Genomic DNA, 62,743 nt, shown 5'->3' on the forward strand with positions numbered 1-62,743 from the left:
CTATTTTAGGTGACCTTGTTTTAGAAGAATGTAGCAATCCATTAGCAATCCAGTAATGAGCTGAGATGTTCATTATTTTAGATATGGTGTTCAATATATGACAAATTAATCATATACAAAAGTATAACTGTATAGCTGCATCTGGAGTCAGCAATGGACAATGAAGATTGTTATCAGACACACCACAACCTGAGAAAGCTGTTACCTGAGGAAGAGCATCAAATAATTAAAGAAGCGGCATCATTCTTAGGCTAGGAGTAGTTACATGACACCATGCGTGAGCACATGGAGTTTGTAACTTAAGACTTGACAGGTCAAAGACAAATGATTAAACTTCAAGCATTCACAATGAGAAGTGCAGCATAACACCGGACTTCCTGAAAAATATCTTAGAGGAGAGGAGTAGGACGAGCCATTAATGACAAAGGAGTCATACACTGGTAGGATGGCACAGTCAAACTGAGAATTTCCATCACTATAGTTCATGTTTTAAGCACTGAGATATGAATGCCATTAGACAATCAGTGTACCCCAATTTCTGACTCCTCTGACATTACAGACCCCACTTCTATCATCCTCCCTTGATGTGAGTTGTTCAGTTTACTTAAGCGCTATGAGACTTTGAACAAACTAATGATTGTATGGAATACATTGACAAAAACTTTCAAAAGTAAAAGCAAAACATACAAATGATACCTTACACAATTCACAGTTTTCATATTCCCTTTTGAACAATTAATGTATACATATAAAATAATTTTATATGACAATAGAAAATACTCTGTTTAAGTAATAATTTTAATCTATGGCTTTATATCATAAATGGAAGACATTGCTTAGTTATTTGGCAGTAGAGCATTAAAATTGTTCTATACATTAAGCCACACAAATAATGCAAAAGAAAATGTCATGTCCATTAGTTTAAATGAAATGGCAATTAAAAATTTGAGTTTTTGAGAGTCAAGTCACACTTTCACAATGGTGATGCAATGCAGTGGTGCAGTCTAGTTTGCTGTAGTGGGATTTGTAATTTAAAACAATTTCCTGCATTTCTACACCACCTAACCTCTTGGATCAAGTCAAGAAACACCATGGCCAAACTCTAAGCCCCTCCTATAGGCCTATGGGAAGCCACCACGTTCTGTGCTTCGTAACACAGACAGAGTGCACAGGGTGAATCTAACTATAAAGCAAGGAATCTCTGTCTGTCTGTCTGTCTGTCTGTCTGTCAGTGAGTGTGTGTGTCCTTCGCATATCTCGAGAACCGTTTTTGCACCGGATTTGGTGCAATTTGGACACGCAACATATTTAATATTAATAAACTTTGAATAAACAAGCGAACAGCGCTTTGTGCAGTAGCGGGGCGAATGGGCACTGCACTAGATTTATGAATGGAAGTGTGAATGGAGGAGATGCCTTCTCCTACAAAACTTATTTTATTGCTGTTATACTCTACCCGGTATTTGTGAAACAAAATCACTGAAGTGAAAGTTCTGTCACAAAACTATATTGGGTAACACTTTATAATAACCATCATTAATAAATGGTAAATTGATAGTTAATTCAACTTTAGTTAATAGTTATTTTACTGTTAACAAACAATGAAATGATCATTAATAATGTTTACTAATTATCATTTGTTTATAAATTATATATTGTATCATAGCTGATAAGAGAGGGTAAAAAGCTATGATACAATATATAATTTATAAACAAATGATTTTATATTACACAAACGAATGATAAAATAACATAAATTATAGCATTACTAATAATTAGTAAACATTATTAATGATCATTTCATTGTTTGTTAACAGTAAAATAACTATTAACTAAAGTTTAATTAACTATCAATTTACCATTTATTAATGATGGTTATTATAAAGTGTTACCCTATATTGTTACGTATCCTTGCGCATTTTTAAGTGGGTATACAGAAATCCTGGAGCTTTCTTATATATATACCTGCGTATCACGTAGACTACACCACTGATGCAATGTGGCTTTACAAATTCATATTCTTTAAATTGTTTATTTATTTATTTCTGTATAAAACATTTTAATACACTTCTTTTCTCTGCTGTCAATAATTTGTAATGGTCAAGCATAAACACAAAATATATGTAGTTTAATTGGAGCATGGGCTACCCAGCTTTACAATGTCTTGTTGCTAAACCCAAACAAAGTAAGCAATTTCATCGAGGTCCACAGGATAGTCTGTGAGGTGCAGCGGCTCCTTGATATCAAATCTCTCCCCCTTGTAGCTTCGCCACCGGCCGGCAGGTAGGTAGATATCACGCTCTTGCTTTCCAGGCTCTAAAACTGGTGCTACCATGAGGTCATCCCCAATCAGGAACTGGGAGTCGATTTTATAGGCTGTCTCATCACCTGTGGCAATCCACCAAAGGGGCCGTATGATGGGGTCTCCTGTGTCCAGCACCTCGCCAGCCAGCTCCAGGACCCTCGGTGCCACAATACTCTCATGGAGGGCCGTGTATTTCCGAGCAATCTCAACCACCTCATTGTCATATTCCCACGGGGGAATAGAAAACTGCATGGAGGGCATGAAAGCTGACAGCTCCAGCCAGCGGATGTAGAGCTCTCGATCAGGTAATGCACCATTTCCATCTGTACGGTTCTGATAGGCATTCCCTCCAATCATGTCAGGTAGAATGAATTGATAGCCAAGAATGCTGATGGTGAGCACTGTGGGGATAAGGGATTTGAGTCCCATCTCATAACCCCACACAGAGTCCCTGTCAATAGGTCTGAAGAAGCAGGATATGTTCTGGGATTGGTAGCCACTACGCAGTTCTGCTCGATCATTGTAGGGAATTGCCATCTCCGTGTAACGTCTTGTGAAAGTGCTTGGGTCCCGAATGGGAGTTCTGGTGCTAAATTTCCACGGCAGGTAATTGGTCTCACCAGCATCAAATTTGAAGGATGACACCCCATACTTGGAGCGTAATGAACGCAGGTGGGAGGCAAACCAATCACGGGCCTCTGGATTTGTGAAGTCCAGAATGCCACCAATGCCATTCCACCAGCGCACCAAGGCCGGCAACCGGCCTGTAGGCTCCCGAACAAACAGCCCTCTCTCCACACAGGTGTGGAAGTTGTCTGAGTCATAATTAACAAATGGATGAGTCCAGAGGGACACTAGAAATCCATCTGCTTTAAGTTTCTGGAACATGGCTGAAGCATTGGGGAACTTTATTGGGTCAAACTGGAATTCCCCATAGCGGCTGGTATAACGGTCGTCTAGTTCCAAGTGGCTACAGTTGAAGCCATTCTTGCGAATGTTGGCAGCGTATGTCAAGAGTTTCTCTTGGTCAATGTCAGTCTTATGTAGTGCCCACGTGGACCAAATAGGATGGCGAAACATGACTTTGGCAGGCACTTTGTTTGGTTTGTTGAAGTATCTGCGGACCATATACTTGTGAATGGATGTAACGTCCAGGCCCACACACACTCTGTAGCTAAGTTCAGCACACGGTGCCTCCCCGGGGTTTGGCTTGAAGGGACTGTCATGGTATCGTGCCTGGAAGTACATGGTCTTTTCTGTGTTGTTCCAGCCCAGGTGAAAGGGCACAGAATTATTGATCTTGATGGCTGTAGCATTAGATGAAAGCCAGTAACTCTCTAAAATTCCACCAAATTCATTGCGGTTTGAGTAGATGTCACTAGTGACAAAGGGTTTGGGAGCCTGTTGGCCAGAGATGGATATAGGCCAATGCTGAATTGCTGACACTGCACCACCATACCAGTGTGAGAATTTGTAGGTCATGGCATGCTCCACAGGAATGTCAGGAACCAGTTCCTCCCAACGCACGCGGTAGCACTGCACGGTGTCCTTGGGCCGCACCGTCTCAATGAAGAAGTTCAGTTTTCTATCAGTGGTTCGCCCACAACTCAGCATCTCCCCCTCTTTAGAGCAAGAATCTAAATCCAGAGTCCCTGACCTGCCAAAATTCAAGAGCCATTACATTATTAACTCACATTTCTGTGGTCATTGTAACAATTAATTGACAGAGGGTAGCCTACTCAAAACCTTGTTAAAATAAGCACTTCAGTTCAAAGTAATAATACTGTGTGTGTGGACTACTAGACAGTGAGTGGAACATTTATTAATAGTATGCTAAGCATTTGTAAACTATCCATAGAATGAAACTGTGAAACTGGAAATAGGAGTTGGACACAATACTGAAGCATATTCCATAATATAGTACATTTGGCTTCACATTGACCATATTGTCAGTGCAGCCGTCTTAATATTATAGCTGGTGCAGGAAAAAGATGGTCAGTTAAGATAGAGAATAAATCTCCCTCCTGGGTAATTTTGTACATTTGAAATATCACATTTCTGATGTGTCTGAATTATGTATCCACACATGAATCAAATTCCAATTCCCCTACCACTAGTGAATAATACCAACCTGAAATCCATTCTGAAGACGATTGACCCGCCCTGGTTGCGAATAATGTAGCCATCTTTATTCAGGTCCAGCAGTTGGGTCTTAAGCAGCTCAGCTTTGCGTAGAGAGGCAATGTAATAGCACCATGCAGTCACTGCTGCAATCACCAGTACCAACCCTATTACTCCCGCTCCAACTAAGGGTCGAGTGTCCTTGGTGCGTTTTTGCTTGGGGATAACATCTGTAATTGTGCCCCCCGCTCCTCCTGGTACCACCTGGTACATGACTTATGTTTGTTCAACAAGCAGTTCCTTCAGTTGATGTGCTGCAGATCATAGAGATGTTTCTTGCGAGCAAGGATGTTTGCCAGGCAAAGCCTTGAAGTCTGTAAAGGGAAAACAAAACTCTTGTGTGGGCTTCTCAGTTGGTGTTGCACTCTGTCCCGGTCGTTTTTGTCTGTTTGCCTGCCTGTCATAAGAGAGAGATAACAGACTTTCAAAAGCCAGGTCTCTAGGTCCTCATGCAGCCCTGCCCGCTCCTCACATCTAAAATCACTTTGGATTTAATGAAAACTGTGTTATAAATAAGATGGATTATTATTACTAAAAGATTGCTTGTTGCTGGAGCCTTTCTAAGTTCACCCAAGATCATTTACAAACTGTTGTTAGTCAGAAAATGCTGATGTTAAAATTATCTAAAACTATCAGAAACATCAAGGAAAACAGTCCCAGCCAAATTACCACACATTTAAGATGTGAATCTGCCTTTCAGTGCCATCTACATTTCTACATTTACATTTCTCTGTTCAAAGCCTCCATTATATTCTTACCATTGTATTGCATTCTCTGCATAGCTACATGATGAAATGCTGTCACAGCAGTTGGAGGTATTACACTAAGGTGCAAACTTTAAAGATTTGTTTGTGCTTTAAGAAACAAATCCACTGTCAATTACCCAAAAGAGAACAAAGTGGGAGTTCACAGCAGCAATTCTAATGTATCAGTCCAATTGAAAGAAGACTCATTTGTATGTAAGGAAGTAGAGTGTGGCAGCAAAAAGGATTTAGGCCTTAGAGCTCTGCCAGTGCCAAAAAGGAGAGAAATACATACAAAACTTCCTGCTCCATCAAGCTAGACCAATAGCCAAAAGTGGAAGAAACCTGGTCCAGTTTAGCCAAACACCAGACAGTTTAAAACCCTAGCAACAAAACAAAACGTACAATGTACAGAGATGTTTATGAACACAAACACACAGATACAGTACATGTGCACTTCAGTTGCACACAGACCTAGAGTACCTGGCCCTCCCAGCAGGCACACAGAAGAAACTTATGGGTAATTAAATGGCTGATGTTAGTTATTGTGGCTGTAGCGAATCAAAATAGATTAGATTAGGATGCAGAGGAGCAGACCAAAAGGAGTTCAGTCCTCTCTAGCTTCCCTGCTTGCTGACTAGTCCTAACTGCAATTGACCCTTGTGGTCTGCCCTGGCAGCAAGGGTCGATAATAAAGGATGCTTGCTATTAATTAGCAATCTAATGGACTAATTCTGTGTTCAACCAGCCTTGATATAGATTCTCCCCCCCCCCCCCCCCCCCCCCCCCCCACAACAGGAGTGATAACATAAACCCATCGTTAACAGAGAACTGCTGGTTTCCTTTGAGAATCTGTGGCTGCTTGGATCAGGTTAACTCAGTGTGAGAAATGTGACTGGGAAAGTCAGGAGAACATTTGTATCACAGGCATATTCTAAGAATTATGTCTTTAATTATGTCAAGTTTAGACATAATTAAATACTTTGTCAAGAACTGATTTAAAATAAACAGGATATTATTTTTACAAAGTAATAAAAAATCAGCCAAACAAATAGATCTAATGCTCAGTGAACAGTCTTTTAGACATTCTTTACTTCCTCAGATAAGGCTCAGCTTTACTTAAATGGAAGATTTCTTTTATTATTATTTTAATTATTTTTTTAATTGAAGTAAGGTGGCAAACCAGAGAATTCTCAACATTACAGTAAACTGAAGCAGGTTTGTTTATCTTATGGTCAATGGGTGTCTATCTGACTATCTGCCATTTCAGCCGTTTCACTATCTGACATGAAAAGTAAACACAGAAGTGCTGATACACTCAAAACAGAGGTCTGAGAACGTCTCACTAGCGCAAAAAGTGTGTGTGTGTGTGTGTGTGTGTGTGTGTGTGTGTGTGTGTGTGTGTGTGTGTGTGTGTGTGTGTGTTGCAGCAAGCAACTGGTTATGGTCATTTATTCGGCTAATAAACTAAAATATGACAGACATTGAGTAGGGCAGAACATTACAGAACAGCCACATACCAGTGAACAGTGACTGTTGATGTGGCTATTTCTGATACATTTTATATTCAAACTGGACTATCTACTTTACATAGAACAATTTAACTGAAGAAAAAAAACGGGTCATACATCAAATCATATCTACATGCAGGCACGAGGTAACAGTCGTATAGAAAAGTTTTTTTTTAATGTATCCACAACTTCTATTACTGTATGCGTGTCCATAACAAAGCCGTTATGCGCCTTGATGGGTGGTGCTCAGTTTGCAAGAATGCGAGGGGAAAAAAATCACACTAAATCGGTGTCAATAAAGTATAGTTATTGATTTTGATTGTCTCCTTTGCAGCTATTCTTTAAAACTAGTTTGTGCCTACCGATCAGCCGCAGCCCTCCGTCCCAGGCAGAAGTTGTTCGCCACAGTTCCCAAAAAAGGTCCAGGCATGTTGTTGCGCCTCCGTCTTGTCTACGCCCACCAGCTCAAACCACTGCTGCTTCAAGGTATGCACGGGAAATGTAGTCCAGTAGGTAGAGTAGCTACAGTATACTTTATTATCACATACCGAAGACATTACACTGTATGATAATTTAATCACAAATCACAAAGGGTCAGAGTATATTGAGGGGCACATAGGCTATGCCAATCAAATGTTTTAAAACGAAAAACAAGAAATAAAAATCATAGCAAGATTTTTTTTATTTTTTTTTTTACATTTTGCAATATCCTTACAAAACATCATAATATATATTATACTGTGTGTAAGGTGTGTAATAGTGGGTTTATTGTGACCTTATGTGCATTATAGTATTTATTTCTCTCCTATATCACCAGATATTTCCCATAATAATCATTGTAATAACCCTATAATATCCCTATGTGGGGTTTTTGCAGTGATATTTATAGAGTAACTCTCTAAAATTTAACATAGAATTACTATGGTTCTTTTTCATCAGGGTAGCTATATTACGAATAAAAATTATCTCTCTAATACATGGGTTCTAAAACACACATTAGGGCCACAGATTTTGTCCCCAGAACCCCCATATGGGAAGATTTTTGCTGGTGATTTAGTATTCAATTTTAAAACTGTCTACACTGTATGTGGGGAGATAATAGTGGTGAGAGTGCAGCCTACAGTTAGATTAGCCATTGTTACACATTCTCTCACTGGATTAATTTCTAGAGAATTAAACAATAGTGAAATCAAACTATTCCTCATTTTGCTGCTGACCCCCTGGAGCACCCACAAGGCCCCATGGGGGTCCCCCAGACCGCACTTTGAGAACCAATGCTCTAATGAGCCAGTTTTAACGAAGGCATTCAGACACAAACTCTGGGTGTATGATGTAGTGTCCAGCTTGGTAGGGCTTCACCACGTGGAAGCAGCTGTAGCCACCGCTGTGGAGAAAGCATGGGAGAAAAACATCATGCATCATGGTCTCATTGATCATTATTTATGGCACACAAAAAAAGAAGAGGAACAGTCTTATATAGTAATTTTCTTGTGTGTGTGTGTGTGCGCGCGCGCGTGTGATCAAGAAAAAATAGTCTCTATTAAATGCAGTTGAATATGCACCTAGAATCCAGTGTGCTGTTGGAACGAGACCTCCAGTGTTGTGTTTGTGGACGGTGGCGTTGTGCTGCAGGAGGGTTGCTGGTTTGGAGTCCCATCTGTGGATGAGTGGCTGAAAGTTGCCTGTCAGAAACAAGGTCAGTTTACAATGCATCATCAATATTAGCATGACTTGCAAAATCACTTGCACTTGCATTATTATTTTCATGGTAGTATTTATTTTATCTCTGTATTTGATTTACTCATACAATCAACCTGGTAGCAACAAGCATTTTCACTTGGTTCCAGTGAAGCCTTCTGTTCTGTGACATGATAACTGGAAACAATGTTCATCAGTGAGTCCAGTAAGGTCAGGGTGCAAAGCCCACAAAAAGAGGTCAGAAGTCATCTTCTCACCTTAGTCGCTGTGCTGAGTGGGGATGGGCGTTTCTCTGGTAATCCGGTTGAAAAGGCCTAAACACATCCATTCAATCCATACAATCAACAGCAAAAAGCATAGTCACAGACAAAATCCAAATTAGATTTTCACAATTCTCAGAGAGTCAGTAAAATGGGGGACCTTTACAGTGTATTCCCCCAACATCAGTACTCTCCAAAATCAATGTTGTAGTCCTCATTCCATCATTCCTTGGCCAATCGATGAGACATATCAGTTGCTACCTTGGTGGGTTCCTCAAAGCTGTTTGGAAGTGACCGTCTGTGCCAGCAGGAGGCTTAGTCAGCTGCAGTTGTTGCAGTCCGTCAGCAGAGGGCAGAGCATGCAGCGTGGATGGGTTGACAGAAGGCATATGGTGTGGTTTGCCTGTGTCTACAGCGTTCAGAGTGTTGTCAGGTTTATTTTCTGGTGGAGGAGCTAGAGCAGACACAGCAATACAGCATCATCATGTACACACTGACTTGCCATAATAATTGTTTAGATAAGTTCTGATTCAATTCTCTGCAGTCTTTAGTGACATTGCAGTGATATATCCGCATTGTAAAACCCCACACAGGTGGACAAGGTTGAGGGTTCATCAGTACCTGGACTATGGAAGGACAGGTGTCTGACGGGGGGGAAGAGAGGACGGCCGACGTCCACAGGAGGTGTGGGGTGTAACGCTGTCCGGGACGATCTGTGGCTGGTTTGAAGTCTCCGGGGAAACAGGAAGTCCTGGGAAGGAAGAAGAAGAAGAAGAAGAAACTGGACACCAATGTTAAATAATCTCTCCTCTACTCTATTCTACTAAAATTACACTGGAACATCCTCCGAATAGTTTACAATGCACCATTATACGATTATATGTATATGCCGCGTTATATGGAAAATGATAAATGTGATTTCTGTGTTGTTTTTTGTTTGTTATGCTTTTGTTACATGTAATTGTTTCCACTCAAAACAACTCGAAACAACACATTTGGAGAGAGAGAGAGAGAGAGGAAGGAAAGAGAAGGTTGAGAGCAAGAATACCTCATTTTCTCCATAGTTGCTACTAGCTTATTCCCTTGACTTTCTTCATACTCTTTTTAAAGACTTTGTTAAAGATTCTTCCATGGTCAACTTCTCTTTCAGTGCAATTTTACTGCACGTTAAGGGGGTGTAAGAGCCATAAGTGCGGGATAACCTGTAAATTGTGTATTTTGAGTTTGATGTACCTGGCCTAAATACATCATTGTCACCTCTCCTGTACAATCATTAGGCTTTGTTTTGCAGTAGTATATTTGCGGTATAGGCTCCTCTTGGCTCTGTTTACTCCATCTCTGGACAGATAGCTAAGCATGGAGGAAGTAGTGAATAATAGATGTGATGCAGCTTTCTCCCTGTACAGGCGTATGTAAACAACCAGCCACCAATTAGTATAAGAGAGCTTAGTCTGGCTTAATGAAGAACAACAATGATGAGAGAGATAATAATAAGTGACCCAAGAAGTACTGTCTGCCCTTACATGAACCATCTGGAAATGTGCCTGTCTCCTTCTCCCTGTATGTTTGATACATTAAAATGACCTAGACCACAAGTTACATTAATTATTTCTTTATAGAGGTTAATTCTCTCTAGAAGTTGCACATTTTTAGCATGTGAAGAACACTTTTGCATTACACAGTCATAAATAATTACTCTGTCCTTATCATACAATTCTGAAATCCATTTTTGTTGCATTTATGCAGGGGTTTGCTGCACTGCTTACCGGCCGGGGGTGGGGGTTGTTCTTGCGGTGAGCAGAGGAGGGTCGAGGCCGCACTGGTTTCCCTCTGCCGGGAGAGCCGAACTGCTCTGAGTACGTACTGATGTGGAGCATCGTCATTAATGTTGCAGTCCACTTAGTTTCCACTGCTGCCCTCCAGTCTGCCTGAATCTCATGAACATCCCTTCTCCTCCCCTGTAACCTCGTAGCTCCGCCCTTTCCTTCACACCCTATACCTCCTGCCCTTTGTTGTCCACTTGGGGTTCTGTCAGCATGATCCATTCAAAATTGTTGCTGGATTATGCATGCAACCTGTTGCATTCCAATTCCAACACTGTATTTCTCCTTCTCTATGTGAATGACTAAGTGAAAGTAAAGCCAATAATTAATAAATAGCTATAAAACCTGCGTGGACCCTACTGTAGTGCATTCAACAAACAAATGGATAGTCGAAACATATTGTGGTTAACCTCCAGCTACAGTATTGTGATGAATCTGGTATGTTAGTGGTAGAGCCAGGTTGACAGCATCCTTGTTGAAGCTGAACAGCTCTCTGTGCTACCTGAGCACTCGGCCACTAATCTCCCTGCCGTTCAGTAAGCCCAGGGCCCCCTGCAGAGATACCCATACCTGGGTTCACTATCCATTACATAGTTCCCTCCCGTCGGCCCTCACAAACTAGCACAGATCTCAAACACCAAGGCTTGGCTTCCAGCTGTTTAGCCGCCTTGTAGCTAAGACAAACTCAGTCTTGTCAGATCTGTGGAACTGGAATCAACAAGGGAAGGGATGGGATTTCTAAGAACCCCCCCACCACCACCACCACCACCGCAACCACCACTACCCAGGGTCACCTCTATTCACAGGCAGCATGGCTCATGACCATCAATAATTCACCAAGCACCGTAGGGTCCCTTTGTGTCTCCAGTCACTGTTCTCACTGAGTTATCTGTGACAGGATCTGGTTGTTCATCTCTCTGCAATAGTTGGGGCTTGTTTGACAGCCAAGTCAAGTCCAGTCAAGCCCAAGTCAACAGATGCACAGCAGAGGACATGGGGGAACCATAGTAATGATATGGCAGGGACGTCCTTCACGGGTGTTCAAATCAAATCTAAATCCAAGCTCTAAGTGCATTGTGTTGCCTGCTTCACTTCACTTTAACAAAAGACATATCCCACATTCATCCCTTATTTATTTTGTTTACTTTAAATCCTGTCTCCTCCCTAAGAGAGTATCACAACAAAGCTTGTTTTTTTCATAGAAGAAACAATTTGTAGTAAACTGGATTTCTGTTTAATGACAGGAGCAAGGAAATTCAATACAGTATAAATAAACAGACAACTCACAGGTTGTCTTACACGTGATGCATTTGAGTCATGACCATTCTGAAAAATTTTACAAGATTCATGTTGCATTGCTTTCATGTTCTGCTCAACCAGTGGAACAGAAGTCCAACAGGGGCAGCAGAGCGTCTCCTCAGACTTCAAAGCACTGGTCATCGGCTCAATATTCACTGGTCTAATTTACTGGGCCTTGGATTTCACTGTTACTTTGAGTTTTGTGTAGAGATAGCCAAAATTCTGTAAGAGAAAATCACATACATCAGTGTGCCTGGTTCATCAAGTGTCTATCTATCTAGCTCATTTGGCATCTGTCCATTGCTAGTATGTGACACATAGTATAACATGTAAGGTAATATGTTGTTTACAATTAATCAATCTAACTAGACAACATGAAAGAGTAAATGGACAAACCTGAATTGCATAGTAAACTATGCCCAAATAAGCTGCAATACAGCCTCCCAGGAAGAGATCGAAGGCTGCAGGCTTCACTCTGGTGAAGTAAACAAGCATCAAATTGTCAAAGTGTCATACTCAAATGACCACTTACACAAAAAGGCCTGTACAAAATGAACGTAAAACTTTACCTGTACATCATTATTGGCTGATTCATTTGATCAAAAAAGGTAATATCTGGGTCCCTGTAAGGAGAATGATGAATATAGTTAATCTGCTGACTAATGACTTTCGTAGCAATAACCTACAACATAACATACAGGTCCAGTACGGGTGAGTTGGGGGGTTGTATGACTGACTCCTGTATGTGGGTGTTTTTTGTGTTTGTGTGCATATGCGTGCCCATTTGTTTGTTTGTTTGCATGTAGGTGTCCATGCATACAGCGCACATATACAGCACATACTACTATATAAGCTACCTTTTGTCCTGTCGGAAGGTGTGCCTGTGGACTTGCAGGAGGTAGCGTCTGAACTCCTGCTCCAGTGAGCTGACCAGCAGGATGTGGCTGGGCTCCTTGTCCAGCAGCTGTGTGGCGCGGGGGACTGACGTCAGGAAGGACATCAGACTGAACACACGACTGTCCTGGAAGTCCTGCATCAGAGGGTTTATGCGCAGGTTCACAAAACACATCTGTGTTATGTCAATTAATGTTTCTAATGAGTCTGATTCTAATTATGATTCTAGTTGAGTTAAAGACCCAATCTGAGATTTACATCACTATTATAAGTGCTAGTGGAAAATAATCTCTTAACAACTTCCCAAGATCCCACTGTAACCCAAAATACAATTTAATTTAGCTCCAATACAAATCATTTTCACCCTCCAAATACATTCCAAATGAATGGTCGCTGTAACATTAAGAGCTCAGTCCATAGATTTGACAGATAAAATCTTCAACTGAATCAAATTAACAAGCTACAAGTGGAATGACTGACACTGGACTGGACCTTTGAAGACTAACACAAACACTTTGTAATGCCAATAAGGAAACACCAGAGGTCAGCACTTCTCCTTGCATAATGACCAAAATAATAAGAATCTTACCAATTGGCCCTTGAAGACCTGCATGTCTTTTGGAGAACCCTTGTGAAAGACAATGAAGATCAGTCATATAATTGCATGCTGAAGATTACATAGATATGATTGAGATTGTTAAAGGAAATACAACAAACTATTAAACCACAGTTGCTGAGGTTTTGTATTAATATACTGTATGTGCATGGATGTTTTCATGCATTTAATCATCACCTTGTCAGAGAGGTTGTACATGTACCGTGCCAGTGATTCTGCTATGATAATGCCATTACGCTTGAGTTTCCTGAAGTCCACTTGTGACCTGTGAGGGAGGATATCCACTTAAAATCAGGTACAATCAGGGAACTAAGACAACTGATATCTTCTTTCTCAAAGTAGACAAGCCAGAACAGTCACAAACAGAATTCAGCACCCACATGGTGTCCAGCATGGAGCCACGGAGCTCAGCTTTGGGGTCTTCCAAGTGAGACAGAGTGAACCCTGGGATCCTACGCAGGCCGTAGCGCTCATGCTCCCAGGCCACTGTGGACTCCACAAGATTGATCTTCTTATGGACCATTCCCAGCCTCACCCAAGGAAATCTGGAGGAAACCACCTTCAAACAGAGGGGTTAGCATAAGTGTAAGATGCATGAGGGCTGAGATTAGCCTTGTCCATATTTTGCACCTAGCCATATTGGTTGTTACCTCCTCCAGCTGTTGAATGAAAGAGTGCATGGGTGTTTCAGGTTTAGGAGGGCGGGACACATGCATGTAAAGCTCATCACCATTGGCCAGAGTATCCAAACACAAAACAAACGCCACATTGTCATGGAGCAGGCTGGACTCTGATTAGGTAGAAAAGGGTTAGCTAGAATTAGTCTTGATTGTATGTTTTAACCAGACAATTAATGTTTATTTGCATGTTATATTAGTATATATTTGACACAGCTTAGACATTTAATTTGTTATCACAATGCCAAAACCCATGGACAGAGCAAGTAGGGCAAAAATAAAACTCACCAGCATGGTCCAGATTCTCTTCAATCCATCTCTTGGTGCCCAGGAAGTTGTATTTGCCTCCTCCGGTTAGGGAGAACATTAAATGATATCTAAAACATCAATGACAAATCTGTATTATTGAACAGCTTTTTTACCCTTTAGGGTCCCATTACTAAAGCATTGTTTACATGATGACATGATAGGACCCATTATTTCAGATAATGGCATAATCAGGCAAATAATGCTTGCTTTGTTTATATTAATATCTATCAATATATACCAGGAAAGAGTGAGGTCTTGTATAGCTCAGTTTAGCATGGTACTAACACAACATGCTGTCATAGCATTGGATGCATACAGTACATTATTGGCATTAGTGGGTGCTTTGGACAAAAATGTACACCAAATGCCATATGCTTGTAGTTTTAACAGGTCACTGTAACTCACGGTGGCCTGGTGCTTGGGCTACTATAAAGCTTTTGGAAGAGACGTGCCAGCTCCAGCAGGATGGTGACCCCACTGCCATTAGAGTCTGCTCCAGGTGACAACCACTGTGGTACACACAAATATACTGTATATACCCAAACGTATCCATGCATGTATACACACCGGTGGGTACACAATAATACAAGTACCACCTGTTTCATAACCTAAGGAAAGAGGAATGGATTAAAAATGGATAGCATACAATGTGGATAACATACAATAGTTAAGCAGCAACCAGAGATTTAGGGTTTTGGTGTAGTCTTATACAAATGGATGGGGCAGGGTAAACAGATGGACATTCAGATCCTTCGACGGCTGCCATAGAAATCTCTTGGTGTATCTTTATAGCAGTGTGAACAATCTACTTCTCACAGTAATTACTGTTGGCTGTTGCATGACTGAAAGGACTCACCGGAGCCAGCCCATAGGAGTCATAGTGGGCTGTGATGACGATGGTGGGCGGATCCTCTCCTGCTCCAGGAAGCACTCCCTGAAAAACCCATCACCAGTTTAAGAAGTGCAACAGTGAGGACCAATCGGGTTTCACGAGACATCATTATGACTGAAATGTGAAGAGCCTTCAATCAAGGCTGTTTGGTCATCCTGCATAGAAAGTCTGGGTTCCACACTCACCTCCAGTGTGACTATTGTGTTGTCGGTGATGGCCTTAATAGGGCTGTTGTTGCTCACTAAGATCTGAAAGGCTGTGGCTGTGACCATACTACGGAGGACTGAAACAAAAAGAACATATATAAACATGCTGCATACTTCTTTTACTGCCATCATCTCAGTTTTCCATCGTCTTCCATCATCCATACCTTCTTCACACTATAAACATGCCCATTCTCTTGTAACATAACCTTAAATTCAGCTTCTTTAATTTCACCCAGCATACATAGTCCATCCATCCATCAGTCCATCCACATCTCTTCTCCTCTCACCTCGGACAAATATAGAGGAGGTGCGGGTGGCTGCAGCCTGCTTGACCTCTTCATACATGCAGAGGAGCTGCTCGTCCTCGGGCGCCACATACACAGGCATGAGGGTCTCCTTCAGCAAGGCCTGACTCTCACTCACCATGAAGGACTGGGGGAAGAAAAGGATTGTTTCCTACATGTCACTGATTTAATCTAACCATCTAAATCCAGCCCATCCTATGTCACGGATTAGGAACCATGTACCATCTTCCTGTCTATCTCCTCATATAACTGCTTCCACTAACAGATACTTGTAGTAAAATCACAAAAAGTCTAAGTAGAACAGTAGGGAAGATGTTTTATAATATTCCTGCAGCAAGCTATTACCTGATATCCTGCAGCACAAAAATATAATATTCATAAATTGCTTCTTGACTAGTGTCTGGTGAGACAGAAAATATGCTTTAATTTCTTCCTTGTTGCCTCACAGCATGTCCTGAGGCACAAAGATGTTCTACACTTCTGATGACTTGTTACCTGTACGGTATCATGGGGGATAGCGGAGTTGTTTTTGGGCAACAGGATCAGTATGGCAGCTGCGTTTTGTCTCTGGGCCTCAAGGTATTTCTCTGTGGTGAAGTCCGGCACCTTCATGATGACACAGCGCCGGGTCAGCACCGGCTCGTCGGCCGAGCGCGCCTCCGCCACCACGATGGCCCCGCGGCAACCTCAGCATACAAACAAAGAGGGCAGAGTTCAGCCTCTGGACTAGGACTCCAGCAAAGCACTATGTAAGAGTCACTCTAACTTAGCATATAAAGGAACGCAAATGTCAACTCACGCTTCATAACCAAAGTTGTTAATTCTGCGCTGACTACAACCCCTCCTCTTGGTTGAGCAGTAGCATTTTGCATGATGCTAATCAGATCACACAGGTCAAGTGAAAACAATCTCATTCAGTCTCATCAGTCAGGTAAAATTTACACAGACTGGATAGGCACATTATTCATCTTCAAGTGTACCATTTTTAATTTTTGGTCAGGTCACACGGCCATATTAAAACTTCACTATGACTAAAAGGAGTGTGTTTGGCATGTGGTGCCAAACACACTCCTTTTAGTTTACATGTAATATGGTGTAATATGAGTTAACACAGCAACTCCAACCCTTGTGCTATCATTAATGCCTTTGAAAGGCAACTGTGATAATACCCAGTTGCTCATGTTGATTGATCTATCCCAGGAGGTAGGAATGACATCTGAATTTTTGAATGATGGAACATTTCACTTTAAAACACCTTGAAAACACCAAATTACTATATCTGAGAAAATGCAATACTTAAACAATGAGGTGTCATCTTATAATTTGATAAAAAATGTTAAATTGTGTCATCGTACAGCTTGTGGGGAATGGCCTTCTCTTCGGTGTACTTACCATGTTTCTGTTGTGCCAAGTTGTATTGTTGCATCCTGTAGGCAGTGAACTCATAGGAGGATGCAGCTGGCAAGGCGGAGGCACGCAGAGACTGGACACAAAGCAGCAGTAGGACTGCAGCTAAGGCCAATTCTCTCCACAACATGATGCCACGTCCTGCTTGATTCTGTTCTCTTCTCAGTCTATGGAGGAAGGTTGGTGTTAGGGTCTACAAAGCCACACTGCTCACATTTAAGTGTACATACTATATATTGGATATATGTATCTCTTATTTGATTGTTTCAATACTTTGGAACACTGTTTTCAATAAGTCATGTTTATTTAAATAATATATAAATATATACGTATATATAAATATAATGTTAAGGTCTCCAAAATGGTACGGATAGAATAGGATAGAATAGGATAGATAGGATGATCTAGAGGGTGCCCAAATTCAGATGAATCCTCTTGCTGGGCTATTTGCCAAATTAGCTAATAATGTAATTAAACTATCTCTCATTTTTTGTGGACCATTACAGATGTCCTTGTACACATTGAGAAAAGGAATGGACCTACTATCACTTCTTGTCACAGATAGTCCCATAGTCTTAACCTGGCCTAAGAAGACTCCCACAGCCTACAGACACCACCACTGACCTATATTTCCTATCTGTAATGCTGAAGTTCAGCAGGTCCCACCAACAGCCTTTTGGGCATAGCAATGTTACTCACCTGTCTCCCTGGCTTCCTGTCTCATGGGCCTTCTCACTACGCGTTCCTCAACTCCAGTGCTACTCCTTGCAACGTGGAAACACAAACTGGCTCCTGGGACTCTAGGTGTCTAGGTAAGCCACCATTCACCATCTGCTCCCAAGGGATCAACTCAAGGCTAATCACCCCCACCCCCCACCCACCATCCCTCTATCCATCCATCCCTCCTCCCCCCTCTCTCTGGCCTGTCCTGCGATGTCACACTCATTCACTTCAGCAGATAATCACACATCCCCAACTGAGACATTGTGCGAGATGCTGACAATCTGTTTCATACGGGAGCAATTTCTTTCAGTTCCTACAGGGACAACACTTTGAACTGTTTGATTGGAGCACTTGAGAACTGACTGAGGCGACTGCAGGGACAGAGGAAGAGACTATAGACTGAAGGTGAAGGAAAAATGTGTGATGATTAAAAACAACTAGTAGAAGAAGGCTATTTTATACCTCCAAGCAATGTATATATATTTAGCTTTTTTCTAAAAAGGAAAGTTGGCAGTCCACTCAGCTTCAGTGTTATTATTCTTTATTTAGACAGTGGGAAAGCAGAGAGGGAGACAGAGTAGGAGAGACACAGGAGAGAAAGCTCTGGTGTGATTTCATCATAGGCCAGTGGAGGAACACATGAGGCTCCAGAGGCAGCAGACTTAACCACTCAACCATGTGTGAGCATGCAAAATATCATTTCAAATATAAAAAGACTATTTTATTACACCAAGCAAAAAAACGTTCAATTTGAATTCAAATCATAGAAGCACGTGACAATTTCAAACTTCAGATATCTGATATTTATTTTTTGATATGTTACACTACACAGAACATTAACACTGTTAAATTCTAAATGGAACCAGTTCACATTGTCTTAACAATCATAATAAGCATCTGACAAATAAAAAGCATCTCTTTGCCTATGTTAAAATGTATTATTTCCCATACTTAAAAATAAATTAAAACGTACAACTGCCGATAAATATCTTCTGTTACAATGCATTACTTAAGGCAGAATCTACTTTAGTAAACTTAGGCGAGTGAAGCTACATCCCAAATGACACCATATTGGCTGAAAGTAGTGCACTCAAATGACGAAGACTGTGACAACGCATCTGTGTGAATCTGTTAGAATGATGTTTAGGATAGAGAAAATGCAGGACCATTGTCAATCAAAGTCACAGTCAATCCCATAATGTCAAAGTTTACTGTATGCACCTACTGGTCCAAGGTCTGGTCTTGGGCACTTCACCTTACATGAGCTATTGTCTAGTATTGTCTTTTTTTCTAATGAATGCAATTCTTTTTCATTATTCACACAAGCACAGTTGGCACCTAATTTGCAAAAAAAATTTAATTATTTTTAATAAATGCTAGTGTACTTTTTTTAAACTCATGAATGCTGTTTTCTGTAGAAAGAAACATTGAGGCTACATCAGTCAGGTGATGAGAAAAAGGAGAGTAAAACAACAATTAAGCTATGGATGGTTGTGTGCCATTAAACTAATACTGATGAGACTCATCCAACCAACATTTGAAATCTACAGGAAAGTCAGAACTAACAATTTGTTTTCCCGTTCCATGTAGGTCTTTAGGTCAGTTTAATCTCTGGGTGCAATAAAGTTAACTCATTCATTCGTTCGACCAGGATCAAAACATCTATCTTTCCGTCTTGACCACACACAGTATTTCCAGATCTGACACCTATCCGAATGAGAAAACCTGTTTATATAAATAAAAGCCTCAAAGGGGAGTAGTCCTGCACATTTTGGTTTGGCGACAAGATGACATGTTTCAAGTTTGTCCTTTCAATGTATCATGAATATGTATTCTGCTTCTTGCTTTATATTTCAGATGATGGCACTGGCTATGCTTTTCAGATAAAAAATAAACAAACAAACATATAAATCCTCCAAGTTTGAAGTGTTAGGACAAAATCAGCAGGACATCAGTTTTTAAAGACTATGGTCTGGTTTCCCATAAACACTCTGACACTAATAAGATCATCAGCATTCCAGATACATCTTCATGTCCTGATCACAGCTGCCCCTGTGTATATGAGTAAACAGAATATTCTGAATATTACTATGGGAAAAGAACTTAAACCACAAGAACAACAGTAAACAGGATTGAGTGTACACATGCCTTAGTACTGTAGTAAATGTCACTATATCCCAGGTATCTTATTCAGGCTTTCCATGATCAGGTAAAGTGGAAATGCAGTTTGCATGTGCCAAGTTAAAATGACTATGATCAGGATAATGGTACACGTCATTAAGTGCTTCGTTTCAGAGTAGATTCACACATAAATGAGTATTGCCATCTATTAGAAAATAGTTGATATCCTTAGAGCTCTAGTTCAGAGATGTCCTTAGAGTGATGTAAACATTGAAAATAAACAGTATGCATCCCATACTTCAAAACAGCAAGGACTATTTCCCTTTCAACATCATTGAAAATACCCATTTGAATAATGCATTGACAATACAGAGTGTATCTGAGTCAGGTGCTACATATACGGTTCTCATCCCCCAAATAAAAATTGTATATAGATATCTGATAAATTGGTTATACTGGAACTCAGGGAGAATGTGTGCAAATACACTTAAAACTTAAAAATACACAAATACACTTAAAAGAAAAATGTAAAGAAAGGAAACAATGTGATACTTTCATTTCTACGCAACAAAAGGGTAGTGTCCTTTCTACAAGAACCTCATTTCATTCCCTGCCAGGCGATATGGAATCACTTTTGAGCACCAGGTGTCACTCTTCAGGACTCACACCATGTATGCCTGATCAGTCAAAATTGCACAACTTTCTATCAAAAGCTATCAGCATTACATATTTTTGTCCATTCATGAATTCATTTTTGCATGTGCCATATTTTGTAACCACCTTCACTGGTGGTGAACATCCACTGCATGTCAGGGCTACATGGACAAACAGAAAGGAAGGATGCACTAACTCATGAGATGTTCTGCCATTATTTCTAAAGAGCATTGTGTTTCTCTACATCTTCTGATATTACAGTAGGTGAAGCTATATATTACTAAGATGAAGTTTTTGAAAATGCACCTCATGTAATGACTCTAATAGGCACTAAAATGTGATTAGGGGTCAATAAAGACTGATAAATAATATGTACGAGCAACATGCAAAACTATTTGTTTCAGTTTAATATTAAATAGTTGTTGCAACTGGATGGAAATAATTAAGTACTACACCCCCAGGGTAACAGCTGTTCAAACAAATTTAGTATCTGGAATCATTACCTTAGTGTTGTGATTGTAAGCATTAGTGCTTTTTCAGTCACTTGATGGTTTAGTACTACTTTCCTGGACATAACACATACACACACACACACACACATCATTTTCATGTTTGATACATACATACACAGGAAGACAAAGCAGACTGATTGGGGGAAAAAAGAGAGAAGGAAAAAAAGGACCCAATGGTCACTGCAAATCCGCTCGGACTCCAAGCCTTCCTTTTCATTTAATTTGACCATCAATGACACACCATCAGAGGAAGCAGATTCCATGGTTGGTGCACTGACACATTATGTTGATGACCTTCACAGGTGTTTGGTAGATTCTGAGCTCTCTTCATTACATTTCATCCACAACAGGGTACATTCCTTGATGGTCCTTGTATACCAGAACATCCATAGTGATGAGATGGAAGTCAAACGAAGGAGAAGAAAAAGTTATTTTTCCATGTTTTCCTTTGGGGGAAGTGTCTGTCATGAGACAGAATCCCCTCTGAATTCACAATGCAGAAGTAAGATGCACAGATCCTACCATAGGAGGAACGTGCATAGAGAGATACTGTACATATTGACTCTTTTCTCAAGACTTGACCTTTTTCCATCTCTTTTTTTTAACTTCGATAAACCCTTTTTTTCCTTTGTGCCACTGCCACTCAATAGTTTTTCAAAGTGACTCCTCTTTGCCGCCACTCTTGTGGGACATTGGCCTCAGTGCAAGGGGCAGGTGGGAGATTCTAGCCGGGTGGTGCTACTGGATTTGACAGGCTGTGGAGGGAGCAGCCTGGCAGCACATGCAGGTGGGGTTGACCGCTTTAGGGGGGATGAGATCCAGGTCTTCGTCATCTGGGATCTCATCTAGCCGGTACCCATCCTTCAGGAGCTGGATGTTCAAGTCCTGGTTGATCTGCTGTAGGAGCAAAAGACAGGAGATATCAGCTGGGCTTCAGGACAGTTTGGTCTCATGCTAATGCTAGGAATAATATCGTTAGTGCAAGTATTAACTATGCGGATTCAAAAATGCTGTTTATAGAGGTTCAAGAACATATTGATCCAAACAATACAGTAAATACAACAATACAACAGTACAATCAGGGCTTTAACGTTGTTGGTAATGGGGTGAGTTCCACAATGAGGCAAAAAAACATTAAAAACAAAAAAGGATTTACTCTACTCCAAGGGAAACACATGAGGAATCAATCTAGTTGGAGCATTATTCATGGGAAGTAGTGCTAGGGATACATCATCAGAGATGACTCAATGTCTAATGCTGTATGAATGCTTGGCAGAGCAGAATCATTTTCAATGGGTGCACATATACCTGGTGTGAGTATGGGGCTGGTTGATGGTGGTGATGTTGATGGTTTCACTGAGTGACACTGTTTACAGGGTGACATTATAAACTATAGTGTGTGTATAGATACCTGGTCCCTCAGACATCTCACCTCGGCTGAGGAGTATCCTGATGAGGAGTATCTGGACATGTCAAAGTCATCATCACTGGAACAGAGAAGATATTAGCAGTTAGGGACAAGTGAGTTAAATTATGAGTTAACAGTTGTATCACATTTCTGTGAATCATCAGAGAAGGTAATTAGGAAACATAAAGTGATGACATTTCCAAAGGATTTATTTGGCATTTTAAAAAGCAGAGACAATCTGGAACAGCCCATTGATTGATACAGAAATGACTGGCCTTATTAATGAGGCTGAACGAACACGTAATACACACAGCCACAGGAGAACATACTCAACACTAACAGCCAATTTGTAGAAAAGCCTATCTGAGGAATAGTAATGTCATGCTAATGCCACTGACGGGTTCTTTGGACTATTTCTGGCATGCCTTCTGTACCTAAACTAATAATCCACCCGTTAACACAGTGCGAACAGAACAGGGAGGTATTGTGCGAAGGGTGCGCACGTGAATCAAAAAATGTGGACAACAAACAAATGTGTGTTCTGTGTGGCCATGAGTCAGAAAGCGTGCCAGAGAGAGTACATGATGTAATACGTGACGTAATGCTGGTTGGCTTCCAGTGGGCTGATTTCACATGAGAGAGTTCCCCCATGTGGTCGCGCACAGAGGGCCGGGCACACAGGGCGGGAGTCATCTGTGTCAAAGACAGACATGCTGGTGCGGGGCGGAAGCAAGGGCACTCTGAGCTGCTTTTCCCTGTCCAAATCCTCACCCCGCTATCCTCTAATCCTGTGCCCCGGGAGAGGCTTTGCCCTTTTTTAGGATCCCTTCTGCCGAGAAAACTCTTAAGTTGCACTATGGATTATTGTACCACACTGACAAGAGTGAGGACAAAACCACTGCAAGCGAGCCAATTTGTCCTTTTCTATATTAGGTCAGCCCTTCTGTTTCTGGAGAGGATTTTTTTTTGTTCTGTGAAACTGGCAAAACTTACTTAATGATTCTAATTATGTCAGCTCATCTTTTAACGTTGTTGAAACATGCAAGGTCGATGTGAAAGAACTGCTTACCTATCAGTGTCCAGGGCTACCAAGGGCTTCTCATCTGGGCTCTGGTCTAAAGAGGAGTAACCTTTGTTTGGCACCACCAACCTGGAGCAGGGTACAGAGGACAGATAAGATTAGAAATAGCACAAAGCAAAAAACAGTCAGAACTCAGCAACTGTCTTACATTTTCACAAAGCAGAACAATGCATTCTTAACGAACCTCCCAGAAAAAAACAGTTCCAGATATTTCTGCCTTTAAATCATGTAAGCAGTGTGATAGATCAGGGGAAGACAGCTACACACAAAAGGGGATAAGTGTCCTGAATGAGACTTCTCAGCTCCAGTCGGGGGTATGGCATTCTCCTAGCACACCACTAAGAGAGAGAAATTGGGACTAATCTGTAGCCTTCAGACTGCAGATAATCTTCTGGCCTCCGCGGCTCTGGGTTCAGACCTGTCAGAAAACGCCTTTCTCATATTTCCACCAACCCACCAGAGACTGGGATTAGACAGATGAGCCGGACCTCAATAGTGTGGGTTCTAGATGGTTTGGGCCCAGTGCTTTGACTCTTTTATCATCATTCACACTCAGACAATACAGCAAATTCCCCCTCTCTAAGAAGCCTTGTTGTTCACTGCTTGTGTTTGGTTGTAACATTAGGAAGTCTGATGGCGTCCCTGGAAGGTTGGCAGCAAAATAAGGCTTGAATGCCTGGCCATGCTGTCATCGGGTTTTGCATTTGAGTTGGTTGCAGTATTTTGTATTGAATAGATAGCAAGACAAATCCAAAAATACACCGCTTAGAAATGCTAAATAATGCAAAGCATAACATTTGTAGTTGAGCTGGTAAACATGACATAGACACAAATAGCCTGGTGAAGCTGTTACCTTGTCCTGGCATTCTTCTTGGGCTGTTGATTGACAGGACTTCCCACAGTGCCGTTCTTCACTGATCCCTTCCTGGCAAGATCCCTCTGTTTCTCTGGGCAACCACAGGATATGAGGTCATCAGTTTATACGCTAATAAGGCTCAACTCATTGACAATCTGCTAGATTTATATACATTTCTTTTTTGAAATCAGTAACAAAAGAGCCAATTAAAAAGTATTAGACTTTTGTTTAGCCTTCCAAAAATCTTCTATGCAATTATTGTACTGTATATAGCCTAAGCCTAAGACTAGATGCAATGTAACCAGTGCAGGCAGTTTTCAGGTTTAAGTTTGGACATGACTTTAATATGACTTCTACCCTGCATGCTGTCAGTGGCCTGTACTGTGTGTAATTTCTCCACAGTCTGCTGACTAATCAAGCTGCCAAGCTACTGGTGAGTGCTGGAGATTCTGAGCCTCATTAGCATAAGCATGGCACTCAAAGAGCCAGACTATCATCAGCATGCACATGAATCCAGCCGTGGGCATCACTGCATTACTCAATCAAGGCCACACCAGGGTGGAGTAGAGAGTGGAAAGAGGAAAGACACAAGGCAGAGGGGAGAACCCGTCCATTTCTCTTCCTTCCTCATTGGCCTGCAGACACCATGACTAACTCCAGTCTGTCACCTCTGGATGTTTCAACCTAAAAAGGTCATGACAGATACGGCTTGGGCTCATAATAAACCGGAAAACTGCTCACTATGGGTTGATGCAGCATACAGCAAGTCAGTCTGCATGAACACAGTGGTGCATGGATGAATGTCATGTGAATATTTCTATACTCATGCAAAATAGTGTGCATGTTTTGCAGGATGGAACCATTTGTGTTTTTGAAATGATGACTGCTGAGTTTCAGGAAGCAATATTTTTCCACAACAGCTTTTTGGAACAAATTCCTTTAAATAGAAATAGGACTGAGGGAATTCTGAGCGTGACATAGACCTTCACAATGTTGCAGCAGTACAATAATAGCAACAGCAAGCAGAAATAAGTTGTACAGTGATAGATAATTTCACTGACATACACTACTCCGGATCTTGTTTCGAAGGGAATTTCTTGTATCCATTTTGACACTGCATTATGGGGTTTAAAAGGTCATGTACAAACTTGCATACTGTGCCCACACCAGGCATGCAGCGACAAATTTCAATCATGTTAATGCTTTCCATTCTAAGATGGTAACATAAGCTATTGCTTAGTCGTCATACGTCAATACCGGAGTTTGAAGCTGTCATATATTGATTTGTAGAGTGTTGGGTGTGGTACCTATTTGAACTTGCAGTGGTGAAGGCTTGTAGTTCATGGCCACAGTCTCTCCTTCTCTAGTGTCAGAGTCTGCCTCTGAGGTGGAGGATGCTGCTGGGTCCTAGAACAAGAAACACACATGTTTAAAGGGCAAGTTAGCTTATTATGATCAAACCAAACTATACTAGTAAACCTATACGCTATATGATATCAAATCTTAATCTCAATCCATAAAACATATGAAGTATATAACTATACAAGTTTAGTTCGGGGACCTGAAATTCAACACAGTGTTGCCCAGGACACAATCAGCTCAGTGCTGACAGTAGCCTTTTGATTTATTTTTCACTATTTAGGCTAACCCACAATGTTACATGAAAACCCACATAACCCAGATAATCAGCTCTTTTTAGGGCCTGCTTGCCTCCCATACCCTGGCAAGATTGCCTTAGCCTATACACTGCTAGCTGCCAGGTTTGTAGCCTCAAAAGGCCCGAGTGTTCTGCCTATGCCACTGGCTCTGTCTCTTCTTATGCGTGAGCAGTGACGGCATGGGGACGAGGTCGTGGGAGAACAGAGGGGGTTCCTGTTGGAGACACGGTTTCCCCAGATTGAGCGAGGGGAGCAGGGCTGTGCTGGGCCCAGGGCTTGGCCTGCTCCACTGACAGAGCTCTACATTATGTTCATCCCACAGACCTGCCCTTGTTGCACTCTGAGGGACTCCGCAGGCCACACTGGGGAAGGCTACCGGGCGGTGGCTTACAATAACCCTGAATTCTCCCCAGGGAATTAGCTGCTACAATTTTAAAGGATCCTCCAAGCAATTAAGCCACTGGAGCTGAAAGTTGGAACCTACACATAAAGTTTACTGTCCATCTAACTATGCTCAAACTAGGCTGCCGTATGCTGAAATATAGTATGCTCCTGCACTGTGCAAAACCTTTTTCTAGTAATATGTAATGAAATCTATAGTCAAAGGTCGGTTGCCTAAAAAAACAAATAATAGGCCTACGCCTTTTCATAATTAATAACACTTCATGAACACTAAATGAAAACTAAAGGGTCTTTGAAGATTGCTTTATGGGATTACAAAATAGATAGGCCTAGACGCAGATGTACTGTAAGTCTGAATATATTTCATCAAAACATTTTCATGGTATTATTGTGGAATACTAAAGGAATTTAGGCCAATGCAATGAGACCAATAGAGCTTATCCAATCTCACAGGGCCTGATGAAATATTCATGAGTGTCTAGCAAGGACAGTGAGAAGCTTATTTTGCACATTGATTTTCATGTAACACATTTAAAGACAAGCTGCCAAAAACACAGTCTTGCAAAACAGTATAGCAGTATGTGTAATGTCTGGCTTATGCATAGGCAAACTTCAAAGTAGAGAGCTACATATTATTGTCAGTCAGAGCAATGGCTAATATCTCTTAATGACATTCTAAGCAGCAAACCATAGCGATCCATCTGAGTGAAAGAACAACCCCCCTTCCCATTCCCCCACGTCTCTCTAAGAACTAGAGATAAATAACAGACTTGGCTTTTTACCGCACTCCAATACGAACCAATACCCCTTCTACCGTGCATACAATAGCTTCATCTGGTGATGAAGCATTATTCATTTAGCTGCTATAATTAATGAGAGCTGGCAACAATGAATACAGCGCACTAGTAGGAGCTGGGAAAGCACAGCACACGAATGAGGTATTCCCACCATAACAGGCACAAACATGAGCTCTTTCAGTTCTGTGACAGGCCCCTTCCCTTGGATCATTAGGCTTACCCAGCAGCAGCATTTTTCTCATTCAAGTTTTTTAAACTTCCCATCCACCATAGAAAGATACTGTATTAAAATAAGGTAATGTCAGTCTGTAAAACAAATCCCTTTGAAATTTTTAGCAGAGCCGGCAGTGAATGATGAAGGGGTTTCAGCATGAGGCTGGTGATGACAGAACTCCCCGACACTTTTGAACATAGGACAACACATTTACTAACAACAGGTAGCAGGTAGCCCACAATAAACCAGATAATTGTAGATTCTGTTCTTCTTAAAATAGAACAGGCTAGCCTATATCAGTCTAAAATGTTGCCTATGCTATGATACAATGCTACTGAAATTCCAAAAACCTGAAAAAAGAGCTAGTCCATATACAGTAGGTCTATAGTATGTTTATGTTAAATTGCTTCAATATGCTACACAGTCAGACAACCCTGATTCACATTTGAATTCCTCACTTAAACAGATGTAAACAGAAATAAACAGATGTAGCGCAAGTCACTGCATTTCATTCAATAAATGCTCAGTAGTTGATGTAGATCTACTGAATGAGGCTAGCAATGCCAACATATAGTCAGCTGGCCTGGCCCATTGAAAACATACAGCATGCTGCACTGTAAGGGCATGTGTTGACGTTTAGAACCAAATGATTTAGGCTTGACCCATGACACCTGGGGTGACATGTTGGTTTTTATGTATTAAAAGGTAATACATGGCCTCTACAAGATCAGCCCTGACCTCCACGAACATGCATGCATGTACGCACACACACACACACTCACACACACAGATTAATGAAGTGACCTCTCGGTGTATCCGTTTCATCAGCCTGCTCTCCTGTTGGAGGCTGTTTTACTGCCTCTGATGATGAAGAGCCACAAGGCTGCTGACACAGCACAGACACCAGGCGATTGGTGGGATTATCCATCATGGCCTCCTGCTGGCCAATAGCAGTGAAGACTGATAGATCAGCTGATCATCAGAAAGGTGGTGCGCTATCCTTATGGATGACAATGGTAACAGGGCTAAATTACAATCTCTATGTGTTGCAAGGCAATCTGTCATACTGAGACTTGGGCTACTGCAATCAGTCTCAGGTCAGGGATACTTTGTAAAAGGATAGTTATTGGGATATCACTTTTGATTCTCAAACTCATTTCAATTGAGGTTGAATGAAAAATTACTTACAGATTCAAGTAGGGCCACTGTTTATCAAACATATAGCTATGGAAAAAAGCATGATGACATCACACATAAGGTCTAAATATAAGATCAGTGTTGCAATGATTTTACCATTGTCTTCAGAGTCAAAGGACAGCTCTTTCACTAATTTCAAAGCCTTGCTTGAGATCAAAATTACATACATTTATAGCCCACCTGATTATAGCGTACCACAATTTCTACCCTGAAGTATCTTTCTTTCATAATTGACACAACAACTCATAAAATCCTGTACAAAGCCGTTTTATTCCAGTGAAATTGATTTTGGACTAGGAGGCAGGTGCCAAGTTGATTCATGCGGTTTAGGAATCACAATGAAGTTATTAGCATTAAAATGCAGAGCCATGTGCTCCAGCTCAACTGTGATTCTGGACAGTGTCAGATATGGTAGAAATGGGAAGTGAGAGACTGGTTCATCGGTTGGAATTGCAAAAGAGGTCAAATTGATGGTCCACATTGTTGTTTGTTTGAGGAGAGGCTAATAACATAAGGAGGGAAAAACAGAATAGGTTATGCTTTCAAAGGAGTTTACGCCATAAGCTGACCATTCACACAGAGTCCACTCGCTTTTCAAATGCAAATATCTCTGATTGGACTCAACTCCAAACAGATCTCACTGGAATCAAACATGAGAGAGCAGACTGATCAAATCTTAATAGGGATAGGCTATTGCTGCTGCATAATAAAGCAGGCTTTCTGTGCTGGAGAAAGTATGTTCTGCTGTGATTTCCGCTGGAGAGAGCCTCGGGGGTAATAGGCAAGCATGGACATGGTGATGAACGCTAGAACCTGGAGCTCTGCTTTTGCCTAACCCCCTATGGCAAACACTTTAAAAGGGACAGCTGTTTGAGAGGGCCTCGTTTGAAGTGTGGAGAATCTGGCCTGCATATCAGAATTATCTACTGGGTCGTGATGGTAATAATAGGCTGTAGCACTCGAATGGAAGGCTCAGCTCGATGTGAAATGTAGGGAATAAGAGCAGTGGATCAGTCAGGCAGAGTGAATTGAGAGATGATCATGTGCAGGGTGCTGGTTCAGCCTATACCCTAATGGCATTCAAACACAGCCCTACTATGCTCTTGTGCCATGATCCTCCTGGGGAATGAAACATGGAAAACAATAACATCCGTGACTGGCTGATGCTCCAGTACGTATCTCCTCTAAATTCACTGGCAGGTTGGGGACATCATAACTCGTTTCTCTCCAGACTGAGCCACTGAACCTGCTCATCGATCCTCTCATAACGGGCCTGCTCTGGCCAGCCACACGGATAGCAGTCTGCAGTGATGGCTGGGACAGAGAAGCCCTGTTCACACGATCGTTTGGGATCTGTGCGCAACTAATACAGCCACCCCGTCCCAGTCCATATAACACGTCACCAAAATGACGAAATGTAAAAGCAGTAGCCTACGCCAGATTATGATACAAACAAACGCAGATTGATGTAGAATACGATACCATCATGACTTGAGACTAGTGCGCAGTTTACTGTCACTATATGGGATGAAGGCTTAATTTCCCTGCGTTTATTCTAGGGGGAGAAGCAGGCTTGTAGCCGCTGTCCCTCTATCTGTACATCACCAATCTGTACATTCACCCCAGCGGTCCAGTTTGTGCCAAAACAGTGAATCGCCTATTCGGTTTGCACTCACACGTTGCCGATTGGGTGACGAAGCTGTCACGATAAACCACGTAGACGATTCAAAATGTTACAATTTGCGTTCCGATCTGAGAGAATGATTTGCATAAAGATGTGTTTTCGTCTTTCTTCTTACCAGAGGCTGTGTCTCTCCGTTGACTGGAGGTACTTGGAACCTGTCGATTTCCTCCATCATTTTGGCAAAGCGTTACTGATACGACGCAACAGTTTTGATAAACAGTGACTTTTGTCTAACTATTCTGGGTTATACTGAGCTGTCAAGATCCTTCGTTTTTTCGCATTATAGCAGTTTGTTTTCCTCCAGTCTGACAGAGGTGACTCGACAGCAAAACAGCAGTACCGCCCCACTTCCGGGTCTGTAGAATATTCATGATGTAACCGTCCAATCACAGGGAAGATAATATTCTAATGGCGTGGTGATGGAGACGACGAACAAGAATATGGCAAAAAAACATATATATATACAACAAATACACTATAACAAATTAAGTTATTTACAATAAATATTTCATAGAGAGATTTATATCACCCCTTGCATCTTTGATTGGTTTCTAATTTCTTCTGCATTCTCATTCTGTCATCTTATCATTTGTAAATTCCACATTCATTGGTCTTAGAGAAAAAAAATAGTGAAATCAGCCTTTACTCTGTTTTCACAAATAGATGAAAAGTTTCACAATATGAAAAGGGGTCTTAAACAATATGTAGGGTCTCACTGATAATTTAGACTAAAGGCTCTCAATAATAATCTAGTCCAAGTTTGACCAGTCTAAGTACAGTAGACAATCTTTTGTGGTGTGTGTGTGTGTGTATAGAGGAAAAAACAGTGAAATCAGCCTTTACTTAACCTACGAAATGGGCAAGATCCACAATTATGCTATGTCAAGTACTTTAATACATTTATGTCAAAGTATTTAGTATTTAGTAGTCGTTAAATTTGAATATCAAACGAATATCAATCAAATATCATGCTATCTTTCCGGTTCCTTGGGTTGGCATGGACGTACACATCTGCAGGACGGTCGGTGACAGGTGTCGGTCGTTGGATGATAGCGCTCATTTGCTGGAGAACGTTTGCCTTTGTTTGAACCATTTAAAAGTACTTTCAAGTAAGTAAATACTTTAAATCGGCGGGGTTTTTTTTATCGTTAAACCGTACTTTGAATTGGCTATTGGCTTTTTTTACGGAATGCCAGTGTCTAACAAAATCACTGTGAGAGAGCAGGTAAACGTCAGTTTAGGTAAGCTAGCTAACATTAGCTAACGGTGATAACGTCTCACCAACTGAATAAGTAACGCCAATAGTACAGTGTTGTACATTGTGCTACTGTAGCTAACCATGACTCCTCCGGTTTGGTTGTTATTTGTTTTCACACAGGGAAATGCTCAATGTCAAAAGAGGCACCTGGCGCAAAGGCTACCAAAGCTGCAAGTAAGGAAAAGGTAGGAGTCACAAAACTGGGACAGAATAGCCACATGATGATAAACAGATTTGACATCTAATAAGATGCAGATGCAGAAGTGCAGAAAGCGGAGAACTGACCTGTCAGAAACGTAGGCCTATGTCCTATCACAACATGATGTCATACAATTTTATGTGGAACCTGGGGTGAAACTCTTCTTTTTTTTTACAGGATGAGGAAGATGGGGTGGAGCAGGGCGATGGGTGGTATGAAAGGACACTTATTAAGCCTGCAGACCAGCTGGAGCTCACTGAGGCGGTAAGACAAGGACATTGCAGGACTTCAAACAGGCGCATGGGCCCGTGTTGAGGGAATTGGCTCAGACTTTGCAGTCACTGCTTTATTCAATTTTCTAACTAAAATTTCCCTTGCTATCTTTCTTACTAATTGTCCTTGCAATCCTTGCAGGGTTACTCCAACAGAAGATAATAATACACACACGGTTCCATAGCCAATGAAATAAACTGAACATTCATGAGCCACCCTAATTTGTTCAGGTTCTGAACTCTTAAAACTTCTGCTAAATGATTCAGGCTTGTCTAATCCTTATTGATATGCTCTTGCCTTTTTTTTGACATCACCAGGAGCTGAAAGAGGAATTCACAAGGATCCTGACTGCAAACAACCCACATGCCCCCCAGAATATTGTCCGCTACAGCTTCAAGGTAAGGAAGTTTCCAGGCCTGTAACTTCACAACTTTGACTATGAATTAGGGCTGGGCGATATGGTTGAAATCAATATCACGATAATCATAAGGATTTTTCTCAATATCAATATATATCACAATATGGTTCATGTAATCACGTTAAATAATCAAATTAATGTTCATCTCATTGAACCGAATGGTAATGTTAGGTGTGGTGTCAAACAAAACTAAAATTCTCAAATAATATTCCTACCATACCTCATTTTATGAGAGTTTTTAAGTAAAATTTGCTTGTCATCATCAATTTAGACAGCAGAAATGTGTGTCACGATATTAAAATATCTTCATATCATCACGATATGATTTCACTGAAAGACGATAAACGATAATATTGAATTATCACCCAGCCCTACTATGAATGATGGGAAGTAAGGATAGGGTCATTGTAATACCTAAGTAACAGATCCAGTTCAGGTAGATTGTTTAAAGAGAAAGTCAGATGTTCTCGCTTCAGTGTCAGTCCATCCCATTTAAACATGACAGTGACATACACCCAAGTTCCTGTATTTTTCCTAATGTTACCTGTCTATTCCCATCCAAGCAGTCCATGAACGTAAACTATTTTTTAACCCATACCTAATAAAAAACTATTCCTATAGTAATTATTCTTAACAATAACCTATTCCAATTATGCCTTTGCTTCTTGTGTTTCACAGGAACATTCCTACAAGCCCATCAGTGGTGTGGATCAGATGGCTGTTCACTTTGTCTTGGAGGGCAACCTCCTGTACCAAGACTCTGATGAGGCCCGTAGACAGAGGGCCAAGCATGGTCTCCCTGAGGGTAGTTACTGTAACATGCTACAATAATATACTCTGTCTATACTAGATTTATAGTAGGTTTATAGAGTATAGTAACAGTGTTTGTTAGAGACATCCAAGCCAGAAATGTGTCATCTTCCTACATGACTGCAGACAGTGTTCCAGAATCTGGTTTCATAATGGTTAATATGGTTCTTCCTTATGGTGTAGTATATAATTGGTGCCACAAGGAGGCACTATCAGCATGCGCCATGAAGTAAAAGAACTGTAGAACGTGTCAAAGAAATCAGTGACATAACTGGCGACTGTGATTGCTGACAACTTCACTTAAAAAAATGTTTTTATCTGCACTTTCCTCACAGTCAAATTATGTTTTTGATATTGCTTCCAGAGAAAGTAGCAGCCGATGTTAATCAGGTAGTAGCGAATTCTTCTATTCCTCTATATATTATTATTGTGTCCCTGGTATATGCATTGAAATTGGGAAGGATTTATTTTTTTCCACTGATTGATGTGCTTGTCACTTCCTCTCATAATATTTACATGCTTTATAATTGGTAGTAAACACCTCATCTCACTTGTTCCCCCTCCATGTGTCCTGACATTCCATTTTTTTTTTTACAAGTCTCTTCTCTTCTCTTCTCTTCTCTTCTCTTCTCTTCTCTTCTCTTCTCTTCTCTTCTCTTCTCTTCTCTTCTCTTCTCTTCTCCTTTCAGATTGCAAGTACTTTGAGGATGCCTCTGATGAGTTCAGGGAGCAGGAGGGCACCCTTCTCCCCTTGTGGAAGTTCCAATATGACAAAGCCAGTCACTGCCCTCTGCTGGTAAGTCTGCCAGCCTTACATTGATGTTTATCAGGATGCTGGGGTGAAAATTATAGCTGCTACTACTGTATATTAGCTGTATTAATAACAACGTCAATGTTTATACAATTGATACACATTGACTGGGAATGAATACCAGTAGAGAGGACAAGGGATTGATGGGGCTCTTGTCATCAACAGGAATAAGAAATACCCAGATCTGTTTGCTGTGGTAATGGGATCATGTAAGTACACAGGACTGATTGCAGGATTGATAACTGAGCAGTCATGCAAACCCCAATCAGTCTGTTTGTGTATGTTTGTTTGTGTAGATAGATTGAAGAGTAACAAGGATTCAAGCAAGTGCTGGTGCTGCTGAATTTTGTTTCTCAACTAATTTGCAGATTAATCAGTTCTTTAGTCTGTGTTGTTAAGAGAGTCAGTATTCCCTTTTAAATCACTTCTCAAAACTTACTTTTAGGTAAAAGCCTTTTCATAATGCATGTTTTATTTCTCCTCTTTTATTAATCCTGTTTTACCCTGTTTTGTCCCCTTTGTTTCTCCTGTTATCCATGTATAATATATCTTATCTCCTCCTGTCTTATTTGACCTGTTTGTAACTTTATTTTGTTTTATCTCTCCTCTAGGCCTCCTCTCTCTTTTATGACATTTTGCTAGTTTATTGTTTTGTTCTTCCATGTCTCTGCTTGAGTGTTGATGTTGATGTTTTACCTTGTTTCTGTAAAGCACTTTGTAACTTTGTTTTGAAAAGTGCTATACATATATGTTTATGTTATATGTTATTTTATGTTATTATTATTATTATTATTATTATTTATTTATTTTTTATTATCAGTAGTAGTAGTTAAGTAATGTAAGTGTTCAAAATTGCATTGCTCTTTACCGCTCTAAAGATCCAATTCATTTTAAAATATCAGAGAGACAGACATCAATCCAGTCTTATCCGAAGCCATGATCCATCATTGTGAGTTTAACAGCATCTGCTTCAGGAAAATATTTTCCTTGTTCTTTTCAGGCAGCTTTGATAGCTGGCAGTGAGGTCCTGGACAAGTGGTATATAAATCAAAACATGCAGCAGGGACAATAAAGCTGGCAGTGCAAATTACAACCGTAAACCTTTATTTGATGTGCAGTATTTTCTATCACCACTCAATGATCAGTGCTCTACTTAGTTTCTGATGTTCTCATATTTTCTGCCTCACTGTTTCTCCAGTTTCCTTTCAAATGACTTCTTCTCAATGTGCGCATCACATTGTGCTGTTATATCTCAGGTGCGCTGGCTGAATGATGACATGGACAACAACCACAACTTCTATTCTGTGTCGTCTGATGGCCAAGTAGTGTCTTGGACCCTGGTCAAGGTTAGCCAAGGATATATATATATATTTTTAAATTTACTTTTAGTCTTGTAATGATTCTCTCTTTTCTTGTTGATTCTTTACAATGAGGCATGTCGTTTTTTACAAAGTACAAATCAAACAACTGTACAGACTGTTACTATTATGTTACTGACATGTTTTTGTGTGTACACTGTGTGTATAACGGAGGGAAGGTTACCTCCTGGATACTAAATTTGCTGGCTGAGTAATCCTTCAGATCTGACTCTGGTTAGAGAGTATGGTGGAGACCTAAAGCACCTAGGTTGAGTGGAAATAACTCAGGTCGAGGCGTCTGATGCAGTTAACATCTTTTACTGATGGTGGAATGGGTAGTGTTACCAGTGGTCTGCAATGAACAGAAATTACAGACAAAGAACAAAGTACAGGATTTAGTAAAATAATGTCATTACCATAATCTACATGAAAGTGAATAATATCAAATAATATCAAACTAAACATTCTTATATGGTTTAAACATTATAAGCTCAGAGTGCCTTGACTCTATCCTACCACAACTGAAACAGCAGCCTGAAGTAGCTAGCAAGATTTAGAATGGCATTTCCCCAATATAACATAATATCGGATTATTAATCCTCAATTACCGATTACCATTGAAGTAAAACCAGAAATATAGAATTCACCAACCGGGTAGACATTCACGCACGGCAACACATTGTTGAACCTCTACCATCCACCAAGGAAAGAAGGAAACTGAAACATACTGACAACATGTGCTACTCAGTGAGTAGGCGGGGTTTCCTAGTCAGGTCTGCAGGGGCTGTGTCTTAACAACTACCTAGCAGCAGTAGCAGCCTCATTTTCATCCATGGGACTTTCGTACAGCCGCCCCCAAAGTTATAGAGGTTGAAACTTTGTACACACAACAGAAAGTCCATCAGCATATGGACTGAGCAGAGACATCATCACCATCTTCCTTTATGGCAGGGAGTCTTATCAACCGGGCAACAGGTCGCACATATTCCTTGTCATGGACCTGGATGGCTGCGGATCGGGTGCGTCCATCATCTCCGGGAAAGGTCTGTGATACTCTTCCGACAGGCCAGAGTGCTCGAGGATGCTGAGGATCGATTATAAGAACCACTTGACCGACTGCCAGGTCTTCCTCATCCTTCTTCCACTTCTTTCGCACTTGCAGATCAGGTAAGTAATTCCTGACAAAGTTGACCCAGAAATGATCCGCAAGTATTTGGCTCTGCCTCCATCGGCGGTTTCCAAGTGCATCACTTGCAGCATAGATGGCCTGCGGAAGTGATGCGTCTCGACGGCCCATCAGAAGGATATTAGGCGTGATTGGATCTGGATCTGCCAGGTCGGATGATACATATCCCAGCGGCTTCGAATTGAGCACACCTTCCACCTCGATTAGGACTGTGCGTAATACGGCTTCCGTGACCACTTGGTCTCCCAGAACTACTCGCAGAGCAACTTTCACAGCCTTTACCTCTCTTTCCCACACTCCTCCGAAGTGCGGTGAGTGAGGCGGGTTGAAATGGAAAGCAATCTGCTGCTTTGCCAGCTGCCTTTGGAGAGAGTCACCCATTGCCTCAAATGCCTCACGCAACTCTCTTTCACCTCCACGGAAGTTTGTCCCTCTGTCTGACAGAAGCTCAAGCGGTTTCCCACGTCGTGAGATGAAACGTCTAAGGGACATGAGAAATGCGTCAGTATCCATGCCCTCCAGCAGATCCAAATGAACGCACCGTGTGGTGAGGCACTTGTATACAATCCCCCAGCGCTTCTCGTGGCGACGTCCAATCCGGATGGTATAAGGCCCGAAGCAGTCTACTCCAGTTGAGTAAAATGGTGGCTTATAAAGCCGGAGACGGGCTGCTGGCAAGTCCGCCATCTTGGGAACTTCGGGAGTTGCTCGCCACTTGCGACACTGAAGGCAACTGAACTGGTGCCTACGGATGGCCTCTCTCCCCCTGAGGATCCAGTAGGTGCGTCTCAGCTCAGCGAATACGCGTTCTGGGCCAGGGTGAAATAGGTTATTATCGTATTCCTTTATGAGTAGCTTTGTGATTGTATGGTGGGAGTCCAACACAATAGGATGAATCATCTCAGGTTCCAGGTCTACAGCCTTGCGGAGCCTCCCCCCCACTCTGATAAGCCCTGTGGCATTCTCATAGATAGGTGAGAGGCAGGACAGACGACTGGAGGCAGTTACAGGTTTGTCTGAGGTAAGTGCCTTAATCTCATCTGGAAAGGAATCAGCTTGAGCCTTCCTGAGAAGATGCATCTCGGCATCCTTATATTTCGAGGCTAGGTCTTCCCCTGCAAGGCTGTCAGCCGCCCCGTGAAGGGACTGATGAGCTGTTTGCAGCATGTCTTTCCATGTGGAGAACTGACTTGGGTCAGGGAGCTGTGGACTTTGACTCACGCTTACGTTGCCACAGAAAGTGGATTTCCTCAGTTCCTGGTCCTCTGGCTTTCCCTCCACAGGAGGATTTACTGGCCAATCCTCTTCTCTCCGCTGTAGGAAGTGCGGTCCCTGATTCCACTGGCGAGACTGCACTAGATCCATCAGAGTCCGCCCTCTGGTAACATCGTCCGCCGGGTTGCTTGCGGTGTTCACATATCTCCAGTCAGCTGAACCAGTAAGTTCCTGGATCTCTGCAATCCGGGTACCTACGAATACTTTGTACTTGCAGGACTCAGACTTCAACCAGTACAGGACGGTTGTGGAGTCAGACCACAGGATGACAGATCGAATTGGCAGTGTCAACTCGGTCAAGAGGACTTTGGTCAGCTGAGAACCAGTGAGTGCTGCACTCAGTTCGAGACGGGGCATGGAGAGTTGTTTTTTAGGCGCCACACGAGATCTTGCCAGGACAAAGGTTGTATGGATATGCCCTTGTTCGTCAATGGACCGCAAGTATGCAACTGCCCCGTAGGCTCTCTCCGATGCGTCACAGAATACGTGGAGGTCCCTAGTCACTGCAGCCGAGCCGGCACATGGAGGGTCGTAGCACCGAGGAATCTCCACTTTGTTCAGGTCACGTAGCTCGACTTCCCATGTTTGCCATCTGTCCAGTAGGTCCTGCTGCTGAATAGGGTCATCCCAACCGCGCTCAGTCTTCCAAAGATCTTGTACCAAAACCTTGGCACGGGTAGTATATGGAAGTAGGTAACCCAATGGATCATATTGGGATGCAAGCACCTTGTATATGTGTCTCAAGGTAGGCCGGGAAGATTCCAGGGTGCGACTCTTGTACCCTAGGGTGTCTCGTAAACAGTCCCAGCGCAGGCCCAAGGTGGGTTCCTGGAGGTCGGGGCTTTCCTGAGAAAGCCACAGCTCGCTGCTTTGAGATCTAGCTTCACTGGGCAGGTGGTTGATGACAGTGATGTCGTTGCTTGCCCACTGTCTAATCTCAAAGCCGCCCGCAGAAAGCAGTTCCCTCATCTTGTTCACCAGGTCCCGGGCTTCAGTCACTGTCCCAAGACTCTGCAGGCAATTGTCCACATAGAAAGCCTGTTCGATGGACTCCAAGATGTCTTCATTGCCTGCCTTGTTGTCTTGGACATGTCGCTGCAGTGCGTAGGTGGCGCAGCAGGGACTGCAAGTTGTGCCAAAGGGCAGCACCTGCCACTCATACACTGTGGGTTCTTCTGTCCTCACCAAATCCCTCCAAATGAAGCGGAGCAGTGGCGTGTCGGCGGGAAGAAGCCTCACCTGGTGGAACATGGCTTTGATATCACCACTGACAGCCACCGGTCGCTGACGGAATCTAAGGAGCACTCCGAGGAGAGAAGGACCGAGAGTGGGCCCTGAGAGCAACTGACTATTCAGTGACTGTCCCTTGTAGTTGAACGAACAGTTGAAGACAATCCTGTCCTTACTGTTGTGTGAGACTGCATGATGAGGCAAGTACCAGGACTCCTTTGAGTTCTCGACTTCCTCAAGTGGTACTTTGGCCACATATCCCTTCTGTTCCAGTATCCGCATCTCTGTGCAGTAGACTTCTGCCAGCCTTGGGTCCTTGAGGAGTCTCCTTTCACAACTTCGGAGGTTGGGCAGAACTGCCTCCTTTGGGGCCTGCAGATCCTGGTGGTTAGGTTGGCGAAGGAGAGGAGTCGCATAACGACTTACCCCTTTCACTTTTGGTTTGGTAGTGGCTGATGCTAGGAGCTCCAGGGCTTGCTGATCTTGTTTAGATCTGGTCACTAGCTTCTCGTTGAGATAAGGCAATACATCTATCTGCCACAACCTCTCAACATGGTGACGGAGCTCAGCTTCTGGGGTGACTACCTTAGTGAAGAGACATTGCTGTTCGTGCCCTGGGCTCCTCAAGAGGCTTGTGGGGCCCTGCAATGCCCAACCAAGTCTCGTCCGGACTGCAATGGGGCCTCCTTGTGGACCACTGCTCACAGGCTGTAAGGGCACCAGTAGGTGGGCCATGTCGGATCCAATGAGGATTTGAGGCTGTGCTCTGTGCACTGGCAGAAGAGGTAGGTCACGAAGGTGTCTATACCGCTTCTGAAGTGACTCAACAGGATATGAGTGCTCAGATAGCCCTAGGTGATCAGCAGTGAAAGCATGGTGTACCCAGTACCTTTGTGAGGGTTTGGAAATTGGGGAGATCTCTAAAGACACACTGGCTCCTTGGACCTGAAGGACGTCTTGGCGGACAGTTTGCAAGGGTAGGGTTTCTGGAACAGACTTCAGTTTTAAGCTCTCTACAGCTGGCTGCAGCACAATGCTGCGCTCCGAACCGTCATCCAAGACGGCGTATGTCTCCATAGATTGTTCCCCATTATGGAGAATAACCTTTACAATCTTCAGCATCACCTTATTTGGACGACTAGGACGATCCATATACAGCTTCTCAGATGGAACTCGGACCATGAGAATGCTCTGATTGCGCTGCTGTGCAACATCGTGTAGGACAGTCAGATGCTGTTCCTTGCAGGTGTTGCAGGGTTTTCTCAGGGTGCAAGAATCCTGTACATGACCACGTGCACACCGCCAGCACCGTTTGTGCTCCTGGATCCACTTCACCTTCTGGTCAGTGGGAAAGGCTTTGAATTGGGTGCAAGCGCTGAGGAAGTGATCCCTTGTGTCACAATGTGGGCAATAAGGCCTGACCTTATTGTCCTTCTTAGGATGCTGATAAGATGGACCTTCTCTTCTCTGCTCTTGGTTGGTGTTGAGATAGATTGCTGTGGTCTTCTCTTTGAAGCGGGTGGTTGTGCGCTGCTCCTTCTTTCTAGGATTGGGTGCACTCTCAGGATACAGATCAGCAGCTTGACTGGCTATCCGTTTGGCCTGTGACTTCATATGTAGCCATGCGGCGAGATCAGGTAGGGCGTAAGTCTTATCCGTGCCAGTCTGTAGGATACCACGAGTTAAGCAGTATTCCACAAAACTGTCTCTGTATCCTGCGGGCATCTTACTTAAGAGCCGGTCGACATGTGAGCCGCACTTAAGCTCGTATTCGTTAGGTCCCTCCAATGTCTTCAACATACCCACCAAGGAGTGAACAGACAGTGAGAAGTTGTCAAAAGCGTCGGCGTCACCATACTTGATTAGCGGAGAGGTCAGTATACTTCCTAGCTCGCTTTGTACTAGCTGGCGTGGCTGGCCATACTTCTCTTGCAAAGCTTGGAGAGCCCTAGTGTAAGGCTCTGGGGCGTGCATGTATGCCTTGGCAAGTTTCAAGGCACTCGGGTGCTTCAGTTGGCCCAATAACACCTGATATTTATACTGCTCGTTCAGGTGCTTGTGGTTGCTCATGAGATTGTCAAGAGCCATCTTGAGGAGTGCGAAGTCGCTCTCTTTGCCGCTCTCAAAGGTAGGCAACGTAGGCTTCGGAATGCCGTATGATGAAGCAATCAGCAGGTCGAGGTAAGGTACAGGAGCAGAACCGGGTGGCGGATACACTACGGCAGATGCTGCATGGTTAGGTGCAGCATTGTAGGGCAGAGCAGGTTGGTAACTGCTATAAATGGGACCTGATGGCTGGATACCCTGAGGGGCTACGTAAGGAGAGAATGGTGGTGGCCTACCTATGGCATCAGGAAGAGACTGCATACTACTTGCCGCAAGATTGGCTGGATCAATAGGTAGTTCAGACAGAGGAGGAGATAACAAAGAGGATTGAGCAAAGTTATGGTGGAACTGGGGATGCAAAGCTCTAGCATCCTCGATACCAGTACAAGCAGCAGGGTGCGCCGAAGCTGAAGACTGATTATTGGACACTGCTACATACTCAACCCGTGGGGCATGCTGGTTATTGGAAGGCGTGGAGTGAAGGGGGTAAGCAGAATACGGGTGTTCCTTACACTCCTTGGGGTCTCCATCTACTGCCTGGAGGTTGCAGCCCTGGACACTCGATGGTAGTAGAGGCTGAAACTCTGAAACAGCAGCACAGTCAGTCGTTGGCTGTTTGAGAGGTACGTTTCCGATATCCTCAGACTGTGTCGGGACAGGGGAAGAAGTCTGCTTCACTTGCAACCCTGGACACTGTGGGTTTGTCCACTTACCAGTCCCTACAGCGGCATCTGGGACTGAGGCAGATGCACCTACATCTCCATCCTGGAGCAATGAAGATACAAGTCGCGCTCTCTCAAACTCAATCTCTTTCATCTTGAGGCGACGGTGCCGCTCCATTCGTCTTGTAATAACTTCCCGGTTCTTATGGGCTAACTCTTGGCGGAGCATTGCTTCTCTAGCTTGAGCATCTAAACGCTGGCATTCCTGTTCAGCATGGTCTTCCTCCTCAAGCTGTCGATGTAGCTCCTTCAGTTCAAGACGTGCAACCTGTTCATTCAGCACTGCAACCTGCAGGGCTGTGAGACCACTCTCAGTTATCCTACTGGAAGATGAAGAGGCGCTGTGTGCATGTGAAGCATTAGACCTAGGCTTCGAAGATGGATGACTATGGAATGAACTGGGTTGTGACTTCCTCTCTTCTTGGGGCAGGTGTGTGTGACGCAGTTCAGCCATGGGGAAGTAGCCAACAGTATAATCAGACAGGTGTGGTGGAGGTCTGATCTCCCTGGGAGGTCTCCGGCGTACCACTTGTGGATCGGCTCCGACTTCGGTGTCCTCAGGCTCCATTATCTTCGGTAATTACTCGATCCGGCTCGAAGGACCACTTATAACGGAGGGAAGGTTACCTCCTGGATACTAAATTTGCTGGCTGAGTAATCCTTCAGATCTGACTCTGGTTAGAGAGTATGGTGGAGACCTAAAGCACCTAGGTTGAGTGGAAATAACTCAGGTCGAGGCGTCTGATGCAGTTAACATCTTTTACTGATGGTGGAATGGGTAGTGTTACCAGTGGTCTGCAATGAACAGAAATTACAGACAAAGAACAAAGTACAGGATTTAGTAAAATAATGTCATTACCATAATCTACATGAAAGTGAATAATATCAAATAATATCAAACTAAACATTCTTATATGGTTTAAACATTATAAGCTCAGAGTGCCTTGACAACATCCTACCACAACTGAAACAGCAGCCTGAAGTAGCTAGCAAGATTTAGAATGGCATTTCCCCAATATAACATAATATCGGATTATTAATCCTCAATTACCGATTACCATTGAAGTAAAACCAGAAATATAGAATTCACCAACCGGGTAGACATTCACGCACGGCAACACATTGTTGAACCTCTACCATCCACCAAGGAAAGAAGGAAACTGAAACATACTGACAACATGTGCTACTCAGTGAGTAGGCGGGGTTTCCTAGTCAGGTCTGCAGGGGCTGTGTCTTAACAACTACCTAGCAGCAGTAGCAGCCTCATTTTCATCCATGGGACTTTCGTACAGTGTGTGTGTCTGTTTTCATGTGTATGTGCATGCATTTGCATGTGCCTGTATCTACAACTGCATCACAATGTGTCTGTATGCTTACAGAATGAGTTGGTCTTTACCAACATTATCAAACTCTCAATGGATGGTGCTGTCTCTGAGGGGCCAGAGGGTGTGCAGCAGCTCAGCATCGGTAGGGCTTCACTCACACTGTGTGTCTTCAGGTGCATGTGTGTACAAATTTGCATCTGAGTAAAGTTAAGGATGCACTCATACAATTTTCATTGCCATTACTGATACTGAGTACTAAATTTTTAACATTTACTAATTCTGAGTACCAAATTACTTGACCATTACTTTTACTAAACAATCAATTTAGAACATTAGTTCTTCGTCATTAGTTCTATACTCATCGGTAGAATAAAAAAAACAGTAGAAAGAAATATTTTTTAAAATGAGACACAAATCATTTGTGCCTGTGAGATATCAGACCTGAGTCAAATAGTATTTGCAAGAGTTTATACCTGGTTGGTAGAGTTATAACATGGTTGGAGCACCACATGGGTGGGGTTCAGTGCATCAGGACAATTCAGATGTGTCAGGTCACATAAAAGTATATTGATTTGGCTTTTAATTATATTTTCCTGTGAAAATATAATTAATCTCAATATTATGGCACTCATTGCATTGCAATATGTGAGAAACACCAACCATGATACCACTGATACTCAAAGCAGGTTAAAACAAACACTAAGAATTATTTGCAAAAACCCCAGGTCTCATCTAACATCCTTTTACCTGGGAAAAATGCGGAAAGCCAAGATGGTTTGTTACACATGGCCATTAGTATTGCATTTTAGTATTTGGAAATTCTCTGATATAAATACCCTGCTTTAGCCTGGTATTGACCTGATACATAATGCCAGTCTCTGTAACAGCTCATTGCTAATTTAAGTGCTTGATGTCTCTTGTCCACAGCTTGTGGTACATCATATGACTTCCATAAACAGATCGACTATCTCTTCTTAGTTGGCACTGAGGAGGGGAAAATACACAAGGTACGTTACAAGGGTTAGTTACCTGCTGAAGTTACCTGCTTGATCAGTCAAAGCTCCAACTAGACAAGGTAGCCTTAGACAGACAAATACAAAAAATACATAATGTTCTAATACTCGCATAGCAATGCCCTCAAGTATCCAGTTTTGACCATTCGGTAGGTAAAGCTTTAAAGTCAGTCCAAAACTCTCTCTTATTTATAGCATATTGCCAAAAGAAAGAAGGCTTTCGTTAAAATTTCACAGTTTGTTTTTTGTTTTTTTGTAAGCTTCTATTCAAAAATGTTGCTGTTTCAGCAAAGCCTAAGCCCTAAAATAAGTTGTCTCTCGGTGCCACCTCTAAATGAGATTAGGATCATCTCGGGGCTCCTCGCTGTTTCCCACTATCTGCTTTGAGAAATGGAAGCTCATTTTGGTTGTGGTGCAGTTCCAGATATCCTGCTGGGCTTGCACTCCAGAGGCATCACAGGCTGGAAAGTTCCCATTAGTAGTGCGTGTGTGTGTGTGTGTGTGTGTGTGTGTCTGTCTGTGTGTGTGTGTGCGTGTGTGTGTATGTGTGTGTGTGTGTGTGTGTGTGTGTGTGTGTGTGTGTGTGTGTGTGTGGCCCCTTGGGAGCCCCTCACACTTGGCATTAAGCGTTTAATGAGTCTCCTTAAGCAGAGCCTCTCTCTGTCCACATCAGACAGCTGGTAGTTTTTGGCTCCCCTCCCATCCTCTCTATGCTCTTCTCCCTCATGTACTTGTTCTACAATACTGTAGACAGATAGCCACTCATAAAAGTCTCATTCATGTGCAGTTACTGTGCCCTCATTTTATTGATTTAATAGCGTAAAAATGTTTAAACAGCTCGCTAATTAATGCACACATCATTGAAATGGACCCATCTTTGTAGAATTAAACCTAGTGCTTGAAGTTGGAAGATGGATGTGTCCAAGTTCTTTCCTGGGAGCTTGAGCACACATGTACGCACAAATGTAAATGCACACATACACACACACACAAAAACACAGCTGCTCACATTGTGTAGGAGGTCGTGACATTGTCGTATTCATAAAGCAAGTCTCCAGTGACTGGATGCTCAACTTGTAGGATTTTCTAACCCCATGTTGCACATACTTATTACACTGTAAATTGTAGCCGGATGTGGCAACTACTAGTTAACTCCATTTCTTCTGTTCACACATGATAAGGATAGGAGTTTAGACATGCTTGCTGTTGCTGGGTTGTCAAGGGCCTATTGCAATCCCCAGACCTTGATGACTCGACAAGCTCATTAGTGTCTATTCACTTGTCTTTTGATGTTGTTAGTCTTATCAATGTCACAGTCTCTCTACACAACAGACAAAAATTATCGTCGCTACATTAGGATTCCTGAATTAAAAACAATGAAATGCAGCTCTTTGGAATAGCCTGAGTACCTCACTCATTGGCATTAATTGTAATGACACTTTTGAAACACTTTTGATTGCATGCTGTTGGGCTTTGTGTCAAGCAATGTACATCATCAAGAAAGACAAGTGGAAGTGGGAATGGAAAAAGACTAAATTGTCCACTTCCTGGGGTGGTTATTTCTGCTTTGATACACATACTGTGCATGCACACATACACACGCCTGCGTGCATGCGCACACACACACACATACCTGTGCTTCCTTGAAATGGCCCTCACTCCCCACACAGTCCCCTGCACGCATACACACACACACTCATGCGCAGACACACACAGTCATGCCATATAAACACACATACATGTGATGGAACAGTTCTGTCTCTCAGCTCCAGGTTCAGTGACTCAGAAACCCTGGGGGGACAGGTAAAGAATCCCTCAGCTAGCTGCAGGGCTGCTATCTGCTGTCAGTGCCTGGAAATGCAACAACTGTCCCCACAGGCCAGCAAGCTATTTGGTCCTGGATGGCCCAGCTGATTTATCCCTGCAATCTAACTCTGCCGCAATACGGTTGTTGTTGTTATTCTATCTATGGCAAGCAAACATTAGATTTCTTTTGTGGGTAGAAGTTCATGTACCCACTACATAGCCTCAAGAGTTTTAACTGCGTTGTATCTTTTTGATATAATGATGACGTTTATGGTTAATAATATAAATCTACAGTAGGCCTACATAATATTAAATAACTTAGGTCAGGTAAGCAACATTTACAATCCAAGTTCTTCTTGAAAGTTCTGAGACGTTTCAACAATACTCTTACAAGTGTTTTGAATCTTATTTACACCAGGCACCACCAGCAGCACATTATGGTGGAGTAGTAATGTACCGTTTATAGTTTGTGTTTATAGCATCACATTGGGCACAAATGGGAACTCTTTGTTGTCTTCCCCCAGTGCTCCAAGGCCTACTCTAGCCAGTTCCTTGAGACCTATGATGCTCACAACATGGCAGTGGATGCTGTCAAGTGGAACCACTTCCACTCCAAGGTCTTCATCTCTTGCAGTGCCGACTGGACCGTCAAGATCTGGGACCACACCATCGAGTAAGACCGCTGAGTGAAAGAGTCGAGGCTTTATTCATGCCTAGTCAATGTCTTTGTTTTAGCTTTAGCTTTATGTGCTGTATCTCACTATATCATGGCACGTTTTCCATGGAAAACAATTGCTGTGGTTAGTTCCAGTATATTGTTGATTCCTATACAAATTCCATAATCCATACTATACTGAGTACATCAGGTAACTGCTGCTGTGATCACCATCAAGTAGACAGTCTCTCTTGGACACTGTATTTAAATCATCTTGGTAAGAGACCTTGCCAATGCTGTGAATGTCAATGTACATTCATTTAAGAAGGGACAGGAAAACCATCATGCCTGCAGTCTTTCCATAATGATACAGTAATTCATCTTCATTACCTTCTTATCCTCATCATGGATCTAATATAATTTTCCTTCCATATTTGACTAACCCACTGTGCTTCCCACTCCTTGTCAGCACAAGCAGCTTGACTGAATAATGATCATAATCATCAAATCATTATGAGAGGCTGGCTTTTCACGGGTGACCCATAGCATCCTATAGACATACTGTATCCAGGAGAGGGCCAGACTGTATCAGACACACCAACCTTTCACAAATATTTTACTATTCTGTTCAGGATTGTAAAATCACAACGTTTTTCTTTGTCAGATCTAAATTCACAACTAGTTATGTTCTGATTCAGTTATTTTCTACACAATTTTCTACAACGCTGAAATCTATAACTTTGAATTTTAGCATCAGGTATTTGAGGGCTGAGGCTGGTACATGCTGTAATTCTCTAGGACAGACTTAGCCAGTCCTGAATTAACAAAATGACTTGTAGTTAAAGAAGAGTGTGTCTCCCATCAGGTCTATTAGTCAGGCAAAAGGTGGCTTCATAAATCTGCACCTCAGCCTCCTCTGTGATAAACTTGTCCCTAATTTCTCTGACTCAAGTATTGCATAGGCTATATTTCGCTGGGTTTATCTAGTGTGTCATTCCACTCAAAATTACCCTCTCTCAAAATACATTGCGTCTACCCAAGTTACAGCTAATTAAAATGGAAAGTTTTGCTTACACACGCACACACACACTCATACATACACACGCTCATTAGTATTCTAAGAAGCTCTGTAGGTGCTGGGTCCCAGCCCCTCGAAACATTCTGTTTCTTCCTCTTGCTCACAGTCGTGTTTCAGAGGTTAATAACGTGAAGACACAGTGTGCGAGGAGCCTTCCGTTTGATCTCTACTCCTTCTCTCTGCCAGGCTGTGATGAGACATTGGTGTCTGGACATTTTGTAACTGATTACCATGGATTCCAGTGTAAAGATGGCCTTACCCCTCTAGGGAGCCTGTAGGGAAAAGTGTCATATGTTACAATGCCCAGACACACATAGAAGAGTGATTTGAGAAGGTTTTTTTAGGAGAGGAAATCTCCACAGTGTGATAAAAGAGGGTACCAGGCTAGATTCAGTTGCAACTCAAAGTCTCTGTAGCATGAGCAGGAACTATTGATTTCATATCCCTCTTTCCATTCACTGGCCGAAAGAGTAATGACAATGGCTTTGGACTAGGGCACAGCTCATCTCATCTCATCCTATACTGTCTATCTATTTTTGCTGTGTACTACTTTCCAATTGTGTGTGCATCCAAGCTGAAAATGACCACTCATTCGTATGTTCAACTAAGCACCACCACCTCAGTTATACTGAGGATCTCTCTCTAAAGGCTCTATGTATTGAAAACACCACAGTTGATGCACTTATAATGATGTGTAATTGGTAAATCATGGTCTTCAGCTTCATTTTTCTGTGTTTGTGAAGGATGTGATAGCATTTTGAAGGCACATACAACCATTTGATGCAGTATAACATAAAGTGACCGACCTCCTGCTGTTTGATCTTGTGTGTCCATGTTTGTTTGCAGCACTCCCAGGTTCACATTTGACCTGTATGCAGCAGTGGGAGACGTGGCTTGGTCTCCATACTCCTCCACTGTATTTGCTGCTGTCACCACGGATGGCAAGGTAAGAGCAATTTCAAACCTTTTAACCCCGAGCTTGGTTTAGGAGTTTTAACAGTTTAAGTATTCTTGCTTGTTAGTAATCTAGAATAATGTTTGGCCAATACTCAATACACAATACTGTCTCCTAAATGGTCAAGTGCTGAATAACCCCCATGTTAAAACTAAGTGGAATATTCCTTTAAGGGGACTGAATGAATCTAGATGAGAACACAGACCTTTAACACCATAGACAATGATGTTTTGGATAAGATAAAAGATGAAACATTACCTCACTAGGTTATTGTCTGTGGAAAGATGTTCCTTAGCCTTGGTATACACCTACTCCTGTCAGACATCCTGAATTGAATCCTTCAGATGAAGAACCATATAAATCCATTTTAAAGGAATAGTTCACCCAAAAATGAAAATTCAGTCATTATCTACTTACCCTCATGCCAGCTGAAACACAGGTGAAGTTTGTTAGTTCATAAAACAGTCAGCAAAACTTCGTAGCAGCGTTGAAAAAAAGTCTTTGGGGACCGATCTTTAGAGTTACGAAAAGAGCAGAAAAAGAACAAAAAATAATCCATAAAATTACTCCATACTCCATCCAGAATAATCCAAGTCTCTTGAAGCCAACGATCGCACAGTGAGTGGAAAAGGCCGATATTTATGCAATTTTTTAGCTCAAATCTTCACGACAGCCAGCTGTTTTTGAAATATGGCTGCGCATGTGCAGTCATGTGAATCTCCTCCACTTGGATATATTCTCACTGGCTCCAAGCTATACAACTGCAAGTAGTTGACTGTTTAACATTTTTTTCTGAATGCTAAAAAAAATTCTGAATGCTTCAAATATTACCATATCACGATACATAGATTCCACATATCCCCAGTATACCTATTTATGATTGCATGTAACATTTATCTGACAGAACACAGGAAATGACACACCTGTAGTCATCTCTACCACCTACCACTGCTAATAATAGCACAGATTCAGCTAAGTAAATCCTCACTGCGCTCATAGGCTAATGCTCAGATTAATGCAGCATAGCCTCAGGCAGTCAAGTTTGTTCAAACCACAATGCTTTGTAATAAAAAGCAGGTCCCTGCCAGTTTTGATTGATCCCAGCCGGAAGTCATTTGGAGTCTGGAGGTGCTGTGTTGTTTATCTCCACATATTTTGTTAGTATGGCTGCCAGCTGTCCCCATCTGTTTACTGACGCAATCAGTCTAGTCTTCTCACCAGTCTGTGCTGTGCTATAAAAAAGAGTCCAGAGTGTTGTGTCTAACACATTTCCTGCCCAGTGTGCCAAGTGAAGTCGAGTGAGAGTGACAGGGAGGAAATGAGAGCTGAGCGGTTTGAGAGACACCTTATGTGACTGGCTGTCGTGTCCTCTCTTCTCTCCAGTGCTAGGCCTCACCCAGCACAGGCAAAACATAGTGTACACACACCACTATCCAAATTATATCACAGCCAAACACTTGATAAGAAATGGAACTGAGGAAGCATCATCAGATTTCTCAACAAATTTAAATAAATTGGAAGTCACATTTTTAGTGTTTCACTGCAGATAGCCATCTTTCCCAGAAGTGAAATCAAATCCACAGACTTCACTAGAAAGCATATGAAGTCTTGTGTGTACTGTAATGTATTCTCTGAAACTGGATCTAAACCAGTTTTCAGCAGCTATTAAAAAACTCATTAAAGGCTCATCAGTTGGCATACATTTTCACAAGCATAACTGTCCTCTCCACTCAAAGCAACAGGAAGGGCAGAATATTAAATTGGAGTCGATCAAGGTCAATGTGGCTGGCACATTTTTTATTCAGTTTCAGATCACACAGTGTGCTGAAATCAACTTTCACTGTCATCCCAATTACCCTTTTATCCTCAGTCTGATTTTTAGACTGTGCTAAAGCCAAAATAGTTTAGACTATTACAAAGGAGTTTCGGGTTACACAGCTTAAGTCAAGGACTCAGGTATTAAATCTAGGCATACTGTATAGCATTAACTGTTCAGGGATTAAAAAAAAGTGCTAATGTCACCAATAAGCATGATAGTGATGTTGTGAATTGATTTGATCAATTGCATACCTATCTATTTCTACATGCACACCTAGGCAAAGCCAAACTCCCCTTAACATTTGGTCACTGTTGGATTTGGACATATTACAGAATAGCGACAAAACTCCTGTGTTGAATGGCCCGACCGCAGCACTCGATGTTGCTCTGCATAATTTTCCCCAAGATAGCACATTCTTTACAGTACATTTGTCGTTTTCTGTGACTAGTGCCTGATAGAGCGCTGGTGACTCAGCATGAGTTGTGTGCTCCTTGACGTGTGTTTACTGTCGATGACGGCCCAGCCTGCTGCTGCCACGCTGCAAAATGTCAGAGATGCAAATGTGTGTGTGTGTGTGTGTGTGTGTTCATGAGGATAATGACTTGACTGGCAGGCTGAGGTGTAAGAATGACAATGAGTTCAGCAGTGCAAACAAATACCTCCCTTAACTCTCTCTGCCTGTCCTCCCCTCTCCATCTGAGCTGACTGTTGAGGAATTAAAGTGTCAGGATGAAATAATGAGAGGTCCAAACCCACATCAACTCTTTTGTGCAGTTCCTCTTAACATTCTGTACATGGTCTGTCACATAGCCTATTGTTTTTTAGCATACCTGAAATGTCCTCATTTCAGGATGTTCCAATTTTCAGATCCGATACCGATAAGTAAATTACAGATATATCTGCCTCCAGATCATTTTTTGGGGTGGCATGAAAATACATTTTCTTGTATTTGTGAGTCAACGTAAGGTTACTGAGACAAATTATCATGATAAAATGCCCTAATGACTGATTTATAGTGATTTGTACTATATTATTATATTGTACAAATATTTGATAGCATATTAATCATAATCTACAAAGCCCAATACAATGTATGGGTGTGTATTCATAGTATTCTGTTACATCACTACATGGCCATCTTGGTAGGAAAATAACAGGTGATTGTAATAAATCAACAGGTGATTACAATCAAATGACAGCCACAGCCAATGGGCTGTGTATATGGTAAAGCGCCATATTGGTAAGATTGGTAAATGCATGTGACACCATTGAAATACTATGAATAGATGTCAATATAAGGTTCATACCAAAGTTGAGGCAAACATCAATATTATAGGCAGCCATTTCAACACTGTAAAATATCTCTGACCCTAGTGCCTGCATGAATCATAGATGTAGTTGATGTGCAATCAGTTATGACTAATATTACATTAGAGCTAATCTCTCTGCAGCAAAAGCAGTGGAAATAATGGCTGTAGTGGTGGAGGTTACAGAAAGTCATGTCCTGGTAGAATGCAATGATTGGTTGCAAGGAATGACTACAATGCTATGTATGATGCTGGCGCACACAGACACTGTGAACCCTAGCAGCCCAGCCACAGTCATCTTTCTGGTAAAAGGAGTGGGCTGTGCTTTGGAGTGGGCTCATTTGTTGTCGACAGATTGCCTAAATGCACTTAGGCTGAAAGAAGAATGTCTGTGATGTAGTTCCTTCTGGATGAGATTCCGACGATTTTGTCTTGGGGCTGCCAGCTCACACACACACACACACACACACAAAGGCACAGAACTGCACACACATTGAACTGGTGGTAACACATTTCCTTGCACCAGATGGTCATGCTTGCATCCCTGCAGAGGCTTGTGCTCCTCCGTTCTCCTCCCCACATCAGAGACAAGACACACACACACATGAAGTCAACAGACACCTAGCAGTGTTACTGAGCTACTGTGATAGCAGATTTAGTCTTCACTTCTCTGGAGACTAATTCTGATTTATGTCTTCCAGCCTAAATACACTGATCAACAAGGTGGTTCAGTTTTTATTTTATTTTTAGACTGTTCAGAAAATGTGGAGAACAACTTAAAAAACAACAACATTTGATTCAGTTTTCTCCCCATTTAACTACTCTGAACCGAATGTACCTAAACTCCTTTGATCCCTCATCTTTTTCAGGTTCACGTTTTTGACCTAAGCATCAACAAATATGAGGCCATCTGCCAGCAGCCAGTGGTGGCCAAGAAGTCCAAGCTGACTCACATCGAGCTCAATCCTGTCCATCCTATCATCATAGTGGGGGATGACCAAGGCAATGTCTCCAGCCTCAAGCTCTCCCCTAACCTCCGCAAGAAACCCAAGGTGAGTCTGACCCAGTGTCAAAATGTCCTCTATCAGCCTGTGTGTATAGTAAATGACTTGAGTCAAGAAAGAAACCTGTGCCACACAGTTTCACCCAAGGAATGAGGGTGGGCTGCATTTGAGACTCAAATATATGAACTATCTACTAATCTAATCTAACTAATTTTCTGTATCCAATACTTTAAAGGAACATCCACAAGTTTTGCTGAGTGTTAATCCTCATTTGCAGTCTCTACACATTGAGGGTCATCCTACAATATTGCCTATATGAGAGTGCCTCTAAATTGTCCATCTATCATTATTGCTTGAACGGTGAAATAAACAAGATTCAAATTCTCCATTACTTTCGGTATGGGAAAGTGACCTCGAGTGCCTCCAGTAACAGTGTGTAATGTTCCTTTGGAGACGTAGGCTATGTTCTGCAAGTGTTACCATTTGACTGGTACTGCCCATGCTGTTTTTGCCATTTTGCCATGCCATTTTACCTGTAAACATTCTGGATGCATATCTGGCCTTTTGCATTATTCATGCCTGCCACTTGTTGTTCCACATCAGTGCAAGCAGATCAAATGATTCATCGTTTGCAGAGTCCTGGCCCAGAGCTGAATGCGCTAAATAACAACAGAACGAAGGCCACAGTGTTCTCCCCCTCTCCCCTCTTCTCAGCAGCTCATTATCAGCCTCACTCGTCCCTTATCTATCTCTCCCTCTCTCATTTGGCCAGTTAGCAATTAGCAACCAAGGAGTCAAGTGTTCTCTGCAATTGGATAAACTGATTAGAAATGATCACCACTAAGAGAAACTGCAAAAATCATTATTTCCCTCTTATGCTGGGAAACTTAACTGAGCATCAACTTGAAAGCTTAGATAAATACAGTGTTAGAGGCAGGTTGTGGCTAGCATTCATAGCTATGCAATAAAAAATAATCCCACTTTTCTCTGTTCACTCTTGATGAGTCATTGTCCCCTCTGTTGCTACTGATGACAATAGTTAATGAGGTGTGGAGTAATCACAGTGGGCTTACTAAACACAGGGCAAGGGGAAGGGCCACAAACAAAAGAGACCAAATGGCACACTGAGTCACAACACTTTAATCAAGGGCTATTTGGGGTCAGCTCTGCAGCCTGCCTGCTTTTCATTCACGTTGGTATGTTTAACCCAGTAGAAATTCTAACAACTGGACTAATGTAGTAATGATTTTCAAGTCACCCAATTTCTGTGGATTATACTTGTTCGTAAGAAGTTTTGAAGTCTGAGGTTTGGAGAAACAAGATTCTACTGAGGTGGATGATGTTTGTGGACTCATCACTTAATGGTGGACTGGTGTGAATACTGCATGTATCACAATTAAATTAATCCTCATGTATATTTCAGGTCATTGAAAGTGCAGTTAGACACACACTCCAAATGTCCATCATCTTTGGATCTTAAAGTATTGTTTATCAAGACCTCACGCGTTTCTCCGTGGGTCACCCCACTGTGTCAGTCCTGTCTAACTAGCTTGATAATTGAAGCTTCAAATTCTTACCACTAGCAGCAAATAAGCCTCACTGCATTTCATCAAAACTCAATGTGTTCATCTCATCTGTTGTTTTCAGTGACATTATTCATTGTTACCCACTAATCACAAGTGGTGGTTGCATCTTTAAAGCAACATTATGTGATATGATGTGATTAATTTATCACTATTGCCTCCCAGAATCAAACTTTTGTCATAGCCTTCACATTTGTGTAAATGTTCAGGGCAATTCTGGAAGTTGTTGCACAGCTGGGGCATCTAGTATTTTGGGTCTGGTATTTTACTGCTGTGGTATGCATATTAGCAAGAAAAAAAATAGGGCTTTGGTAAAGGGATTAGAACACAGGTTGCAATCTTAGGAGATAGTGACTTGAAGTTTTATGGATTTGATCTGTGCTGGTTTGTGCCCTGTCAGCCTTTCTCTGTACTGTGGAGGAGGCCTTATTGAGCCATTCATCATATCAGAGATATTATGTTGCGTCGAGATTTGATGTTGATTCACTTAGTGCATGCAGCTGTCTCTCTGGATCAGCTCCTTTACTGTATCCATTTCAAACTTGAAAATAGCCAGGCCCAGCCCTCTCAAAAAGTGTAAATGTAAATAGCAGGCGAGTGTTAGCTAAGGACACATTCCAGCGCATTCATCCCTCTGTACTTTGGGGGAGGAGTTAGCAAGTTTCCACGGCAGTGTTGAGGGCTGAAGCAGCCTTTGAGCATTAAACAGTGTCTTGATCCATCCCTCCAAAAGGCATGTCCTCACTAAATCTTAAACTTATTTTTCAATTACTGAGCCAGTTTGTTGGGTATCCTGATGAAAGTACAGCTAAACACATGCATTGTGATTGGTGGATAAAGACACAGTTTGCGCAACTTTTTGAGAGTGCTAGCAGTTTTGGGATTTTTTTGCTTTTTGCACCTCACTATCTTTTTTGAGCCACTATTTGTTTCCAGCCTCTATTTGTATAAACAATATTATCTAGCTATGGTTAACAACCCACAGTGTCTGCAAAGACACAAGCTTGGCTATGATTTCAGGTTGAACAGGTCAGTTACCTGTTTGCTCTTGAAATAGAAGTCCATATCCTTCTCTACATAAAACCAAGTTATTTTTACATCATAATATAAACATCAGCTGATTGGACAGTTGCATTCATTCGGTGGTACAGGTTGCAATGATTGTTGCCTTTAAAATTCCCAGCAGTCAACCGTGTTATTTCCTGATTAAAATGGTTAAAATAAAGTGAAGCTGTGTTGAGCCTGCAAGATTGTATCAGGCTTATTCAATTAAAGTCAGATTCAGTCTGAGAAAGGCCTGTAACCATAGTGAAGGGGCCTTGATAAGCAGAGGCCTGTTAAATATCCAGCCTGAGAGAGAGGGAGAATGGACTTCTGCTGCAACACAGGACAAATGTTGAGCCATAATACTGCTCTTCAATGGCTGTGCTTTTCTACAAACAGGAGTATTTCATGTGCCAATAACACGTTACATGTCCATGTCACACAGTTTGGAAGATCTCCTTGAATTTGCTCTTTTCAGTTCTGACAATAGCCCTGTTTCTTCAAAGCATGTTTCAATGTGGTGGGGGGGAAATATATATATATAATTTATATAACAGAATAATATAGGCACTCTGCAACTACTTTCTGGTCTTGCATCCATTTCTATTTCTGCCTGATTGTGTTGCTGTTCTCATGTTGCAGTGTTTACCGCCTGCCTGCTGGGTTTACGGTCTGCCTCAGTGCTTGATCTGAGCATAAGGTCAAGTGATTTCTGATGTGTGTGTGGGTGTATGCGTGCGTGTTGTTTGTATGTGTGTGTAGACGAAGAAGGGTGAGGAGCTGCCCAAGGGTCCAGAAGTGGAAGTAGCCAAGATGGAGAAACTACTGAGTCTGCTGAGGGAACCAGAGCCAGGCTCAGTTTAATGTGACCACCATGGCTACTCTCACCAACACAGCAACATTTATTATTGTGACTATTAGTATTCTTATAGTAATAGAATTCGTGTTCTTATATTCTCACTCATAAAAGTCCCACTCTTTGTTCAGCATGTGGAGCGGTAATCGACAGCGTACTATAAACAGTGGACAGAACAATTTATGCAATTGATTCAACGACAAAACGATGGGTGAATTTTGGATATATTTATTAAAGGTTTTTCATTCTCTCCTCTCTCTCTCTGCTGTGCATAAATTATTCAATTAATTATGCATTTGTTCATAGTTTTTGATACATATCGGACAATCAACATTACAATTCCAAAGATTTGGTTGACCTCTTATGCAGGGATTGAATACACCCCTTCTGTAAGTTGTTCAAGATAAGAGTAAGTCGGGGGAGAGTTACTGTAAGTGAACAGAGAGGTAAATTGGCCTAATAGATTGACCATTTATGGACCAAACCCAGACGACTTCTCTTGGCCGGCGCACACAGTCCTGGGCAGCTGTCCAGTGATGAGCTAGGAGCCTTTTAATATCCCATCTACAGGGAGAACTTTGAGTTGAGTCACTGTGGTTCCCATCTTTATTCTGCCTGTCTCTCCATTCCTTTCTCTCTCTTAATGATCTTGTCCCTCACTAAAGTGGCACCCTGTGCTCTGTTGCTCAACTGGCATCAAATGCTGCCACAGTGTCCTGGGCTCCCCCTCTCTCTCTCCGCTAGAGAGAGCTCCGCTGCCTTTGATGTCCCACCACGTACACATGCAGCACTCTCTCCCGTAACTGTGATTCATTACTTCATCCCCACTGGTTTAGCTAGAGGGAATGCTTAATCACATCTTTTCTTATAGACACAATATAACTAATGACTGTGGCCATTGGGTAGTGGGGATACAGCTGTAACAATTACCATAATACTGCGGTAATAGGAAGTATACTGTAGGGTTGGGCGAAGTTAGTGGCGAAGTTAGTTTGTTTTAGTAGTTAGAAAGTTCCTGTAACCCGAAGGTTGCAATTTCCATCCCTGCAACAACTAAATGCCCATTAAAGGAGAATTCCACCCTCTGATACTCTTACACTCTTATGCATCATCAAACTGTGATGCTCCGTGCATTCCAGGGGTTATTTTGTGATGAAGTGTTGTAATTTATCTTTTCATTGTACACCTCAACATGCCTCGTCTACTTCTGCTTCAGTTAGCTGCTACCCAGAATGCCTTTCGACAGCCTCCAGAGAACAGGCTGAACTTTGCATTTCTGTTGCATCCAGCTGTGAGTTGTTCATGTAGGTGTAGAGAGCAGTATCAATAGTAATAGTAACAGCAAGAGAACACATTTTTTTGGTTGAGAAAAAGTGAGTGTCGCGGCCCTCACCCAAAACGTAACATGCCTTGTGGCTGCATTGCATTATGGTCTATTGAGGCTACTGTCGGTGGAGTCTCTATGATGGATTTCTCCCAGTATAATTTTTGCCGGTGCAAAATGGTGCATCTAGAAAGAGGCCCTTATTTACTGTTGTTATTTCTTTCTGCTATCAAACTCCATTGCAGTTGGAAATTTCTCAACGCGACATCACATTGTCTACATTTGGCCATGAAAATAAGAAAAATGCAGCACTAAACAGCACAATGGTTCCCAGAAATGTAAGGTATATCACCAATAACTGTTTTTTAACAGTGTTCAAAGTATTTTTCCGTGGATTTTTCCTTTGATAGCCATGTGTCCTTGAGCAACAACAACTTCAGCTGAAACCATATCTGCTTACTCAGTGTTAGTCGCTCTGGATACGAGCATCAGTTAAATGCCTGAAATTTATTGTAAAGCACATCATAAAATTAATAATCATTATTTAGTCATAACTTATGACTGTACACCATGCTTTGTTGAGTCTGAGGTTGCAGTGGCAGCGACGCTCTTCAAATGTACATGAGGGGATTTGTGGTGGGGTGTGGATGAGGAGCGGACAGTCTCTATTCCAGTTGTACCACTGTATTACCCCCAAACCCACTGTTGAAGCCCTATGTGTGAGTCCTCTCATTCACTCCAGTGTGAGTGGGCCATCGCTGACAGCCGCAAGCAAATGCCAGAGTGAGGGCCGTATTGAAGAGGACATAAAGCTCAGCTAAGCCTCTCTAGTCCTTATGTAACACCCTCAGAAAGGCGCTATGCCTCACAGATCGCTGGTATTTATGAGTGACAATGACACACACACTCCACACAGGCTGAAGTCACTGTTCCCAGCAATAGACTGATTTTCTCTTTTTTTTTCCAGGAGAGAGTATGAAATGAGAGGATAAATTTAGAAACCCCCAACAACAGGCCGGCCGCACTCTGCGTACTGAACGTTCCATTCCCTCTGTCTCTGTTTTTGAATCCCATTCATCTGTGTGGCCATGTCCTTTTCCTTAGGTTGTGTGTGTGTGTTAAAAGTATACATCCACGTTTGCATTCCTCTGTGCACTTTGTCAAAAAACAAGGACCAGATGGGAAAACTGATGGCTGTCTTAAAATAGTTGCCCTACACCACCACAATTCTTCCTTGTTACCTTTGTGAGGCACAGACATTTCTACACCTGCTGGCTCGACCATTATTAGACCTGCAGCTGAATTTGAGAAGTATGAAGGACAAGCATGATCATTACTTGCAGTCGGTCCCACTGCTCCCTCGGTCCTCTCTCTCCCCCCTCTCCTCTAGGGGATTGCTCTGAGGCCATTACTGCTTGTCAGATTTGAATCCTCCTTCTCCAGTCAGGAGGTCAACAGGTACTTGTGCTCGTTCCTCTGCTGGGTTTGTCCCGCGCTGGGAGCGAGCACCGGCAGCCTCTCCTGGCTAGAAGGCACCTTGCAGGCTCGGTAGAGGATAAGAAAGAGGAGCAGCAGGAGGATGGCAACAAGCGTGTTGCATGCTATGGCCACCAACGCAGCTGTGGATAGTCCTGTCACGCTCCCTTCAGATTCCATAATGGAGAGTGCACTGCTGGGTCAGCTTCAATACTAAATTTTATGTTGGCTCCATGATGTCCCTAGTCAATTAATGGGGAATGAGGAAGACTCTGAGCATCGTCTATGCCTTGACTCAAGACTTATTAGTAAAATCAAAAATGAAGCTTGAAGAATAGAATTATGATTCCTTAAGTCTCACTGTTTTTTCATTGTATTAGTAAAAGGCGCTGCGCACTGTGAGGCAAAAAATCAATATGTATTCTAACTCCAAGAGGGCAGTGTTCCTAGGCACTGTGCTCATTGCTTTTCGCTGGCTCCTCAAGTATTTAAATGGGACAAGGGTTGGAGCAGAGGAGTCTGCCTGTACCTCTCTCTGCAGAGATGTATATCGGCACCACCCGAGGCTCTGCTTCTCTCTGGCTTCTTTAGGGTGAAACATCACCACTCCTCCATTCAGATTAGCCTCGCCGCATATACTGGCACAATTGATTCCACAGTGGTTTACAACTTGGACTTGGTCTTGGACTCACAGCTCCAACAAACACCCTCCAATGTCTGCAAGGGGGAAACAAATAAGACAATTAGTAATAATTTGATACAAACAAAACATGGGAGAGGGCATGGGAACAAGCTCCTTGTGGTCTGTTGGTTGTCAGTTGTACGGTGGGAGAGTTGGTCTTTCACATGGCTGCCTGCCTCTGAACAGGTGCAAGTACCTGAGCTGGTGATGAGAAGCCATTCAATGCAGGAAACCATTCAGTTATTACTTTTACAGTCAAATCTCAAGTAGGAACTGGTGTTTGGACGGCACAATTAGTTATTATGTCTATGCATCTATATCTATATCAAATCATATGCTGCTCTTCCACTCATACACACACTACATACTTGTGTGCTCATCTGTCTTCATAATCTTTCAAATTAGCATCAGTGATACAGACGGACCATATGCTAAAATGCATGCCCAATATCGGGAACTACATTGAAATTCTCCTCACATTATGTTGCTTGGTAAATTAGCATATCCATAAATTTACATTGGAATAGCATCTGTAATGCAAAGAGTTAACAACGAATTTACACTACATGGGGTGAATAATCATGTGGAGAGTGCTGACACTTAATGTGTCCAATTGTCAATTTACCCTCACAGGTTTTTGAAAAATGTCCATATGAAAGCTACAAACTACTAACTTAACTTAACAAATTAGCTAATTCATCCATTGAAAAAATACTTACTGAATCATTTCCCTTTCATACAAGATAGAAATTACATTAGAGAATAAATAAAGATATCATGAATAATGTTAAAAAGAAATCATCAAGTTAGATTAGTTGAGTTGAGATTACATTGTGATGTGGATTTATTTTTATATGGTTGTCATGTGTTCATATGGATTTATTGAAAATTGATGATAATTTACTCTTGCATTTGCATTCCACAGTATGCAATAATGATTTTGTCCAATGTACTTTAAGCTCTCTCATCCGTGGCACCAGTTTGCCCTAGTTCTCGATTCAGAAGTTTTGCTCTGCCTCCTCAAAGCCTGGTTAATAGCATGAGCACAGCCACTTCCCGTGAGAAAGCGCTTCAACTCCTCCACAACCTTAGTGAATCACAGGGATATAACCTGAATGAATAATTCTCTCTCTCTCTCTCTCTCTCTCTCCCTCTCTCTCTCCCTCTCTCTCTCTCTCTTTCAATTAATCTAATCTAGTTATCTATCTATCTCTCTGTCTCTTTCTCTCTCTGGGTTACATGCTGCTATCGCACATAAAATAAACCACCTGGTACTGCCCTAGGTTGTTGGGTGACCCCACTAGAATACATTGCTCAGCCACACACTCAAACACATGCACATGTGAGTGAGAGCACACACACACACACACACACAGACCTATTTGGATTTGGCAGAGCTGCTTTAGGTTTTAGTGCACATAGACATCAGATATTTCCCAAGCCTTCGGGGAATACATTTCATACTCCAGCAAGCTGTACAGGGAATCCATGAGTGTGTGTATACATGTGGTTTTGTGTTTGTGTCTGTCCGTGCATCAGTTTGTGGTGTGTGTGTGTGTGTGTGTGTGTGTGTGTGTGTGTGTGTGTGTGAGAGAGAGAGAGAGAGAGAGAGAGAGCAGCTTTGTCAAAATCTCATGGTAGGAGATTTATCTTGCAAACTTGTCTGTCTGCAGAATGTGCCAGATGGATTTGATCTGGCTTTGGTGCAGATCTCAGCCCTCAGGTGGAGTGGAGCATAACGCCCCTGCCCTTTGGCTCTTAGCTAATAAATGAGGAATATTATTCATGGAAACAATTCAAGAGGTTGCCCCTGAGAGTCCGAGGATGCACAACTCATCATTAGAGGTCTCATACGAGTGAGAGAGAATATCATCTTCCAATTATACTTCATTCTGAGCAAGCCAATCTTTTCCAGTCCTGTGGAAGAACATCTCCCTAATAACACTGATTTGGTCGCCAAAAAAGTGAGGACTTATTTATCATATTGTGCCGCCACATGGCAGCACATAGTCATACATGTATACTCTCTTTCCTGTAAGTTCCTCACTTACCCCACAGACTCAGCCAACAGTTTGTGTTCTGGACAAAATATTCCCATTGTATGATTCAGTCTTCTTCTGTCATCCTTTGTGGAGATGCTGTTCAGGTGGATAATAGTTCCCTCTCCAGCCGTCTCCCTGTGCTCTTAACCTCCTTTTTTTTCCTCCCCTCTCCCTCTCCTTCTCTCTATCTTCTTCTCCGCTGCACTAGACGAGACAGGACTGCACACCGCTCGAGAGAGAGAGAGAGAGAGAGAGAGAGAGAGCGCTCTCCAATAGCAGAGAGACAGAGGGAGGAGGGGCCATGCCAGAGGATGTCAGCAGTGATATCAAGCGTAGGGGAGAGGGGGAACGGTGTGGATGTAATTACACAGGGCTTCTGCTGCAGACGGGGAGGGAAGGGGAGAGAGGGGAGGGGTTGTTGTTACAGAGAACAAGCAAAGCCGCCTGTCAGACAAAACAATGACTTCCAGCTCACATCCCCCGTGCGGAGTATGGACAAATAACAAATTATTTCAGAGGTTCAACACAGAGGTGGGAGTTCAGGGAGGCATAGTGAGCTATTTTGAGAGGAGCCCAAATGAAGGCTTAATCGAGGGGATTGTTGTTCCACTTGCCAGTGGCTTGCTGCACCAGCTCTCTTCAGGACTTCGTACAAACAGCAGACCCAGTCACAGCAAGAATTTAGACTTTTCCCG

General features: G+C 42.3%; 4 protein-coding genes and 1 pseudogene across 9 annotated transcripts; 1 reads left to right on the plus strand and 4 right to left on the minus strand.

Annotated features, from left to right (window-relative positions):
• Positions 1 to 1,933: 1,933 nt before the first annotated feature.
• On the minus strand, positions 1,934 to 4,699 carry myorg (myogenesis regulating glycosidase). Its single transcript, XM_071546687.1, has 2 exons — positions 4,437 to 4,699; positions 1,934 to 3,962 (listed from the first exon to the last, which is right to left on the minus strand). Exons 1-2 carry the CDS (start codon positions 4,697 to 4,699, stop codon positions 2,171 to 2,173), a joined length of 2,055 nt encoding a protein of 684 aa, XP_071402788.1. The 3' UTR covers positions 1,934 to 2,170.
• Positions 4,700 to 7,671: 2,972 nt separating this feature from the next.
• Positions 7,672 to 10,575, minus strand: LOC139667238 (uncharacterized). The gene is made up of 6 exons (XM_071546684.1): positions 10,465 to 10,575; positions 9,320 to 9,449; positions 8,960 to 9,152; positions 8,696 to 8,752; positions 8,303 to 8,422; positions 7,672 to 8,124 (listed from the first exon to the last, which is right to left on the minus strand). The coding sequence occupies exons 1-6, from the start codon at positions 10,573 to 10,575 to the stop codon at positions 8,034 to 8,036; spliced, it is 702 nt and encodes a 233-aa protein (XP_071402785.1). The 3' UTR covers positions 7,672 to 8,033.
• Positions 10,576 to 11,954: 1,379 nt separating this feature from the next.
• LOC139667240 (BOS complex subunit NCLN) lies at positions 11,955 to 17,256 on the minus strand. The gene is made up of 15 exons (XM_071546686.1): positions 17,112 to 17,256; positions 16,215 to 16,405; positions 15,702 to 15,846; positions 15,394 to 15,491; positions 15,173 to 15,250; positions 14,722 to 14,825; positions 14,296 to 14,384; positions 13,981 to 14,120; positions 13,711 to 13,889; positions 13,508 to 13,595; positions 13,304 to 13,342; positions 12,678 to 12,850; positions 12,390 to 12,443; positions 12,217 to 12,295; positions 11,955 to 12,042 (listed from the first exon to the last, which is right to left on the minus strand). Exons 1-15 carry the CDS (start codon positions 17,254 to 17,256, stop codon positions 11,986 to 11,988), a joined length of 1,659 nt encoding a protein of 552 aa, XP_071402787.1. The 3' UTR covers positions 11,955 to 11,985.
• A 1,147-nt stretch (positions 17,257 to 18,403) lies between these two features.
• fam219aa (family with sequence similarity 219 member Aa) lies at positions 18,404 to 30,731 on the minus strand. Of its 6 annotated transcripts, none has more exons than XM_071546674.1 (6): positions 30,582 to 30,731; positions 25,832 to 25,888; positions 24,479 to 24,564; positions 23,614 to 23,694; positions 22,569 to 22,623; positions 18,404 to 22,030 (listed from the first exon to the last, which is right to left on the minus strand). In XM_071546674.1, the coding sequence occupies exons 1-6, from the start codon at positions 30,606 to 30,608 to the stop codon at positions 21,875 to 21,877; spliced, it is 462 nt and encodes a 153-aa protein (XP_071402775.1). In that variant the 5' UTR covers positions 30,609 to 30,731; the 3' UTR covers positions 18,404 to 21,874. The 6 variants fall into 6 exon arrangements, with proteins under 6 accessions (XP_071402775.1, XP_071402773.1, XP_071402774.1 ...); XM_071546672.1 differs by having other exon boundaries at positions 24,479 to 24,572; positions 25,789 to 25,888; XM_071546673.1 differs by having other exon boundaries at positions 30,549 to 30,731.
• Positions 30,732 to 31,288: 557 nt separating this feature from the next.
• LOC139667223 (dynein axonemal intermediate chain 1-like) lies at positions 31,289 to 58,635 on the plus strand (annotated as a pseudogene).
• The last annotated feature ends 4,108 nt before the right edge of the window (positions 58,636 to 62,743 follow it).

Source organism: Centroberyx affinis, unplaced genomic scaffold (genome assembly GCF_046629955.1).
Source record: "Centroberyx affinis isolate AG114_WGS23_722 - 3 ecotype Tasmania unplaced genomic scaffold, CSIRO-AGI_Caff_v1 ptg005379l_1, whole genome shotgun sequence".
NCBI lineage: Eukaryota > Metazoa > Chordata > Actinopteri > Beryciformes > Berycidae > Centroberyx > Centroberyx affinis.

Coding starts and splice junctions, on each gene's coding strand:
- myorg (XM_071546687.1), bottom strand. CDS start 4,699: ATGTACCAGGTGGTACCAGGAGGAGCGGGGGGCACAATTACAGATGTT. Junction 3,963..4,436: donor GTCTTCAGAATGGATTTCAG/GTTGGTATTATT, acceptor GAATTTTGGCAG/GTCAGGGACTCTGGATTTAG.
- LOC139667238 (XM_071546684.1), bottom strand. CDS start 10,575: ATGCTCCACATCAGTACGTACTCAGAGCAGTTCGGCTCTCCCGGCAGA. Junction 9,450..10,464: donor ACAACCCCCACCCCCGGCCG/GTAAGCAGTGCA, acceptor CTTCCTTCCCAG/GACTTCCTGTTTCCCCGGAG. Junction 9,153..9,319: donor CCTGTCCTTCCATAGTCCAG/GTACTGATGAAC, acceptor TGTCTGCTCTAG/CTCCTCCACCAGAAAATAAA.
- LOC139667240 (XM_071546686.1), bottom strand. CDS start 17,256: ATGTTGTGGAGAGAATTGGCCTTAGCTGCAGTCCTACTGCTGCTTTGT. Junction 16,406..17,111: donor CTTGGCACAACAGAAACATG/GTAAGTACACCG, acceptor TTGTATGCTGAG/GTTGCCGCGGGGCCATCGTG. Junction 12,851..13,303: donor AGGTCTTCAAGGGCCAATTG/GTAAGATTCTTA, acceptor CCTCTGATGCAG/GACTTCCAGGACAGTCGTGT.
- fam219aa (XM_071546669.1), bottom strand. CDS start 30,608: ATGATGGAGGAAATCGACAGGTTCCAAGTACCTCCAGTCAACGGAGAG. Junction 23,695..24,478: donor AAGAAGAATGCCAGGACAAG/GTAACAGCTTCA, acceptor ACCCTGCTCCAG/GTTGGTGGTGCCAAACAAAG. Junction 22,624..23,613: donor GTAGCCCTGGACACTGATAG/GTAAGCAGTTCT, acceptor TCTCTGTTCCAG/TGATGATGACTTTGACATGT.